Genomic DNA, 72,089 nt, shown 5'->3' on the forward strand with positions numbered 1-72,089 from the left:
AGGGAGGGAGGAAGGAAGGGCTGCCCAAGTTGGGAAGCGAGATCCGATTGAAAACTTGAGGCGCCGATTCATTATTTTTGCCCCCCTCCCCACGCCGCGTGAAGGAGAGCCCCCCAGGGCCCGCACCCCCAGGCTGGCTGCGTGGATTGCCACCGGTGAAGAGGCCCACGTCGTGTGTGCGGCGAAGGCGTGGGTGGGTGGGTGGGGAGGGGGTGCTTTCTAATTCTCTGGCTCGCTTGAGGAAGGAAGAGAATCTGAAGTTGACTTCCGTTCCCAGCCCGGAGTGGAGGAAAAAAAAAAAAAGAAAAAAGTCATCTGCTTCACACGTTTAGAAAGAAGCCTAACCTTAGGCTGGGCCCGAAGGTCCCTTTTGGAGAGAGACGGCGGGAATGTGGCCGAGCCGGCCGGGTCTCCCGTCCTTGCTGCTGAAACGTGGTTGGACAGGGCGCCCAGCACTCAGGTGGACAGTTCTTGGAGGTCCTCTGGACGAGGCAGTTTTTCAGGGGGAGAGTATGTAGGTGGATTTTAATGAAGGCACATTAGGCGAGTTCTGTCTGGCTTGTTAGAAGCCATACTCCACGTGGACCAGTCACTTTATTTAAACAGGGCACCTGCTCTTCCAAGAACCCCACAGTGCTTCCACCCTAGAAGATTGGGTGTCACCTATGGGGAATGATTGGCCGTGTCTCTGCAGTTTTGAAGTAGGATTAAGTTACTTTCGGGAGTCACCTTAACTCTCTTTGTGAGATGTTTGCTAATACTTCTGGCCAGGTTGTATTCTCCGCTTTATTTTGCATTCTTAGCTCTAACCTTCCTTTAGATGTTGATATGGCAAGAGAGTAGGTACTCTGACTTACTGGATAAGATAAACTTCTTCTGGTCCAGCCATTTTAAAGAGATTGGACACCTTGGGAAAGGCAGTGGTCCTGAGCCTCAATTTCCTGTATGTAAGAGAAGAAAAAAAAATGACAATTACCCTCTCAGAAGTTTATTTAGAGGCTTCCTTCTCTTGCCAATTCCCAGGTTTTGTTTTTCTGGTTTCACTGTTACATTTCACAAATGCCTATGAATTACTTAGACCATATTCTTCACTGTCTCCCCTGGCTCTCTTCCCTCCTACTGGTACCTGCCACTCCCCCCATCTGAGCCTGTGTTACTTTACTGTCATTCTTTTTTTTTGAAATCTAATTTTATTGTCAAGGTGATGTACAGAGGGGTTACAGTTCCATATGTAAGATAGTGAGTACATTTCTTGTTGAACATTGCTGTCATTCATTTTTAAAAATGATTTTTTAGGTAGGTGCTGGTAGATCATGCCTGTAATCCCAGCTACTCAGGAGGTTGAGATCTGAGGATCTCTATTTGAAGCCAGTCTGGGTAGGAAAGCCCCTGAGACCCCAAATTAATCACCAGAAAACCAGAAGTGGCACTGTGGCTCCAAGTGGTGGAACTCCAGCCTTGAGCACATGAGTTCAGGGACAGCGCCCAGTCCCTGAGGTCAAGTCCCATGACTGACAAACAAACAAGCAAACCATTTTTTAGTGTATAGTCATTGCACAAAGATTTCACCATGGCATTGTGCACAAGCATATATTATACTTTGGTAAGATTGATCTCCACCACTGCTCACTTCCTTGCTCCTCATTATCTTAAAGGCTATGGGTAATAAATTTAGTAAAGTTCTTCTCAAATAATGATCAGTAAATAGTAGTTATTATTTATTCATTTAAATATGTTAGTCGCGTATAGCATGACAGGTCCTGAGTATTGGGGGCCCAGTGGTCAGCGAATTCCTATCCTGTCCTGGTGACTGTTCAGGCTCCCCAGGCTGGATTTTTGCCCTAGTAAAAGCTTTAAGTTAGCTGTTCTCTCTCTTCCTCCTCCCCATCTTTCTCTTACTCTATCCTTCCCTCCCTTCTTCCCTTCTTTCCTTCCCTCCCTCCCTTCCTCCTTCCTTCCCTCTTTCTTTCCTTCCCTCCTTTCCCCCCTCCCTTCCTTCCCTCCCTTCCTCCTTTCTTTTTTGTGGCTCCAGAAACACTGATCTACTTTAAAGTAGTGTGGGAAAGATTTTTTTTTAAGGCAAGTGGTACCTCCTAGCTGGAAAACAATACTCCTTTTACTCCTCTTTGAACTAACAAATTCAGTAGATTTAGCAATATTGTAAATGCCTTTTTAAAGCTGTGTATCTCTGCTTGGACGCTTCCTTTTCTTCCCCCTCCCCTCTTCTCCCCTCCCCTCACTTCCCTTCGCTTCCCTTCCTTTCCTTTCTTTCCCCTTCCTTTCCCCCTCCCCCTCTTCCTTCCCCTCCCCTCCCCCTTTCCTCTTCCCCCTTCCTTTTCCCCTTCCCCCCTTCCCCCTCCCCTCCCCTCCCCTCTTTTTTTTCTTTCTTCTCCCTCCCTCTTTCTTCTCTCTTTCTCTCCTCTCTCTCCCTCTCTTGCTTTTTCTTGTTACTTTGAAATAGGTGTTATGTGGGCTCAGGCTGGTTTGAAACTCATATGTAGTCTTAAGTTGACATGGAATCTCATAAAATCCTCCTGCCTCAGCCTCCCAAGTGCTGAGATTTCAGGTCTGTGCTCCTATTCCCAGCAGGAGTTTATTTTATTAAGTAAATGGGAAAAAAGAAGAAATGGGTTCAAACATGGCCATCATTGGGGTCATAAAGGATGCAAACTTAGAGCAGGGAGGTGAGTTTCATGATACCCATTTCTTGTCTCTAACTGGTGTGATGACTCAGTGAGTGATTTGATCTTTATTTCAAGAACCTATCAGTGTAGTCTGCAGGTCTGCTGAGGTCTGCTTTGTGCAGAGTGAATATGTGCAAATGTTTAAAATCTGGTGTGTGGGTGTGGGAGAGGTGGCATTAGTGAGTTTTTATTGGAAGGATCAATCGCTTTGTAAACTCACAATAAAGGCCTGATTATTTTTGAGTTTTGAGTATTAAATCTAGCTTTTCTAAGTATATTTTTATTTTAATATTTTTATCATCTTTAAGTAATTGCACAAAAGAGTTGCTATTCCACAAAGCAGTTTATGAATGCAATGCATTTTGATCAGTGCCACTCCTTGCATCATTCTCCCCGTCATTCCACATTATCCCTTCCCTCGGTTTTCTTAAATTTGTAGGATATGCATTGAATTGTATGACTGCATGCCCCCCACTATTCATTTGTCTTCCCCCCTCCTCTTGGATCCTACCCTCTACCTTTTCTAAAAATTTTATTTTATTTTTATTGTAAAGGTGATGTACAGAAGGGTTACAGTTATTTAGGTAAGGTAATAAGAACATTTCTTGTTGAACATTATTACCCCTTCCTTCATTTATCCAGCACTCTCCTTCCCCCTACTCCCCTCTCCAAGTTGTAAAGTTCATTTCTAACATAGTGTCTTGTGATTATTGCTGGTGCATTGGTTCACTCTTGTCCTTTGTCTTACCATTTTGTTATTCCCCTTCCCTTCCCCAAATCAGATAAATATATATATACAGGACATAGGGTACCAAAATACAAAACAGTAACAACAGGGGATAAAACAAAGGAAAAAAGAAATAACTTCACATAGTACATTAAAAAAACAAAAACAAAACCAGAAAAAGCCCTCTTGTTTCAATATCTTGGAGTTCATTTCCATTAGAATCATTTTATCTGGCCATATGTATATAACTATTGATCTATTGTGGTTCTCTGCTAGGACTATCCTAGACATATAGTAATTATTACAAATGACCCTCTACCTTTTAGGTACCAATTTTCTGGTGTTTTTTTTTTGTTGTTGTTGGACTGTGAATATTTTTATTTTTTAAAACTTAACTCTGACACTAGATATTGTGGTTTTGAATATTTACAAATCAAAAACTATTAACTCTCTCCCCTTCTACCCCCCCCCCCCTTTTTAAATCTTGTTATAAAGCCCAGGCTAGTCTTTTAACTTGTTTTCTTGTTGAACTTTTAAATGATTTGTTCTGATTAGTTTTTTATCTATATAGTTAAGAATTCATAGAGTGACTTTATGTCTTATAACTGTTGAGCACCAAAGCATAATATTATATTTACTCTTAGCAGTTCATTCCAAGTATCAATAAAACAAGATTGCTAGCTAGGAAAGTTTGGGGAAGCTGTTATGGCTGTAGTTGAAGAATTCAACTGCTTGCTGTTGTAAAGTATAATAATACTAAATGTAAAGATATTGAACCCTCTAGTAAATTTATTACATTAATTTGTGTGTGTGTGTGTGTGTACACGTGTGTACCAGTTCTGGGGCTTGAACTCATATCCTGGGTGCTGTCCCTGAGCTTTTTTTGGTACCAGTCCTGGGGCTTGGAACTCAGGGCCTGGGCACTGTCCCTGAGCTTTTTTCAAGGTTACTTCTCTACCATTTGTGCCACAGCTCCACTTTTGGATTTTTTGGTGGTTCATTGGAGATAAGAGTCTCGTGGACTTTCCTGCCAGGGCTTGCTTTAAACAGCAGTCTTCAAAGTTCAGCCTCTGGAGTAGCTTTGTCCCTGAGCTTTTTTTTTTTCCTCAAGGCTACTCTACCACTTGTGCCACAGTGCCACTTCCAGTTTTTATTTTTGGTAGTTTATTGGAGATAAGAGTCTCTGGGACTTTCCTGCCTGAACTGACTTCAAATGATAATCCTCAAATCTCAGTCTTCTGAGTAATCCTAACTAGGATTACAGGCATGAGTCACTGGTGCCTGGCTGGATACTTACTTTTAGATTTATTTTTGTATACATTCAAGTAAAATGCATGGAACTATGGGAAGTACCATCAGCCTACATAGTAAACATGCTGTAGCATCTTAATTGTAGGTGGACAAGATTTGCCAATAACTATTTCTAGGATCTACTAAGGAAATAGATTACAGCTATGTAGCATTATCTTGAAATTCTGGTTCCATTAGAACTCTGTTTTTTTTTGCTTTAGATCTAAAGATGTATTAAACTTTGATTATGGTCTAGCTAGTTTTTTAGTGAGCCTGGATCTCAAGTACTTTTATAAATTCCTGTTTGGTGGCTGAGTATGGTTTATTGTACCACTCATCCCAGAGTGCCTACAGAACCCTGAACTGGTTTAGCCTTGAATCATCTAACAACTTTTGGTAGCAGGTGGAATTAGTGATTGTCCTTGCATTTGGTAGACCTAAATGCATATTGGCTTCTCAGATTTTTTTCTCCAAATGATCTTGGACAAGTGATTTACCTTCTTGGTGTCTTAGTTTCTACCTATGTAAAAGAAATGATTGTATCTACCCACATATGAAGATGTCTTTATCTAGTGATTGTATCTACCCACATATGAAGATGCCTATATCTACTATATATAATAGAACGTATTAGAACGGTGTTAGACTTACAGCATGAGCTTAATGTTAGCTATTTGTCTTAGATCCTGGAAATCTTTGAGACAGAATTACTTGTGGGAGGTTTATTATGAAGTGCTCCTGATTGGTAGGAGGGAAAGAAAGCAGTATTGGATAGAGGAGAGAGTTGAACTATGTTACAGATGTTCCAGAAGAAAACTGGAGCTGGGATGGCCTTTCAGACATGTATGTTGAAACATGGGGCTGGTCCTTTAACCCCCTTGTCTGCCGTTTGGATACGGGCTGCCCTCTGGAAGAGAGTATATTACTTTGGATTGGAGGTGGTATCTTTTGCTGAAGAGCCTTTGTGAGAGTGATTCTTTTAGTATTTTGGTTCTTTGCTTATATTACCAGTACCACTCACATAAAAGGCAGTAAGGAACAAATAATGTCTTTTAATGATTAAATAGGTTTTGTGGGCCAGACTAGTAGGTAACCATCCTATAACATCATTTTGATATAAAGATGTGTTCTGAATGCCGTACATATGTTTACAAGTAGGTATTTATGGAGTACTACCTCTTGTAAACAGAATTTGTATTTTGTTTCATTCTCAGGCTGCCAAACATACTTTAAAAATAGACTGTCTTTTTAGATGTTTAATTCCTACTATGTTTATCAATTAACTACATTAGAAGGAAAATGAATAGTGTTTGCCTGCTGATTATTTCAGGTCATGAATTCATATCTTTCTCTTAAGGATTTAAAGTAGGTGGAGCAGTATTTTGATCTTGAAAAACATTTTCTCACCTCTCTAGAAGTCAGTTTTGCCAGGTTCTTTCAAATATTGCTACTTTTGTACATTTGTCTTTTTTGAGACAGAGTCTCTCTTTAGTCCAGACTGGCTTCAAGCTTTTAATCCTCTTACGTCTGCCTCCGGAATGCTGAGATTACAGGCATATGCTATGATACTTGCAGGACATTGCCTTTAGAAATCTACTTTTGCAATGGGAATTGATAGAAAATATTATCTGCCGAAGATTCTTCCTGTATACTTGTGTATTGTAAGAATTAATCATTGCTCTGATGATGCACTTTTTGTATGGTCTTTATTCTATACCTTGGTTCTAGGGAAAAAAAATCCAATGTCAGCACCTGTAGGTCCAAGAATACACACCATTCTTTGGAGAACTGAAAACAGGAGTGTGGTGACCTGTATGCCTATAATCTCAGCAGTTGAGAGGCCAAGGCAGAAAGATTGAGAGTTCAAGTATAGTGTGGATTACATAGTGAGACCCTATCTCAAGGCCAAAAACAAACACTAGGAGATAAAACTTCCTTGATCCTTGGTTTTCAATCAAGTTTAGGCTTTTATCTATGCAAGGCAAGTGCTCTACCACTGAGCCACCTTCCCAGCCCAGGCTTTTATCTATGAACAATTAATTTAAAGAACTTGAAGGAAACAGAAGGGAGACTTTACGAAGAGTAAAAAACACAAAAATTCCACATGCCTTGATTTATAATCACCAATTCTCTGGCATTTTTAAGAAATTTATATAATTATAAATGGTTGATTTGGGGATATAACTCAGTGGTAGAAGGCTTGCCTTGTGTGCATGATGTATGATGTATTGGGTTCATTCCTAAATATGGTAAGTTATTTTCATCAGTAATAAAATGAGCATTGTGGAAAATCTTTTTTTTGGTGTGGGGGGGGGTCTGGTCGTGGGGCCTGAACTCTGGGCCTGGGAGCTCTCCCTTAGCTCTTCAGCTCAAGGCTAGCACTCTACCACTTGAGCCACAGTGCCACTTCCAGCTTTTTTTTTCTGCTTATGTGGTGCTGAGGAATCGAACCCAGGGCCTCATGCATTCAAGGCAAGCACTCTACCACTGAGCCACCTTCCCAGCCCTCATTGTGGAAAATCTTTAAAAAGCAAAGGTCAACTTCCTTTTTTATTTCTAGTCAAACACATAATCTCATCTTAAAGCTCACAAGTTGTTCCCATTTTACTATATATTCTTGTGGCCTTTAATTTTTTTTATATAGACTTAAAAGTACACAATTTTCATGAAAAGAAGATTATACTTTTATTTTTATTTTTAGTTTTTGGTGCCAATTTTGGGACCTTGAACTCAGGCCTGGGCTCTGTCCCAAGGCTAGTGCTCTACACTTGAGCCACAGCTCCACTGCTGGCTTTTCTGGTACTTTATTGGAGATAGAAGTCTCACAGACTTTCCTGCCTGGCTGGCTTCAAACTGTCATCTTCAAATGTCAGCCTTTTGAGTAGCTAGGATTACAGTGTGAGCCACCAGTGTCTGGCTAGATTACATATTTTATAATCTGATTTTTTAATTGTGAAAATACCGTACAGAGGGGTTACAATTACATGGTCAAGGTAATGAGTACATTTCTTATCAAGCATTGTTGCCTCCTCCTTTGTTTCCCCTTCCCATCCCTTCCCATCTCCACCCCCACCCCCCATAATCTGATTTTTATACTTAATATTTTATGGACATTTTAGTTCAGTAGTTAAGTATATAGGCACTTCACATTTTTCAAGATGTGGTGGGGATATTAGGATTTGAACTTGGCCTTGTGCTCTACCACTCAAACCGTATTCCCAGATCTTTTAGCTTTAATAATTTTTAGATAGGACCTGAAGCTTTTGTTAGGCTTCAGACCTCAGTCCTCCTACTTCTGCCTCCTAAATAGCTTGGATTGCAGGTGTGTATCACTGTGTTTGACCTATCATTATTTTAAATAGTTACATGTGTCAGTAGATGCCTGCACCTTGAATAATATATGATCCTTCCCACACATCTTAGAAAATTTATCCAGTACTTCTCATCTTAGCCCATATTTGCTGCCATAACAAAATACCACAGATTGGTAATTTATAAGCAATAGAAATTTATTTCTTACAGTTCTGGAGCAGTCCCAGATCACTGTGTGGACAGATTTAGAGTTGTGTTAGGTCCTATTCTATGGATGACATTTTTTCACAATACCCTCACAGAAAAGGTGGAAAGGGTAAACTTGCTCTCTCAAATGCTTTTATAAAGGGCATTCATTAATCTCATTCATGATGTTATCCTTGTGGCTTAATCACCTCCCAGACCACACCTATTACTCTTGCATGGAGAATTAAATTTCATCATGAATTTTGGAGAGGATACACACTTTCAAACCATAATCTGACCTTAGGAGTATCAAAAGATACGCATATTTTATGAGTTTTCATACATGCAGTAAGATTGCACCAAAAAAAGTGCAAAACATTCTTCAAACTGACACTGAGAAACATTACGATGATGGTGAAAGGTCTGTTAATATTAATGTGGACAGTGACTCTGACATCTGAAAGGTTTTTATTCAAGCAATGTTTGACTATAAATAATCTGCTTTCCTTCATCTTTTGTTTCTGATCATAGATGAATTAGCAAAAAAATTAAGAGCAAAATTTGAAAATGATTTTATCTTCTATATGTAGAAATATACACAAGTAAATTAGTATCTGTACTACAACAAGCTCAAACTGCAGAATGAAGAGCAGGCGCGAGTAGAGTGGTGAGAGTAGTTGAAGATGGAAAAGTGAATAAGTATGTGGAGCTGTTGAGTAGTTGAAAGGAGGAAAGAAGCCTCATGAGTTCTTTGGGATCAGCTGGGGCTTAATGTTATTAAGAATCAAATGGAAGAGTTATCTTTTTGCAAGCAACATTTGGAGAGTTCATATTATGTTTCTCTTTCACTAACTTGCTCATTCATTGTATTATTCATATACTCATCCGTAGACTACATATCATGTGCTTCCTGTCTTCTGAAACTGGAAATAACAGTGTTCAATTATATTTGGGTGCACCAGAACCCCAAGAGCTTGGTGAAGCTGCAGCATTTAGCCACAGTAATGTACTGTGGGTGCTCAGTGGAAAAAGATTTGTTTCCTGGAGGGGAAGATGTTTGAGCTGGGTCCTGTAGAAAGAGAAACGGAGGAATGATGCTCCACACAGAAAGAGGTGGGAAAGGCCTTCATTTCTGGTTGCTATCCAGAGTTTGATATAGCTGTTCTAAAGTGCCGGTGGTGGGGCACAAAGTACAAACACGCAGTCTGACTGGGCAGTCAAACTGGATGTTTGATAGCCAGTGGAGAATCACCACCATCCACCAAGGTTTGTAAGCTGGAATGTGATGAGCTGAATCTGCAAAATGGCAGTTACAAGCTTGTAAAGTTACTGCATATTTTAACAGAATGGGTATTTGGTGTTGCAGCTCATCAAGGGCTGGAGGTCTGAGCTGGGGTGCACTCTCAATTGTGAACACATATTGCTTTTCTGCTCAGCAGGATGATAGTATCACAGCACCCCAAAGCTGCTGTGTGGAAAGTCTTTAATTGTGGGCCCAGAATCCCTGGGCTTTTCCAGCCCTAGGAGATTAGCTAATTGAGGTTACATTCAGAGAATAAATGCCCGGGGGGGGGGGGAAGTTGAGACCATATGAACAAGAAGAATTTTCTCTTGAGGGAAGAGAGTCCTCTCTTGGTTTGTTTTGTCTCCCTTTGGTACAGTCTGTCTCGGTTCAGGTTGAACTAATTTGCCATTTTATTTTTATCATTTAACAAATTTTAAAACAATACACTCAAGCAATGAGAGATGTTATTGTTTTGTACAAAGTGACTATGTGTACATATATGTTTCATTTATTTCAGAAAGCTTTCAGTTCTCAGTGGTTGGTGAAATACCAACTTGTATGTAATCAACAGGATGTTTTAGCTAGGTTGTCCTTGAGAGCTTTTTACAGACTAGCAAAAACTGAGTAGCATTTCTAATGCTTAAACGTTATATGTTCTAGTTGAGTTTATTAGGAGTAGAGAAAAAGTGCTTATACTAAATTATACTATAGAGATAATACTTGAAACTTGGTGCTGGTGGCTCACACCTGTATAATCCTAGCTTCTCAGGAGGTCAAGATTGAGGATTGCCATTCAAAGCTAGCCTGGGCAGGAAAGTCTGCGAGACTCTTATTTCCAATAAACTAGAAGTGGAGCTGTGGTTCAAGTGGTAGAGTGCTAGCCTTGGCATGTCAAGGACATGGCCTAGGACCCTGGTGTGTGTGTACTAGTGTACACACATGTGTGCACACATGCGCAGGGGCACGCATACACTACATGATCTCAGAGAAATATGAAAGACATTCAGAAAAAGTTTAAAGGAAAGCAAAAAAAAAAGAAGATTTAAAGAGGAAGTATTAAATGCTAATCATATCATTGTTTAGACTTTAAAAGATTTAGTAAGAATGTTAAAAGCCTGGTTTTCTCATATAAGTACATAATATAGTACGTTTCATAGATTTCACTTGTTTGGAAGGAAAACCTTTATCTGCTTTAGGTTTAATATTTGACAGCCTGCAAATTAAATTGATAAAAGATTAAAAAGAAAAAAGGCATTTATGTGCAGAAAAATGTGACTCAAAGGAGTGGTTAGAATTTGGGGCTTATATATCACAGAAAGAGGAAGGGAAAGGACACCTGGGGGAAACAAATGGTTCTTTTGGAATGATAAATGAGCTCTCAGGAAAACAGATGGAAATAAGATAGTTTTGTGATAATGTTGAGTGATGTGGTGGTGGTTGGACTTCCTATTTCTGATAATAAGAATCAGCCTTTCCTAATTCCTCTTAGCAAAGGGATTTATTGTAATTGAGGTCTTTTGAGAAATTCTGCTTTTTAATTTTTAAAATTTTTAGCTCATTTTAAATTGTTTTTTAATTATCTCTAGTAATTATACAAAGGCATTGCCATTTTATCTGCTTTTGTGCAGATAAAAGGTTTCAGCAACTCAAAGACTTCAGCTCAGAAGATTCCTTCCCCCCCTTCAAGAATTTGAACTCAGATCCTGGTTCTCATTTGGTACTCTACTACTTGAGCTATGCCTCCAGTCCAATGTTTTGCTGGTTATAAAAAGAGCTTTTATATCACAGTGGAATATACTATAATTGTTCAAATATATTGCCACTCAAGTTGTACACCCCATCCCTGAGGAACAGTTTCCAATAGTCAGGAAAAGAAGGCCACATATCATAATTCAGATTTGTATTTATTTCATTAGCGATTCCATTAGAAGTGCTTGGTAGCATAACCTATATAAAGCTAATCAAGAAGATACATATAGGTCAAAGTTAGCAGGGTATCAAATTGTTCATGTATGTATAATCATGCGAACACATTAATGTATATTTTTTCCTTGAGGGTAAGGATAAGTTTGATTATAGTTTAGATCATGTCCCTTCAAGTTACAAAAACATCTCAGGAGAGTCTTTTTATGACTATATTGAAATTGAGTTACAAGCTCTGTTTTATGTTTCTAAGTGAGTACCCTTGAATGTGATTAGTATTTCCATGTAGTATTTAGTAAAACTGTATTATAACATAGCTTACTAATAACACCATTACCTAACAGCTTAGCATTGGAGCAGGAATGGAAACTATGGGAATGTACAGAATCAAGTTCTTTCTATTTTTGATTGGCAGCAGGTGCTATCTGTAATCTGAGAGACTGAGCCTTGGATAGTTGGCAATGGAACAGATATGGAGAGCCCAGGGCAGCAATGCTAGAAGTTATGGAGGAATCCTGGTATTGAGAAATAAAAGTACTCCTTCAGTAGAGGCAGAAAGTGTGCCTATCTCATAAACAGGGAGCCTAGGCTTCCAAACGGTTTCCATCTTCTCATGTTCTTACTCTGTAGTGCTTATGGGCTGTAGCTTCATGGGCCTTGTATTGACAGCATTCCACCATATTAGGTATTGAGTTTCAGTGAAAATGAAGTGTTGTAGTACTGAAGAAGATTAAGGTTCCTGGTGATGAATGTATTGGTGTCCTGGAATCCATAGACAAGAGAAGCAGCTATTCCCTGTGACAGGAACCACAAAGATAGCACAGCTTACACTTGGAGCCAGGTATGATAGTGACACTTCAAGGGTACATTTGAAGATAAGGACACTAAATGTCACAGATGGCCGTCTTCCCTTCTTCCAGAAAAGGCATGCTTGAGTCTAGGGAAATGTTTCTGACCACCATGTCTCAGTTGAGTTTGAGTTGATGTTGGGTCCATCTTGACCTCTATACATATGCAAATGATACACAGGTTTTTGGGTTAGAGGACTTATAGTTCAGGATGAAAGCATCAAGAAAGCAAGAGACAGATGGAGTAGCTTTTAAAAGGCCTCATACACATAATTTTAGTACTTAAACTGAAATTAAATTTGTAAAACAACACCAAAAAAGGATTTTACTCAAATTCCTACATAAATATTGATTTGACTCTTATAAGGGCTTGATAGTCTTAGCATTTCAGAGATTATAAACACTTTTTTCTTTTTTTGAAGGTGGTGGGCTTGAACTCTGGGCTTGGGTGCTATTCCTGAGCTCTTCAGCTCATGAAGAATGCTCTACCTCTTGAGCCACAGTGCCACTTCCGGTTTTCTGAGTGGTTTATTGGAGTCTCATGGACTTTTCTGCCTGGGCTGGCTTTGATCCATGATCCTCAGATCTCAGCCTCCTCAGTAGCTAGGATTATAGACGTGAGCAACTAGTGCTAGGCTGGGAGTGTGAACTTTTGAACTGACACTTGCTTTTTTTTTTTTTAAAGTAATGGAGTCTGAATTCAGGGACTTGCACTTGGTAGATGGATAGTCTACCATTTGCATCAGGCACCTAGTCCTTTTTTGCTTTAGTTATTTTTGAGAATAGGGTCTTCTTGCCTGGGTATGTACCTGAACTGATAGACCTATTTTAGGCTTTTAGTTATAGTTAGGATGACAGTTATCCACAATGGTGCCCAGCTACCAATTGAAAGAGAGTCTTAACATTTTTGCTCTGGCTGGCCTCAAGCTATAATCCTTGTGATTTCAGCCCCCCCCCCCAAGTAGGGTTATAGGTTTGAACTACCAGCAAGGCTGGTAAGCATTCCTTATTCTTAATGGATTAGATAGAGTTTATAGCTAGGACATGATTATCTCAAAAATAACGTCCTAAAATAAGATCACTGGCTTGAGACATTCTGATAATCAGTCTAGAAAGGGTTTGTCTGATTTATACTAACACCAGCAATTTGTAGGATGTTCATTTCTTTTCTTTGTTTTTTTTTTTTTCCTTTCTTGAAATTTTCCTGATAAAGTTTATGAACTACTCTCTTGGAAACCAAGTTGCTTTCTTGGCAAGCTGCTTTGTATGTATATAGGTGACTGATCCTTGGACCATTTTCATTTTTATTGAGGTATATATAAAGCTTAGGCATGCCCTTTCCTTTTACAAGTCTTTCCTTGTTGCAACAGATTCTTGGACTTGATTTTGTTGGTTGCTGATGCTGCATTTCAGAAAACAAGCTTGTACAGTGGGGCCCGAGGCAAAGGCTTGTCCTTCTCCCCTGATCCCAGCAGAATGCCAGGTGATCACCAAAATCAATATATCGGGGGTGGAGTGTATGTGTGTGTGTGGGGGGGGTGTTGTGGTGCCTGAACTCTGGGCCCGGGTGCTGTCCCTCAGATCTTCAGCTTAGGGCTAGCACTCTATCACTTGAGCCACAGCACCACTTCCAGCTTTTTTTTCTGCTTATGTGGTGCTGAGGAATGGAACCCAGGGCCTCATGCATGCAAGGCAAGCACTCTACCACTGAGCCACCTTCCCAGCCCACTTTATTATTTTGGAGGAAAGGAGGGGAACAGACGGGAGTAGAGAGTGAATTTGCTCAGATATCAGCAGGGCAGAAAAAATATATAGACAACAAGTGAGGTTAGGAGTCAGTTATTTCTGGGTAAAATAGATATGGAAATGAATTTAGTTACATTGTGGTGAGATTTTATTGATTTAAATGTAAAAACCATCTTGAGGTGTTAACTCATTCCATTGACCCAAACGTGATGTCGGTAAGGCAGGAGGAACTCCGAGTCTCAGTGCCTGTGCTTTCTCTGTTGTCTAATTTGAGAGTCTGTATACCATGTGGATAGTGGGTCTTGTCAGTCTTTGCAAGGAAAATGGCTTTTTGCACACTGAATGACATGTGAGCCTTTGCTTATATGTTTCCCCCCTCTTTTTTTGCTCTACATTTCTATTTAAATAGATTTATTTCATTGTCTGTTTCTATTTCGATGGAGAACAAAATTTGGGATCAGAAAACCTTTATGTTGTAGTTAGGCTTAAGTACTTGTTAAACTTAATTTGGCTTATCCTTAGTTTTTAAGCAAGTCTGAATATTAATATGAATATTGATTTTTTTTTTAAATTTTTGGGCCCAGTTGTGAGGCCTGAACTCTGGGCCTTGTCGCTGTCCCTCAGCTCTTCAGCTCAAGGCTAGCACTCTACCACTTGAGCCACAGCGCCACTTCTGGCTTTTTTTTTTCTTTTTGCTTATGTGGTGCTGAGGAATCGAACCCAGGCCCTCAGGCATGCAAGGCAAGCGCTCTACCACTGAGCCACCTTCCCAGCCCTGAATATTGATTTTGAATAGGGTACTATTTTCAATTACAGAGCAGTGCCTTGTGATCTGGTTATACAAAGTTATGTTAATCACTGCTTTTGTGCTCTTTATTTTAATTTTTATTTATTTTTGAGGTTCCAGGGTTTAGAGCATGCTAGGCATGTGCTCTACCACCTAATGCTTTATCTCCAGACTAACTCTGTGCTATTTATTAGGGTATATGCTGAAGGGTGAAGATGGAAGAGGGTAGACTACTGACTAGCTGGATATATTACTAAAGGAACTTTGGTGTGTTGAGGAAGTGCCTGTAAAATCTGAGCTAACGATTGTCCTATTTTCAAAAAATATTCAGGAAAAGCTATAGAACCAGTATTTCCATTCTGAAATGCAGTGCGAAGGCGTATTTGGGAACCTATGCTCTTTTGGGTCCTGACATTGTTTATGTTAGACCAGGAAGGTAAGAATTTCAGACTTTATGGACATTATTGATGTATATTTCTTACTGATGTTAGAGGATCGGAACTAGAACAAAAATACAAAGTAGATAAAGTAGAAATAGACATATTTAGTTTGAATTTGAGACTGGGTAGGTTATAGGTTTAATAACAGGGAAAAAGTGGATTTAGAATAGACTGAATGTATCAAGAAAACATTAAAAGCCCAGGTTGTTAAATGTGATGCTTCACTGTTTATGGATAGAGTGGTTTGCCTGAGTAGAAACCTTCAGTTTAAGTCCTAATCTAAGCAGAAAGTGTGTTAATGGGATATAATCTTCATGTACTAAATTTGCTGCCTACTTTGTTGAGGTCGTTCACTCTAAAATAACATAAGAGAGATTAAACTGAATCAGGCTAAGGCAGGTATGCTCAAGCTATCTTATTAGCTCCTACACTAATAAATACAAGTGGACAAAATATTTTTGTAAGTACTTGCTCTTCTTTATGTGTAGGACTTAGGGTGTTATTTTTGTGTATAGTAGACTGAAAATGTCTCAAAAATTTGAGAAATTTAGTAAATCCTTTTTAGTTTTCACTTAAAAAAAAACTTAGCAGAGCTGGGTGCCAGTGTCTCACACCTGTAATCCTAGCTATTTAGGAGGCTGAGATCTGAGGATTGAGGTTTGAGGCCAGCCCCTGCAGAAGAGTCCCCATGAGACTCTTATATCCTGTTAACCACTCAAAAACCAGAAGTGGTACTATAGCTCAAGTGGTAGAGCACTAGCCTTGAGCACAAAAAGGCTCTAAGTTAAAGCCTTACAATGGACAAAAACAAACAAAAAAACTTAGCAGTTAATCAAGAAACAATTATTAAACACCTGGTGAGTCTAGTGGTGATGTGGGGCACCAGCAGCTGCAGTGAGCCCTGGCGTCCAGTCCTTTCTCTTCTCACTTTTGCGGTGAAGTCACAGAGGAGCACCAGTAGAGGCTTTGGTATGACCTGGTGGGGGATAAGATGGAACAGCCAGGCTGGGACCTCATTACACGCAGCAGGATTTTAGTCCAAGTTTTGGAGTTTTCCCAATGTGTGTATGTAGGATCATAGTCCAGTTTGTGTTCAGAATGCTATTTTGGAGCTCCCATCAAGCTTTTCTGCTGTGTATATTTTAAATTGTCACACTTATTTTAGAAAAGATGCAAAGACTACAGTTTCCTCTTTACTGTAAACATTTTCATCATGATATTCATTGGCAGAGCTGGAATTATAGCAATTTTTAATAACCATTATCTATGTAAAATGATAGACATTTTACATTAAAAATTTCTTTTCAGTTTTTACTCAGACTTTGATCCTATGACAGGATATCATCTTGTTTGAAACTTTCTATTGATCATCTTACCATATTTTTCTCAAACAGGATTTATATCTACACTTAAATTTATATTAAGGAAAACTTTCTAAATGATAGAGTAAGGACATCCAAACATCTCTTCTGTAAATGCAATGAAATTTATCAAAAGCAACTTTTTTCAAGCCCCAGGACCAGCACAAGAAACAAAAAAAACCCAGTGGCCTGGTAGTCATGGAGGGTGAAGAATAGGTATGATGTTTTCCCCAGGGTCTAGAGTTGTCATTATTTGGCCTAAACAGATCAAAATAGTAAAGCCTCATGTATAAGGCGTATTTGTGACCTGCTCAGAGCTTACTTATTGAAAAGCCCTGGTTAGTTCAAAACAATCAGCAGTGTCTGTTTAGTACTACAGCTGTTACAGTTGGGGCAAACAAAAAGTGACTCAAGAAACTTAAAAGGAAACCTTGGGAATTAGGTATCATTAAAAGACCTTGAAATCTCAAGGTATTTTAGACAATATTTGGTAATAAGTATTTTAGAAATTAGCTGGTATTTTAGAAAGCCATGTCCATGAGCAGGGCAGTATATATGCTCAGGAATGTACATGATTAGGAAGTACCCTACGAGACTCAGTCATGTCTGGCTGGTCTCAAAGATCCACAGAGGCACAAAGTAAAGGCTAAGAGCAGTTGTAATTACCATCACCTTTAGAAGACATGCTTCAGTGTATACACAGCCCCTCTGCAAAGAGAAACTTAATATTTAAGTCATTTAAGGAAGTCTCCTGGACGTACCCTGACCAATAAGCTAAGTAGAGATGTAGGTGGCTGCACAGGACAAAAAAATTACAGATTTTATTGACATATTCTTAAGTAGCCACAATAAAAACCAAAACCAGATCTTGGAAGGAAAGAGGCTCTGATCTTCAGAGTTGCTACTTTTATATTAAAGCATCTAGCTGGCAACAACACAAACATATGAGACAAAGAAATAGGAAAGTATGGTTTACTTCCTCCCCCCGCCCCATTCCATACTGGATACAGAACAGTTATTTGAAATACTATTTGAATTGGCTTTCATGGATTGGCACCTGGTCAGGGTTAGAATATTTTTCTGAGACTCAATGTATTTCTTTTCTTCTGTAGTATAGTAGCTTCCCATCAAATATAACAAATACCTGAGAACATCAACTGTGATGTTCTAGAGCAGTATGTGCACATCATATCCTCAAAATGTTTCTTTACAGTTATTTCTCACTGGAGCTTGTGGAAGATATTAAATAGTAGTGAGTTATGGGTTATATTCTCTGAGAGTTAGCTGCTTTGCCTGCTGGATGGTCAAAGGAAGAGGTAAAGTGATTAGTCTTTTTATTTGGAGTCATTGGGATTTCAGAGGTGGTGGGGATCTGAGCAACCCTATGGCCTTTAGTCTCCAGATACTTTTGAGGCTCATCAAGAGAGAAGAAGCAGTTAAAGCATCTGGGGATGATGTGCTGTAACTTACGTAGAAATAGGAAATCACATATATAAAATAGAAGGTGTTTTGATTTTTGCTAAATTTTGGGTATTTTTGCTGGCAGAGGAGGATAAGCCTCATCAAAAATCAAGTTTATTTTCTTAGCAAGGAACATTACTTAAAATTGGAACATAGTGCTGAGTGATATGAAGTCTCTTTTAGATTCTTTAAAACTGAGCTAGTTTAACAGCTATCTAAATAGTTATGTGTAGATAACCATACATATACATGTGTACTTGACATCTACTTACTTGACTGTAATGTAATCTGATTCCCAGAGCTGGCCCTGCCTTTCCCGCAGTAATGCGTATGGATGTTAGGGTGCTGTTTAATATTTAGTTATTTAATATCTTCAAGCACTGAATCTCCATGCAAGAAAAAATGTAGTCTGCCAATTGATTTTTCTAGGACAGTGTGATAATATTACATGCAAGTTGTACTACATAAATTAAGTCAGTCATGGAGCTTGAACTCTGGGTCTGGGCGCTGTCCCTGAGCTCTTCAGCTCAATGCTAGTGCTGTACTACTTGAGCCACAGTACCACTTCTGGTTCTCTGGTGGTTTTATTGGAGATAAGAGTCTCATGGACTTTCCTGCTTGGGCTGGCTTTGAACTGTGATCCTCAGATTTCAACCTCTATTATAGCTAGGATTACAGCGTGAGCCACCAGCACCCAGCTTATTTTATATTTTCAAAGCTGTAAGGTTGCTGAGTAACAAAAATGGTTTTTTTCCTCAATGGCTTTAATTTTCTTCTTTTTAAAAAATATATATTGTTTTTATAAAGGTAATGTAAAGAGTGGTTAGTTATATAAGTCAGGTAATGATTACATTTCTTTGTGAACAGTGTCATCCCTTCCTTTGCTTTCTCCCAGTTTTTCCCATAGAGACAAATGTCTACTAACTTTTGGCAGGGTTACGTGAATTGCGCTTTTCTTTTTGGTGATGTAGGATGTGAATTCAGAACCTTGTGCTTGCTAGCCAGATGCTTTTAACACTTGAGCCATGCCTCCAACCTTTTTATCACTGATTATTTTTGAGAGCATGTGCCTGGATTGGGATCCTCTCTGTATCAGGGGTGACAGATGCACACTCCCACACCCATCTTCTTCTTCTGTTGGAATCTTGTGGACTTTTCTGGTCTAGCTGGCCTAGAACTATAGTCCTCTTGACCTCCTATGTGGTTAGAATGACAGGCATAAGCTACTGTATCCAATTATTGGCTTAAAAGAAGTCATGTGTAGGGGCTGGGAAGGTGGCTCAGTGGTAGAGCGCTTGCCTTGCATGCATGAGGCCCTGGGTTTGATTCCTCAGCACCACATAAGCAAAAAGAAAAAAGCCAGAAGTGGCACTGTGGCTCAAGTGGTAGAGCGCTAGCCTTGAGCTGAAGAGCTGAGGGACAGCGCCCAGGCCCAGAGTTCAGGCCCCACGACCGGACCCCCCCCCAAAAAAAGAAGTCATGTGAATTCTTTTCTTTTGGTCTGGGCTAGCCTTGAACTCTTGTCAATTTCAGCCTTCCAAGAACCTACGATTACATGTGTGAGTCACCAGAAGGAGCTCAGCTGTGAATTCTAGTTGATAGAACATCTTAAAAGATTTTGGTGACATTTGTGTTACCATTTTGACATTGACTTCTATAATTTAGAAGTCTTACAGTTTTCAAAATATCATCAAGTAAATAATACGAGTGCTGAAAACCACTGAGAAAATCAGTAACTTTGGAAGAAAAATTAACTGTGATAAGATACTATGACACGTTCCACTGTTAATTCATGAGATCAAACTGAGAAGTACTACAGATAAAACTGATACAATTAAAAAATACCAGCCGGTGCCAGTGACTCATAGCTGTAATCTCAACTATTCAAGAGGCTGAGATCTGAGAATGGCAGTTCAAAGCCAACCTGGGCAAGAAACTACTCAGAAAAAGCCGATTGTGGTGTTGTGGCTCAGGTGGTAGAGAGCTAGCCTTGAGCATAAAGAGGCTTAGGGACAGTGCTCAGGCCCTGAGTGTAAGCCCCAGGATTGGGGGGAGGGGGAAATCCCACAAAGCACAAATATAACACAGTGACTAGAGATTTATATGTTTTGAAGATGTATCCTAATCCCTGACTATGGGATTATCAGTCATAAATTACAACAGTTCTTCAGGACCACATTTCATGAGTAAAATTAAGTTATGCTTTATGAAGCTGTTTCCTCAAGCTTGGGAAACAGGGCTTATGTTGGAAAAGACACATGACAAGGTACTTGTTACTTGTGTAATACTGAGAAAAGCATCTTAAAGAAGAAAATTTAAAAGTCATTTTTCCTTGTAATTCTTTAAAACTAATAAGCAAACTGATGCTTGCCATCCTACTTTATTTGTGTGGTGAAGGAACATGTTAAGCAAAATCCACATGAGAAATTAAGCCTAACAAAAGAGTAAGTTGTGAGAACAAGCAAGGTAGTGGCAGCATATAGTCACTAAGAGCTGTGGAGAGATGATATGGATTGACTTTCTTTGATGAATCAAGTACCTGTGTAGTCCTGGGAGAATGTGGAAGGGATCTGAGACTGGGAGCCTCTCCCAAGTGAGAGAGAGGGAGTGTGTTTGGTAGAAGGGGACCGTGGGAAGGGGTTAGTGCTTGCCTTAGTTTGTTCATTTCCTTGATGTAACTTTGTTCTGAACTCATTTAAAGTCCTTTGACTTTTATATCAAGTGAAGTAAAGTGATAGTGGCTTTTAATAATAGTTGCTTATAGTTAAAATCTACCCTAACAGCTTATTTATTTCTTATAGCATCCCTTTGAGATAGACATTATTATTTTCACCAGTTCATATGTAAAACAAAAGAAAGGCATAGGGAGGTTTAATGATTTGCCCAAGGTCTGGAAGCTAAGTTGCAAAGCTGACTCATTCAAGCAGGCTGGCTCCCACACTCTGGAGCTAGAGGACAATTGTTAGGAACTTCGTGCTCAGAGAAGGACTACTTTGCCAAGGAGCTATTCAGAAACCCTGAAGTGTGCATTTGGTATGTGGGTACAGCAGGCAGGCAGCATAGCTGATGTGTTCAGTGTGCGGAAGTGAGGGCGATGGAGAAAGCCTGGCCTGAGTCTTTCAGATCTGGTTTGCGCTCTCTGCCTGACCCACTGTGTAGGCTGCATGTGTCCAGGGGTTATCTCTGCCTTCCCTTCTCCATCCTCCAGCATTACAGTCACCCCAAATACCATGCATGTGTGGGTCATTCTCTCCTCAACAAAAACATTTTTTAGGCACCTAATATGATTTAGTGCGTTTATGCGATGAGTAAAACCAAAGCTTTGTCTGGATAGCCTGCATGACTTCAGAAGACCCTTCTTACCTTTCTGCCCAGCCCAGCTTTCCACCTGCCTTGGGGTACTTGCAGTTATTTTGAGAGGTGAAAAAACTTGATTTCACAGTTAAGAACCTGAAATGGCAGCACGTGGTTTATGAGACCCTTCAAGTACTGTGGATGAGTTTTTCAAGAGTTTTGGGCTTGGTGTGGAATAGTGTGACTCCTGCCAGACCCTTGCCTTTTAATAGGCAAGGCATGTGGAGAGTTGAAGTGGGGGAAGGGTACAGGATGCAGTGCAGAGGCTGAAGAGACAAAAGACACTTGCCAAGTGACCTTGGCCTTATTATCCTGTTGCATAAACTTGAAACTCCTTGAGATTTTTGCCCAGAATGATATAAACCTTGTTTATTTTCACTTGAGCAGGAACAAATGCAAGTTGGGTATGGACTGCTTGATAATAAACTTGTAAAAACAGATCTAAGAGGGTTTATACATGTTTTTATGCAATGCTTTGTGAAAGAATACTTTCCATGTTGCTTTTTAGGTTATTATCCCTGTTTAGACTGATGTTCCAGGAGACATTTTGTGATACATACCTTCACTGAATGTAGGATATCCTTTTCACCTCCCACTGCAGTTTAGATGTATTAGGTCAGTCTGTATTCGTACCTTTGTGGAACTGTTATTCTTCAGAATTAGGGATTTGATTAATTTTAGCTTTTGAGAAGCAGTCAGATATTCTTGTAACATCTAATTTGTTACAGGTCTGATTTTTGAATGCTGCCATTTGTTGTTTACTAATACTTTCTTACGTATTTCGGTTAATTTTAAGATTTAGGAAATTTTAAAAAATGGAAAAAAGGCAAGACATTTACTTAATTTCTAAGAAACTCTGTACATTCAGAACATTTGAAAAGGTAGGAAATATAATAGATCAATTTGCATTTAATTGGGGAGCCAAATGCACCTGTATAAAGTTATGGTAGACATAGCATAGAAGAGTGAATACTTTTTTTAAATGAAACTTCATAGTTTAAAAGGTTTCCACATACACTGACCAGCCAGTCAGCAGCAGACCTGGCAGGGGGAGGCTGTGGGAAGGAACTGTCAGAAGTCCCAGTGCTGTTCCCAAGGCTCACCCTCTGTATTCCTAATCATGGTATTCTTGACTCACCTGCCTCCCTGGCAGCCTCACCCTTAACTGGAGGTTTGTCATAGGGGAGGTGTCTGTTGCCCACATTATTCAGTATTAAATAAGGTCTTGGCTTCACATTTGTTTTTGAGACCTAATCAAAAAACAACATAAAAAAGAGGCTAATAGCTGGGCACCAGTGTTTCACATCTGTAATCCTGGCTACTCAGGAGGCTGAGATCTGAGGATCATGGCTCAAAGCCAGCCTGGGCAGAAAAGTTTCAGTGAGACACTAAAAAATCAGAAGTGGTGCTGTGGCTCAAAGTGGTAGAGTACTAGCTAGCCTTGAAGAAAAGAGCTCGGGGACGGTGCCCAGGCGCTGAGTTTAGGCCCCCAAAACCCTCCCCCCCTAAAAAAAGCTGATATATAAACTAGCAGAGCTGGTAAGTTAGCATAGGGCTTGTTATTAGTCAGCTTTTCAATGAAGTATCTGAGACAGGCTACTAATGAAGAAAAAGTGGCAAAGTGGTTTGTTTAGCTCACAGTTGTGGAAGTTCAAGGGTATGATGTGGGCACCGTGCCTTCATAAGCTCAGTTGAAGAGATAGCCTTCTTGGCGGTGTCATGTTGTGTAAGATGGCAATGGCAGGAGCACACGTAGAAACAAGTGATTGTGTCCACAATCAAATTATTACCCCTACACTTAAGGCATTTCTGGCAAACTTTTTTCCATGAAGGATTGCAGATAAAATTGAGAGAGCAATGCAGGGTTATGCTTTTGTAAGAGCTCTTCTATGTAACCAGTACTCCTCTTCCAACACAGAACCTTCATATCTAAGGACCTCCCATTAGACCCCACTTTTTTTATACCATTCCCACTACCACATATGAACTTTTCCAGGGCACTCAATCATGTCCACACCATAGCAGGCCCTTTCAGTGTAGAATAGAAAGCAGGTGGGAATGGTTGTAATGGTTCTAGACAATGACTAGGGTGCGTTTCCTATGTTCCATGCATGTACTTCTTTTAGATTTCTTGGCACAATCTTCCCAGCTCCAAAGAACTTGTAAATCCATTAAATGATGCTTGCTGCTTTAAAAAAGATATAAATAGAATTTTTTAGTCTATTTTAGTCTGTGTGTGTGTATGTATGTATGTATAACTACTTCCAGATAATAAAATAATTAAAAAGTGTCAAGGCCAGTCCAGAATTTACATCTTGAATATTGTGAATACAAAAGTATAGTTAGACCATCCTTTAAATTAATGCTTAGTTAATGCATCTCGGTTATTGTTACTACATTTCTCTTCAAGGTCATTACTCTGAAGAATTGCAGATTAAAAAAAACCCTGAACTTTGTTTAATTTACTAATTAACAGTTTATGTTTTTTTTTTTTTTTTGGGGTCCGGTCGTGAGGCCTGAACTCTGGGCCTGGGTGCTGTGCCTCAGCTCTTCAGCTCAAGGCTAGCGCTCTACCACTTGAGCCACAGCGCCACTTCTGGCTTTTTTCTTTTTGCTTATGTGGTGCTGAGGAATCGAATCCAGGGCCTCATGCATGCAAAGCAAGCGCTCTACCACTGAGCCACCTTCCCAGCCCACTAATTAACATTTTAAAGGACACTAAAAGTCACAGTTCAGGTGACTGCAGTTAATTTTGTCAGCATTTCAAACCACTCTTCCACTTTTCTGTTTCAGTTTGATCAAATCACTTTCTAGAATTATAGCTCTTTTTCTTCCTTCTGTTCTTGTCATGTGGGAGTTTTATATGTCAGTTTCTTTAATACAGCTTTATTTGCCCTCCGCCCCATTTGTACAAGGCTTGTGCCAAGCCATGATAGGAACAAAAAGATAATTAAGAAGCAACCTCTCTAGTCATCACTTGGCAGGAGCACAGTGATGACCTCTGCTTAAGATTCAGACTGTCAGGAGGTAGGGGAGAGAGAGCCCTCATGTAGTTGGTGCCTCAATAATGCTTGGCTTTGTGTATATGGTATGTTGTTTGTGTTGATACTAGAGCTTGAGCTCAGGACCTGGTTTCTCTCCTTTAGATTTCTTTTTTGTTGTCATTGTTGGTGGTGGTCATGGTGCTTGAACTCAAGGCCTCTTTTTGCTCAAGGCTAGCACTCTACAGCCACAGCACCACTTTCAGTTTTCTGGTGGTTAATTGGAGATATGAGTATCACAGGGGTTCTTCTGCCTGGATAGCTTTGAACTGATATTCTCAGATCTTAGCCCCCTGAGTAGGTAGGATTATAGGTGTGAGCCATCCATGCCCGGCTTTCCTTTAGATTTCTTTCTTTTTTTTTTTTTTTTGGTCCGGTCATGGGGCCTGAACTCTGGGCCTGGGCTCTGTCCCTCAGCTCTTGAGCCACAGTGCCACTTCTGGCTTTTTTCTTTTTGCTTATGTGGTGCTGAGGAATTGAACCCAGGGCCTCTGGCATGCAAGGCATGCGCTGTACCACGGAGCCACCTTCCCAGCCCTCCTTTAGATTTCTTATTCAAGAATGGTGCTCTACCACTTGAACTACAGCTCCACTTCCACATTTTTGTTAGTTAGTTGGGGATATAGAGTCTCATGGACTTTTCCTGACCAAGCTGGCTTTGAACCTTGATCTTCTGATCTCAGCTTCCTGAGTGGGTTTTCCCACCTAGCCTGATAACAACCATGTAAGGTATGTTCTACTACCTACATTTTATACATAAAAACTTGATATGAAGCTGGGTGCCGGTGGCTCATGCCTGTAATCCTAGCTATTCAGGAGGCTGAGATCTGAGGGTAGAGGTTCAATGCCAGCCCAGGCAGGAAAGTCTGCGAGACTCTTATCTCCAATAAACCACTAGGAAAAAAAAACAAAAACAAAAACAACTGGAAGTGGCGCTGTGGCTCAAGTGGTAGAGTGGTCACCTCAAGCTGAAGAGCTGAGGGACAGTGTCCAGGCCCAGAGTTCAAGCCCCATGACCAACAAAAAACAAAACAAAACTTGACATGAAAGGGAGTAATTATCCCAGGGAATATAGTTCATAAATGATACTGGAACTGATATATAAGCAGTCCTGTTGCAGTTAATACTATAAATTTCTGTCTTGGACAAAATGAAGGATCAAGGACAAATGAAGATCAAGGGTTATGGACTTCTGCAGGTAGATCAGGAAGCCACAGTGATTGGATACACAGAGGCACACAAATTGGTTTAGTGATATTTTACCAAGGTTCTGGAATCCCATACTAAAAGAGATAATTTTAACTCACAGTAGTCATGGCTAATATTTTCACAGGCTTTAAAAAGTCCCACCATCTGTGGTGATGCATTTGGTGGGATGTTGTAATGGTTATTTGGTAGGCAGCAGTGAAGTCATGAACATTTTTGAATAGGCAAGCTATATTGGTTGTTCCCTTTCTTCCTGCGATTGTAGCATTTCTTTCCCCCATTTTTGAGCCTGCAGAGGTCTCAGCTTTTGCTGTCTTCTGTCCTTTGCCTATTTTGTTTTCTTCACTTCAAGGTTACACTTCTGGAAATAGTTTTCTGGGCAGTCATCCGTCCATTTTCTACCTTTTCATCTTGCTACTTGTTCCTTACTGTTGGCCTCCCAACTTCTCTCCTCATCCTGCTGCCAGAACTTCCTCATGATGAGACAGTGCCTCTCCACTGCTCATTCTGCATGGGCTTTTCAGGCTTATTTTATCTAATGGTACTCAACTCCCCTTAGGAGGTATCTGGCAATGTCTGGAGACATCTTAGGTATAAAAGATGAGGGAGGCAGAACTACTGGCACCTATAGTAGAAGACAGGGATGCGCTTTTAAAGGTCTTATGAAACATAGGATAGCTTCCACAGTGAGAATTACTAGCCCTCAAAATGTTGATATTGAGGAGGTTGAGAAATCTTTTACCTGGTACTGTGGGACATTATAGGTTTCCATTCTTAGAACTTTTCCCTTACTGACTTCACAAAGTTCTCTCTTGACTTGCCAGTGAATTCTTAGTTCCTCCCTTTGCAGTCTCTATGAAGGACTTTCGTACTCCAGTTGTGATGCCAACTCTTGCTGCTCAGGATTCTTTTCCCAGTCTCTCATTTCTTATTTCTGCTCCTGCCCATGGTCCCCTTGGGTATCTCTTGGATTCCAATGGTATATCTTGTGTGTCAGGGTGTCTGATTCTACATCTTCATTTTTGAGCTTCTGTCATGTTCATGTCTTTCTCCATATTGGTGTTACATGAGCACTTCCCTCCTCAGTAGGTCAAGCAAGGGCAGCCAAAAGCTGTCTTTGTTTTTGTTTGTTTGTTTTGTGGTATCTGTTCTGGGGCTTGAACTCAGGGCCTGAGTGCTGCTGTCCCTTAGCTTTGTTTGCTCGAGACTAGTGCTTTTACCACTTGAGCTATGGCTCTACTTTGACTTTGGGGTTTTTTTTTTTTGGTAGTTAGAGGTAAGATTCTTGTGGACTTTCTTGCCCAACTGGCTTTGAACCTCAAACATCAGATCTCAGCCTGTTGAGTAGATAGGATTACTGATGTGAGCCACCTGGCATCAGCTCAAAAGTTGTCTTTTGTCCATACCTGCCCCTCCTGTTTCAGTCCTGATGTATTTCATGCTCTGACAGTCATCAAAACAGCCCTGAGGCTGTGAGTCCTCCCTTGATGTCTCACATACTGCAGATGTCATCTGTGTTTCTGCACGTAGCACATGGAACCTTTGTGACCAAGCCCAGTAATTCCCAGTGAGGAGCAGTATTCAGAGGAGCCCTTTGAAAGTGTTATGGACTTTGGGTTGTCCTGGGAAAGTAGGGCTGGGGGTGGGGTGGGGGAGTAGGTAGTGTGGGTGGGGATTGCACATATTAAGTGTTCAGAGTCTAGTGATGCTAACTTCTTGTAATGCACTGGCCAGTTGCACTACATGAAGAGTAAAGGAGTGAAAACCGTAATTTTTAGTTTCTACCTACAGAAGTGAAAAGAAATGCTGGTCCAGGAAATGCTTATTTTGGGAGTGGTAGGCGAAAGGGGACGGTAGTGCACAGAAGTGTGGGGAGGAACTGAAGGGGAGTGATGACCTGGATTGGAAATTGTGGCCATGCAGGGAATGCCAGCTGGGGACACCTGTTGGTTGCTTGTTCTTTGTGCTGGCCTTCTCTTCCTGGGCCTGTGGTATTAAGTCTCCTTTCTCATCATAGCTGGAATCTTCTCCATTCTCCTTGTACTGCCAGGCTCCTTGTTTCTTAGTTTGGACCTACTTTTGGCCAATTTTCCATCTCTGGTTTAGAACTTTGGCACCTTCTACAAATGAAAATATCTTAAGCTGTATTGTGAAGATTCAGCTAATGAGAACAATAACATTAGTAAAGCCTGTATGCCAGGTCCAGTGCTAAATTCTTTAAAAGGACTTACTTAAACCTCACCAAAATCTCTATAAGGTAGACACTATAATTACAACTATAGTTGAGAAGTTCAAAATGAAATAACAGAACCAGTATGGTTTGCACAGCTAGTCTTCTAATGAAACCTGAACTTAAACTTATTTTCCCCCCTCATTAAAAAAATAGATTTTATTTTTTAGAATACTAGTAGGTTTTGCTTGACAAAATTTAAAGTTCCCATGTGCTGTCTACTCCCACACATTCAAAATTTCCCCTACTGTCAACATTTTTTAGTGTGTATGTATTTACATGTATTAGAATCAATGGGTCTATATACTGATATGTTATTACCTAATTCTGTAATTAAAACTAAAGTTCATTATTGGTAATTGTACATTTTGTGGATTTTGACAAATATGCTTACCATTATTATATCACACAGATCAGCTTCATGGCCCTAAAAATTCTCTATGCTGTACTGGTTTGTCCCTCTCTCTTTCTTCCTGGTAACCTGCTCTGTTTTCTTGTCTCTATCATGTGCTTTTTTTTTTTTTGTTGTTGTTGTTGTTGTTGGTTGAACTCTAGGCCTAGGCACTGTCCCTGGGCTCTTCAGCTCAAGGGTGGCACTCTACTACTTTGAGCCACAGCCCCACATCCAGTTTTCTGGTGGTTAATTGGAGATAAGAGTCTCACAGATTTTCTTGCCTGGGCTGGCTTTGAACCGTGATCCTCAGATCTCCTTTTGAGTAGTTTAGGATTACAGGTGTGAGCCACTGGTACCCGGCATCATCACATGCTTTTTGATACTTAAAACTAAAAATATAAAAAAAGTTCAAAGTCAAATGTTAGTTATCCTTGAGCAGTTAGAGAAATTCAGTGGAGGTGAGTCTTCATTCATCATGTTAACTTCTGAAGCATCATGATCTGCTTTGTGCCTCATATTTTCTTTATTTCTGGGCACTTACCTGGCTGTTTGGCACTTGTATGTAGACATGTGCTTGAGATAGTATAGAATTGTCATTATTCTTGCTTTCTATCCTAGAAATTTGAGAGAAATTTATTTTTTCTTCACAACTCAGCAATGGAATTCTATGTAGACCAACAATTAATTTGACCAGATATCTCTGTCATTAGGTCATCCGACCACTCTGGGAGACAATTAGTGCTGAGGCTGATCTGTTTTCTAGTTTTTGTCTAGTATTCACGACAGCTTAAAGCTGGTGATAAAGTGCTTCCAGAGCTCTTTTGGAGAGGCCACCAGAACTGATTGGTTAAATAGCTTCATATTAAATCTTGATTCCCTGGAGGAATCAAGAAACTCTGGGTGCCTCTCATTGCACCCACATCTTAGAAAAACCTCACCCCATGCGGTCTCAAGTACTGACACACAACTGCAATGTGAAGGATTCAGATATGTTTTTCAGCAGATAACAAATATCAGAAAACATGTTTCTGTGGCACCGCAACATCTTTCTAAATTTGTGTGGTGTTTGCTCCAGTTGTGGTGTACCTTTGGCATGAGTGGACTAAAGCAGATGGCAGAATTGCTTTCTGGATTGGTGTCCACTGGAGTTGTGGAGTCCTGTGCACTGAATCTCTCTGTTTCTTTTTGTGTCTCTCCCAGAAGCCCCCTGTGCCACGCCCCTGATCTGCAGCTTTGGGAGGCCTGTGGACCTGGAGAAGGACGACTACCAGAAGGTGGTGTGCAACAACGAGCACTGTCCTTACAGCACCTGGATGCACTTGCAGTGTTTCTATGAGTGGGAGAGCAGCATCCTGGCCCAGTTCAACTGCATCGGCCGCGCCCGCAGCTGGAATGAGAAGCAGTGCCGCCAGAACATGTGGACCAAGAAGGGCTACGACCTGGCTTTCCGCTTCTGCTCCTGCCGCTGTGGGCAGGGCCACTTAAAGAAAGACACAGACTGGTACCAGGTGAAGCGGATGCAGGATGAGAAAAAGAAGAAGTCTGGGTTGGAGAAGAACACGGGGAGGCCCCCAGGGGAGGCTGGAGAGGAGGCAAAAAAGTGCAGACCCCCGAACAAGCCCCAGAAAGGCCTGAACCATGACCTCCCCCGTCGGCATTCTATGGACCGGCAGAACTCCCAGGAGAAGGCAGTCAGTGCTGCAGCCTATGGTGCCCGTTCCCCTTGTGGCTCCCCTGGCCAGTCACCCCCGACTGGCTACTCCATCCTTTCTCCTGCCCACTTCAGTGGTCCTCGTTCCTCCAGATACCTTGGAGAATTCTTAAAAAATGCCATCCACCTTGAGCCTCACAAAAGGGCCATGGCTGGGGGTCATGTGTTCAGAAATGCCCACTTTGATTACAGTCCAGCTGGGTTATCTGTTCACAGGGGAGGACATTTTGACACTCCTGTACAGTTTCTGCGGCGGCTGGACCTCTCTGAGCTCCTCACTCATATCCCCAGGCATAAGCTGAACACTTTCCACGTGCGGATGGAAGATGATGCTCAAGTAGGCCAGGGAGAGGATCTGCGGAAGTTCATCCTCACGGCCCTCAGTGCCAGCCACAGAAACGTTGTAAACTGTGCTCTGTGCCACCGGACACTGCCTGTATTTGAACAGTTCCCACTGGTGGATGGAACTCTGTTCTTAAGCCCCTCGAGACATGATGAGATCGAATATGATGTTCCTTGTCACCTTCAAGGTAGAGGTGTTGGTTCACCTTGCCTACTTTCTGTTTGTTAAAACCCCAAAGCAAATAAGATGGAATTGCTCTGTTTGGGTTTAGTTTAACTGATGTTATACTTTTGTTCTAGTCATGTGGTAGGTAATGTAAGTATTTCAGCTTCACCCAGGGAGGAAGTGGTGGTGGTTTTGGTACACTGCAGTCACTGTACCAAGTGCAATTAGCCTCCTGGGTAATTTTATGTTCTCGTTCTACTTTGATTTGAAGAAAGAAGTACTGGTCTATAGTTCTTCATAATTGGGAAGACATTTGGAGAAGAAATTACATTATTCTCCTTGCTATAAAATAGTTCCTTTTGAATCCCAATTTAATAACCTGGAAAGCTTTGATCTATGTATACCCAGCAATGAGGGAAAGTGGGGAAAGAAGGGACAATGTGTTTTCAGATTAGTTGAGCTAATTTTGAAATTATGAAAGATGAAATTATATGGGTAACATCAAAAGGAAAATGGAGGATTATTAAAAACTCAGGAGTTAAAATTGATAGTTTATGTAAAGATTCTAATTCTGGATAAGAATTCCACTGAACAGAAACGGGGCTTAGATGTATGTATTAGCCAGAATACAGATGGATAGAGAACATGAAACAGGTTTGTGATTCTAAGAAAATTACTCTACTGGAAAGTCTCTTTTCTCACCAGCTTGCTAGTGTCCATCATTCATTATTCTTCTTTGTCTTTGGGGGACGACCTTAGAAAATTCAGAGTCCAGGAAGCAATAAAACAACCTGTCCCACAAAAAACCAAAAAGCCAAAAAACCCTAAACAATTCAGGAGTTATCTTGGCTTAGAGCATTGGGGAAACTTGAGCACGTTTCAGTTGTAAGTCTAATGATAGGGTTAGTACAAATGTGAACTATGTCTATTCTTATGAAACTACTGAATTTCCACAAAGATGAAATGCATCATGTATAATATATTCATGACTTTAAATGTATGCTAAGAAAAATAATCCTGGTGCAGGTGGCTTATACCTGTAATTCTAGCTACTCTAGCTACTCAGGAGTCCAAAATCTGAGTACTGAGGTTCAAACGCGGCCTGGACAGGAAAGTCCATGAGACTCTTCTTTCCAGTTAACCAACAGAAAACTGGAAGTGGCATTGTGGCTCAAAGTAGTAGCATGTTCGCCTTGAGCAAAATAGTTCAAGCTCTATGACCGACCTTCCAAATAAAACCCTAGGTCTCCAACCCCAGGGATAAATAATGATTTTTCTTTTTTTTTGAAGTTTGATATTCTATTTCTTACCATCTTAAGTACTTATACAAAGGAGGTATCATTTAACAAAGCAGTTTATGAATACAGTGCATCTCAGTCAGTGACATCCTGTGCTCATTCTCACCCCCCTTTGACTCACCCTTCCCCTTTCTTTTAGGGTATATACAATGAGTTTTGACTGCTTTCTCCCTGTCACTCCCTGTTATCTTTATTCTCCAATTTTAGATGTTATCTGTGGACTTGTTTTCAACATGAGATGACTACATATCCTCCTTTCTGTATATTATAATGATTAGTTAAATCCTTAATGTTTTTAGTGTTGAAACAAGACATATGGGTATATTTCCTATTATAGAGACAGTAAATTCAAAGATAACTGGAATTTCTTGCCAGGTGCCAGTGCCTCATGCTTGTAATCTTAGCTACTCAAAAGACTGTCATCTAGAGGATCACATTTGTGGCAGAAGAGGCCACTTTATTCAGAAGAGTCTGCAAGACTTTGTTTGCTGTTCTCCAACTTTTTATTCCTCTCCTTATTTCCTTCCTCCTTGAAGGTTTAATTTATCTCTCCTTTTTCTCTTTCTTTGCTTCTCTTTCTCTTGGGTATGTTTTGAGATAGGAGTTTTACTGTGTAGCTGAGTCCGGCCTGGAACTTGCCTGGTAGCCCAGGTTGGCCTTGAATTTATAGTGGTCCTTTCTCTTACTCCCAAGTGCTGAAATTACAGGTGTTGCACTGCCATGCTCAGCTAATTTTTCTCTATATCTCTGGTATTCTAAAATCCCCACCAAAATACTGTCCTTTCCTTCTACCTCCCCTCTACTCACTATGCTCTATACTGTCTTAGTGTCTTCACTCCAAAATCTTAGGATCTTGACTTTGGCGACATTTTCTTTTATATTTCTTTGATAATTTTCTCCTTTTATTTATACTTTTAAAAAACAACTCATATTAATAAAATATCCAATCTCTTAGATGATGATGATGAATATGATTACTATTATTTTAGTTTTGGTACCTCTCCTGGGGCTTGAACTCAGGCTTGGGCTGTCCCCAAGTTTGTTTGCTTGTTTCCCTCAAAGGCTAGTGTTTTACTACTTGAGCCACAGCTCTACTTCAGACTGTTGTAGTACTTAATTGGAGATAAGATCTCACAGATTTTTCTGCCTGGGCTGGGTTTGAACCTCCTTCAGATCTGAGTAGCTAGGGTTATAGGCATAAGCCACCAACGCCTGGCTGATTTTGTTTGTTTGGTTTTTTTGTTGTTGTTGTTGTTTTTTTGATGGAAGGGGGAATCCTTTTTTTCCCCCCCTTCCAAGTGTGTTGTCTGTATCTATATTATGCTTTCTGGAAGATTTCATTGGCTTCTGTTTTTGTATTTTTAAATTTCAAGAACTCTTAAATAACACCCTTATTATTGGAGGTAATGTCTGTTGTCTTTCTGAGCTGAAGCTGAAGGGAATAGGTTTTTTATATTGTTTCTTGGTTTTTTGAGAGTGCTACCTAACTCCTTATGTCAGTTAGTCTTTGTTACAAAGCAGATTACTCTGAAAGTTAGCAATTGAAAAGAGATTATTTAGGGATTTCTTTAAGTTCTTTGTCTTGGTGGTTAGCTTGGCCTCTCAGACTCCTCTCACTGTTTACAGACTAAGGAGCATTGGGCCTCAGGCGGGATGAGTCATCTGTGGTCTTTGTAGTGTTTCATCTTCCAGCAGGCTATTTTGGGCTTTTAAAGATTTTTTATTAATTGATACAGAATGATCATACATCTCTTAAGGGGTACAATGTAATGTTTTGACATATACATACACTGTATAATGAACAGATCAGGATATTTAGGGTCTCAGTTATCTCACAGTCTTATTATTTCTTTTGTAGCTCCCCCCCCCCCAGGGCTGAGGACCCAACCCCAGGGCCTTGCGCTTGCCTGGCGGGCGCCCTTCCTCTGGGCTAAACCCCCAGCCCCTCTTATTATTTCTTGAGGCAAGAACATTCAAATCTTCTTTTCTAGTTATTTTGAAAAATACAATATTGTTAGCTATAGTTATTTAATGTTCAAGAGCATACAAGAACTTGTTCATCCTATCTGATATTTTTACCCATTAATCTCTTCACCTCACCCCTTTACCCTTCCCACCCTTAGCTAACCAAATTCTTCTCTACACAGCTGTGAGATGTATAGAGGTTTTTGTATAACAAGAACTCCACAGCTGAGTGACGTTCTGTGATACTTGTCTTACTGTGCCTTGCTTTTCTCACTTCACATAATGTACTTCAGTTCCATCATGTTGCCACAAATGACAGAACTTCATCATTTTATGTCTGAATAGTATTTTATTGTAAACGAACCATGTTTTCTTAAATCTGTTGATGGACACTTAGGTTGAATCCATGTTTTGGCTACTGTGAATAACTCAATGAAAATGGGAGTGCAGATATCTCTTTGACATACTGATTTCATTTCATTTAGCTGCATATCCAGTAATGTGATAAGATAATTCTGATTTTAATGCTTTACACGAAGTATCAAATGTTAGGTATATTACCTAATATTGTATATTACCTAATACTGTTTTCCATAAGGACTATTATAATAATATCTTCCCAATAGTATATGAGGCTTGTTTATATATATCATGAAGGGTAGGCAAGGTAGGGACACACACTGGTTAATGAATAGAGGGTTCCAGGTACCTCATTGAAGGTTGAGTTTGTGGGGGTTATTTTTCCCTATTCTTTATCCTGTTTGCTGGTAGTGTTAGAGGGAAATGGGTGAAAACACTATTTAAAAACTTGACCATTCTTTGTGAAGACAAATTGATGATACATAGACTAGTATATGTGAGAGTTGTAGTTTCCTATTTATGATGGACAAATTCTTTTGATGCAATCCATTTATCAGTCAATCAAACTTAAGGATTTTGTATAGGTGTTGAGTAATACCAGTTTTTACTTCTGTCATAAGTATATTATCTCAGGACATAAGATGCTTTTATAAAATGTAGCTAATTTTGCCAGACCAAAGGCTGCATATAACACCACATGTAGAATTAGTAGCATGTACGTATTAATTGAAACATTGTGAAATTTTCAAGGAAAAAAGGGCTGTATACGCTTGTTAGTCTTAGGTGGAAATGGGAAGGCAGATGTTAAGAGGTGGTCTGGGTTTGAAAAGCAGAGTCTGGCCACAAACAGGTATTTTTTTGTTAATGGATTGTGCAGTGGGAGCAAAGGAATGGTGGTTAAAGGAAAAAAGACAGGTCATGATAGGAGGTATGGAGGGAACCATTTGGTTAGAGATGTTCTTCATTGGGAAATGAGTAGACATGGTAGGAAGAGGATCGTGGGATCCTTTCAGGCTATAGTAAAGAGCTTTTCAAGGTGTTTTATGAATGGAAATTTAAAGTATTGAACATTACCTTTTACATTTTTTTTGAGGTACTGGTGTTTCAACTTGGCTTCATACTTGCTAAGTAGGCAGTGTATTTCCTGGGGCTTGAACTCAGGGTATGGGTGCTATCTCTGAGATTTTGTGTTCAAGGCTAGCATTCTACCACTTGAGCCACAGCTCCACTTCTTGTTTTTGTGGTTGATTGGAGATAAGAGTCTTATGGATTTTCTTGTGTGAGTTGGCTACAAAACTGCAATCCTCAGATCTCAGCCTCCTGAATAGCTAGGATTACAAGCATGGACATCTGGTGTCTGGCAAGACAGTGGTTTTTATTGTTGCATCTCAGACAGGTCTCTGTGATCAACAGCAAGCTTATATAAATCATTTCTTTCTTTTGTATCCTCTAAACTATTCATCTCCAATAGAAAAACCACATTCCAGGCCACAGGATTCCACAGTTTACAGTTGATTATATGTTGTTGAAATACTTGCTATTTTCACAATAAACCCTGTAGATTATTATTCCCTTGCCTTTTCCTTTGACACCCCACTCTACAGCCTTTAGCCCCTATTTTCTACTCAAAAATGTTTTGTTTGGTTGTAATGATTTATTAAGATTGGTCTAATTGGAACAGTCTCTCTGGGCTTTCCACTCAGTATCACATGTGATAATCTCTTAGGAATCAGCTTTTGTTTGAACTCACAAACAAAACTGTGTCCTAGGGTTTAGAAATACATTATTCTCTTAGGACAGTGTATAATTCTAATTAAAAGCAAATCCAGAGTCTTAGTCTGGGCCCAAGCCTTCCTAGGTATTTACCTGTAAGTAAAGAACACAGATAGACTTAAATATGCCTGGACTTTGCTACTTAGTGTCTATGTGAACCTTGAACAAATTGCTCACTCTCTGAACTTCACTCAGTTCCTCTTGTCCAAAGTAGCAAGAAAGGCCTGTTTTGTACTGTTGCAACAAGAGGGCAATGAAATGACTCAGTGCTTACAGCACAGTTCAAACCCTTGGTAAATACATGGTAAAGGTTGCTTATTGTCTTCATCATCATGGCAATTATCAACATCTGACTTATGTGTCTGGCCTTGTCTTCCCAGCCTGCAGCATCCTGTGCACTACTGGATGCAGTGAACTTTAATGTGTAGACCTGGGAGGGAGACTGAAATGAGGTGTTTTTCAGTAGCATATGAATGCTTGAACTGACTTCTTGACAGGCCCCTAGGCCACTCAGAGTAGATACAGCATGTGAGACCTTACTTTCAGTGTCCTAGAACAAAGATGGGTGGTTTTGCAAGAACCTCCTGTTACTCTCTATATTTTGGCATAGAGGCTCCCAAGGTTAATGTCTTTGAATATTAGGATATTGATACATCAATTTATCTGGTATACATTTAGGTGTACTCACCTCATTCTAGACATTGTGATGGCCACTAAGTTTACAAGGATGAATAAAACATAGTTCCTGCATTAAGGAGAGTGAGAATCATGTGAACAAATACAATGAAAGGATTCCTTTAAAAGATTGTTATGTGTCTTTCTACAGAATGGTGAAAACCTGCAGTCTGACTTACTAGGCAGTAAGCAGCCTATTCTAAGTAAGAAACCACTGCTGAGTGTGTGTTCTGGCAACTGTTTTCAAGGCAGAAGCAGATCCTAGGCATTCTAACTCCTGTTTTTTGAACACTTAATCATTCCATATAAATTATGGGGACACCTTTCCTTTATAAGTATTGAGATCTTTATAAATAACAAAGGGATGAAGTTGTGACTTTTGAGAGCCAAATAAATGAAAAGACATCAAACTTAAACCACTTAGAAGTAAGTAATTCCGGTTCCTAAATTAGACATGGCAATAGCTGCGCAGTTTTGGGGACAAGGACACTTAATGATGATTTTTACTGCAGCGTAGTTCTAGGCCATCAATACAAGGCAGACTCAACTTTCTGATAATGAATCTTGTGGGTGAGCACTCACGATGACACGTGTGACTGGGTCACGCTGTGCCACACATAGACGTTTGATCAAAGTCCTGTGTTGTAATTACAGGCTAGTTTTTGAGCACATGGGGCTTTGTTAGTTGAGTTTGGATGGACAAATGATGTAAACCTGGTAACATATTTTAAACTAAAATGAAGCAAATTTTAAACTAAAATGAATATATTTTAATAAGTGTGAACTTAAATGACCTATTCTGTTGACGATAGTTGTGCATTATTCTAAAAGCACGGCTTGAGAATGTGTGGTAAATACCATTTTTAAATATATTTTTTATTGTAAAGATACTGCACAGAGGGGTTACAGTTACATGAGTAAGGTAATGAGTACATTTCTATTGAGCAGTTACCCCCTCCTTTGTTTTTCCCCTACCATCCCTTCCTTCCCTACTTCCCCAACTCCTTCCCCCTTCCCGCCCTGAAGTTATAAAGTTCATTTTCAACACAGTGTCTTGTACATCTTATTGCTACAGAGGGTCAGCCTCTATCCTTATTTCAGCATTTTGTTACTTCCCTTCCCTTTCCCAAATTAGAAAAATGTATATACAAGATGCAGGGCACCAGAATCAAATACAGTGAAAACAGGGGTTATACCATAGGGGAAGAACATAAAAAAGAAACAAAAAAATCACACAGTACAATAAGTACATTAAAAACAACAACAAGAAAGATAAAACCTCTTGTGTCTTGGGGTTCATTTTGCTTAGCATCATCTTGCATGGTCATATGTATATAGCTTTTGACCTTTTCTGCTTGTCCTAGACATTACCATTTATTTTTATTTTATATTCATCCAAATGATCAAGTGTTTGCTAATAATTGGTAAATGAGGCATTTTTAAATCCCCTTTGGAGACAAAATGTGATTTCTATGATGGTCATTCTCAGTTTTGTGTCTTCTGTGTACAGGGAGACTCATGCATCTGTACGCAGTGTGTGTGGATTGCCTGGAAGGGGTTCACAAGATCATCTGCATCAAGTGTAAGTCTCGGTGGGATGGCAGCTGGCACCAGCTGGGCACCATGTACACCTATGATATCCTGGCTGCCTCTCCCTGCTGTCAGGTTTGTATCAGCTCCACTGATGGAACACTGTTGGATACTGTAATTCTGTCCATGGGTGAATGCAGAGGTGTTAGAGCCTACATTGTGGTTGCTTTAGGGAGGTTTGAGGACTTGGAAGGGATGCTTCTGCAAGAAGAAGTTCAGTTGGAAACTTCCCCCAGAGTTTGTGATGGCTACAGACTCTTTCACAGCAGGAATAGCCAAGTGACTACATTGTGACAGAATGCTATGTAGCCCTTAAAAGGAGTGCAGTTAAATCATTTTGTGTGCAGTTTTTTTTTTCTGTTAAGCAAAAAAAAGTTATAATATGGCTATTCTAGGCTTCCATTTGTGACTAAGCATGAAAAATGCCCTGCTAACACTTCAGGGTGTTGGTCAAATAATGTGGAAAGGGTGAGGGGATGCTGAGTTATTCCTTTAGCTTTATTTATGCTTGTTGGTATCTTGTACTAATAACTGACACCAAATCATAACAAAGGGTTATGATTTGAAAAGGAGAAAGTTTCACTTTCTAGGATTTTCTCTTTCCTTTCTGCGGGATAGCATAGTTACCCAGGAATTGTATACTTAGTTATGAGAAGGATTTATAGTCCTTAAAAGCACTACTAAGAAGCATTTTCTGATGGTAAGAGAGCATCTGAAATTCAGAAGTTGTCAAAAGAAGGCAGAAGTAGTAGCATATAAAAGCATTAAATAAGATCATAGACATGTAGGCGATAAAAACTCTTGGAAATGTCTTAGTTTTTATTCCAAGTGGTTGGCGGTGGGGAGGAATCTGTTATTCTTTGGTATTTGTGGGTAGGGGAGAAATTTCTCATTGCTTTTCATCATGCAAGCCTGGTTTTTATTACAAACATTGGATACATGCTTTATTAGTTATTTAGTTATTTTTGTTGTTGTTGTTGGTCACGGGGCTTGAACTCTGGGCCTGGGCGCTTTTGCTGAGCTATTTAGCTCAAGTAGAGTGCTCTACCACTTGAGCCACAGGACCGCTTCTGGTTTTCTGAGTGGTTTTATGGAGATAAGTCTCATGGACTTTCCTGCCAGGCTGGTTTTGAACCACAATCCTCAGATCTCAGCCTCCTGAGTAGCTAGGATTACAGGTGTGAGTCACCAATGCCAGGCTATTCAGTTATATTTTTAGCAGTCTAGTGTGTGCATGCACATGTCTCCTGGGGCTTTGAACTTACGGGCTGAGCACTCTCATTTTGCTTAAGGCTAGAGCTTTACCACTTGAGCCATAGCTCTACTTGTGAGTTTTGTTGTTCTTGTGGTGGTGGTGATGGTGGTGTTTGTTTTGAGTAGTTTATTAGAGATAGACTTTCCTTCTCCAAATGACTTCGAACTGTGATCCAGAAATCTTGGCCTCTTGAATAGCTGGGATTACAGGTGTGAGCCTCTTGCACCCAGCTGTGCATACTGTGTTCTAGGGAAGAAATCTTCCTTCAAGCAATGTAAGCCCAAACTCATGTTTTCTGGCCTCTGAGCTAAATGAAGAACCATGTTTGATTTCTATTTATTGCTATTTTTATTCAGCTGATAATCACTGTGAAAATATAGGTGTTAGACATCACCATACAAATTATACACAACTAAGGAATACAGGAAAATCTTTCAATAAATCTGAATTAAAAATAAGCAGTAAATAGGTTATCAGAAAGGAATAATTGGGGGGCTGGGAAGGTGGCTCAGTGGTAGAGCGCTTGCCTTGCATGCATGAGGCCCTGGGTTCGATTCCTCTACACCACATAAGCAAAAAGAAAAAAGCCGGAAGTGGCACTGTGGCTCAAGTGGTAGAACGTTCGCCTTGAGCTGAAGAGCTGAGGGACAGCGCCCACCCCCAGAGTTCAGGCCCCATGACCGGACCCCCCCCCCCAAAAAAAAAAGTAAGAAAGAAAGGAATAATTGGCTAAAGAGGGAAGTTTGGTTACTCACTTTTAAATTGTCCGGAGGATGTAGTGGTTAAAATGGAATTGTTCTCATGTTACAGTGTGGGACAGGCTTCTGTTTTCTGCTTCCCAATTCTAACTGTGTGGTCTTGGGCATGGTACTTTATTACTATGTGCTCCAGTTTCATCATCTAAATTCAGATACTACTAGCTATCCTCACAGGAGGGTTTTGAGGACAAATTGAGATTATCTTTTGTTAGTACAATTTTAGAAGGAATATAACTGCCAAGACCATTTTATTTAAAACTCCTGGTTGTTCACTTCAGTCATAAACTGCTTCTGGTATCAAGAGACCTGTGTATGAATGAAGATACAGAGTACTGGTGGGTACCAGAAGCCCCAGGATAAGCAAACACTTCTGCCTGGATTGCCAGTTTTACTTGAATATTTTAGGGCAATTTTATTTTTACACCAAAACAGAATATCATCATTTGGAATGAAATAAAAGGGTATATGAACTTCTGAAATAAACTCAATGTTGCAGGAAGTTACAGGCAAGTTTGAATGGGGTGTATATGTGTGGGGGGGGTACCAGCTTCAACCACTCTGTTAAAATCAGGTCTCAGATGGTTCCTGTTGTTAAGGGAACTTTGGTGGAGAGTTTTTGGAGATCTTTTCGTTCGTAGGAAAGGACTAGCAGCACCTTACAGACAGAAAGAAAACTGGAGTCAGTAATTTCCAGACTAATGGCAATGAATTTTCATTGTGTCTTAGGCTTTGTTTTAGCCCGTTTTGTAGGAGAGGAGATGGGTTTCCAAACTCCCTCAGTTCCTAGCATGTTGTTGGTTGGGGTGCCTTTGACAGGTGTGTGAAGCTGAAGGTATTGTGGCTGACAGCATCTGTCTCTCCCAGGCCCGCCTGAACTGCAAGCACTGTGGCAAACCCGTGATCGACGTGAGGATCGGGATGCAGTACTTCTCCGAATACAGCAATGTCCAGCAGTGTCCACACTGTGGGAACCTGGACTACCATTTCGTGAAGCCATTCTCCTCCTTCAAAGTTCTTGAAGCTTATTGATGAAAGCTTTGCTTTAGTAATAGCTATTTTATTGATATTATTACTTTGTTACAGATCTTTTATAGGGAAACATTCTGTGACATTAATTTCTTTTTCTAAGTTAAAGCAGAGTTTACTTTGTATATCTGTGCCACTAAAATGGGGTTTGCCCCTTGCCTGTCTTGATTCCCAAATGTTAGTCTTTGGTCAGGATTGGAACTAAGAAGGGTAGTAGGGGGCATTTGGGTAAGAGTTCACTCTCACTGAGAGTCTCTGTTGCATCTTTAAGGTAGTTGGGAGGATGGGATGAATTTAGGAGAGGGATTTTATGGCTATTATGGAACAGCATAGTGGGATTTGGGAGGGAGCTCTTACTAAAATGTTAACTTTCTAAAGACCTACTTTCTAGATAGTCTGTGAGCATTGGGAATAATATACGACAAGTGAATGTAAGTCTGAGCCTTGAGAGCTAATAGTGTGTTGTGCTATCTTGGCTTAGTGTTCTGCAGCACATGTTGACATGCAGTTTGCTCTCACTGACAGGTGACTGGAAAGTGGACCTGAGTGCTGTTTCTTTCACTGTTTTAATGATCAATTCCAATACTGAAAATTAGATCTAAATTATAAGACATAAAAACTTTTGGGGTTGCAGATATTTTTAGATAAGCTGACCTATAATGCAGACTACGTAAAAGGAGTTCAGAAGTGGTACACTGTGAGTCTGAAGTTGGTCAAAGTAGCTGTTAGGGAGAATCCATGCATTCTCCTTAAAGTGATTTGGGCAGTGATAGTTTCACTGTTGAAGTACCATTTTGGTATCAGATCCTTTTCATGGGTCCATCTCACAATCACAAAACTTTACTGTGAGCTTCAGAAACAGCCTTGCCATACATACTTTCCCCATGGTAATTTAGCTCCATTTACCATGTTTAAATCTTGAGTTTCCAAAAAAGTTGGCCTGAAGAAGGAAAGGGAAATTTGTTTGAGAAAATAGAAAAGTTTTTAAAAAGTTTGTTTCATATTGGAAAATTACTGGTTGAAATGCAAAAAGTATATGTCATTCTGAGAATCCTCACGATACCTTAACTGTTGATGGGAAGGTGGTCATGTATAGAGCTTGATTAGTCAGATTATTATTTCAAAATACAGTCTTCTGTTCATTAGAGCTTAGTGACTTAAGTACACTAATGCCCTATCCTCTTGTAGAATTGGAATTGCACTATGATTTCTCATAAATATGATAACTACCAGTATATTTATATATGCTAAAAGAATCCTAAAATAGTCTGATGAATAGACAGATTTGGGGTTTATGTGAATATTTTATATTACTCATTTTGCTTATACCACCACCCCATTGTTTCTTTCAAAACAATTATTGCAAGTGAATTTTAGTTAATAGTGGGAAGAAATGCTCACAATGTCTATGAGAAGCAGAAAATCATCACTGGTCAGACAGTACTTGATACAACTACAAGATACAGCCCTTGAACTGTAATTGTGAGTGAACTATTTCCCTACTGATTCTCTTATACACTAAGTATAAGATTGGTAAGTTTCTCTTTAGAGAACTATTTGAATTTTATTTCTGATTTTAAAATGGTAAAATATTTTTAATGTTCTTTAAACCACCTATATTTTTCTAGTGAAACCTGCTTTTTTGTTGTTCAGAGCTTAAAGTTGACCTATCATTACATTCAGTAAGTTTATTAAACAAAAAAATTCCTTTGGGTTAACTGTATGTTGTATTCTATGTTTTCTCCTAAATTGTTTTCTGTCCTCTGAACAGTAACTATGATGGGCTTTCAGTATAATTGGATAAAACTTTTGGATGTTGTTTTGATGATAAAGTGGGGACTCTATAGAAACAGATCTATAGTTATATATAAAAAGAGAGAAGACTGAGTACCATACTCAGTATCCTGTGCCTTTAAGACATTACATTTTTGTCTGAAAGGGGAAATTTGGCTGATTTGAGAATAAAATACAATTGAGTATGCAACATTCTAAGGATAAATCTTATTTTAGAAATCTGCTGATCTTAATGCTTTCAAGCTTGCCCTGAGCACCTTGATCAGAACTGGAATATGTCAAGAAAGATCATTCTTTTTATTGTAGTTAGGATATTAAAGGGTATTAATCACCCAAGAACCAATTTGTTTTCTCTGATGAATAATGTTCAATAACATACCACAGTCTTAGAGTGACTAATAATTTCAAAGTATTCTTTCATCTGCTCTAATTTTTTATGGGGGGGGGTCTGGTTGTGGGGCCTGAACTCTGGGCCTGGGCGCTGTCCCTCAGCTCTTCAGCTCAAGGCTAGTGCTCTACCACTTGAGCCACAACGCCACTTCCGGCTTTTTTCATTTTGCTTATGTGGTGCTGAGGAATCGAACCCAGGGCCTCAGGCATGCAAGGCAAGCGCTCTACCACTGAGCCATCTTCCCAGCCCTGCTCTAATATTTTTAATCATTATTTTTAAGAGCTCCATACCTTGAACAAATAAAAGTATGTGCTTTAGTTTAGAGAAGAGACCATTTCTGATTATTTTTCCTACGGGCCATCTCAGCTGTACTTTTTTCTGGTTATATACTGGGTTTTTACTTCAAAAGATACACATCGTGCCATGAAATGGAGAGGTCACTGAATTGTCCCATTATACAAGGAGCTCCTCAAATGCCCTTTATATTTACAGTTATTTTTGTAGAAGTCTATTTTCTAAATAAAAGGGATTTTGATATCTCTTTGGGGAAAATTAACTCATCAAGAAAGAATACGATTAGGTGTTCAAACACAAAAATTAAGACTAAAGCATAACATAAGCCAATCAAAACTAACTTGCTGAAATCTTTCACTTAGTCCTTCCAGACCAATGCTTACTATACAATCTGCTCTGCTGTGCCCAGGTTGCTAACTCAGTTTACTTTCTTATTTAGTTTCTGGTGGCAGCTGTTGATAATTTTAGTTGGAGGTTGAGGAAGAGAGTTGGCTTCTCAATAGGATGCTGCCCAACCCAGTTTATCTCTATGTCTTGTTGACTTCATTATTCTTTCAGGTGATTGAAAGAAGGTATAACAAGTGGACATTGTTAAAACCAGCTGAAGAATATATCGCTGTCTGTAAAGATTTGTCAAGATGTCTTTGATTGCACTTTTGTTGAGGGATGACAGTGTAAATAGCTGAAGAATGTTGATAAAATCAAAGCATTTGGTTATGGAATTGTGTGGTGTTAGAAGGTTCCTGTTTGTGAAATATATGTATTAAAAATAATAAAAATTCAAATTAATATTGTACTCTTGCTGTGTCACTTTTGGGATTTATTTTTATTTTTATTCAAGCCAGTCCTGGGGCTTGAACTCAGGGTCTAGGCACTGTCTCTGAGCCTCTCTGTGCTCAAGGCTAGTGTTCTATCACTTGAGCCGCAGCACCATTTCCAGCCTTTTCTGCTTATGTGGTACTTAGGAATCGAACCTAGGGCTTCATGCATGCTAGGCAAGCACTCTACCACTAATCCACATTCCCAGCCCACTTTTGGGTATTTTTGAGAAGTAGGAATATCTGGCAAGAAAAGGTAGAGATACTCTGAGGTGTTATAAACACTATTGAGAAAATAATTTTAGGGGCTGGGAAGGTGGCTTAGTGGTAGAGCGCTTGCCTTGCATGCATGAGACCCTGGGTTCGATTCCTCAGCACCACATAAGCAAAAAGAAAAAAGCCGGAAGTAGCGCTGTGGCTCAAGTGGTAGAGCGCTAGCCTTGAGCTGAAGAGCTGAGGGACAGCACCCAGGCCCAGAGTTAAGGTCCCACGACCGGAACCCCCCCCCCCCCAAAAAAGAATAAATTTAAAGTCAACATACAGCTGATTAAAAGTACAAACTCTGCTGGGCGCCGATGGATCACGCCTGCAATCCTAGCCACTCAGGAAGCTGAGATCTGAGGATCCTAGTTCAAAGTCAGCCCAGGCAGGAAAGTCCGTGAGACTCTTATCTCCAATAAACCACTAGAAAACCGGAAGTGGCGCTGTGGCTCAAGCGGTAGAGCACTCGCACCTTAAGCTGAAGGACTCAGGGACAGTGCTTAGGCCCAGAGTTGAAGCCCCATGATTGACCAAAAAAAACCCTACAAACTATTTGGCACTGCTTGAAAGTTGTGTCTAATGTATAAACTTCTACTTCTCTTTTGACAAAATACGCATTCTGTATGACAGCCATCTTGTTTCTACTCGATACCTGGTCCAAAATTGGTGTGTGTTTTTTTTTTTTTTTTTTGCCAATCATGAGGCTAAAACTTGGCCTGGGTGCTGTCCCTGAACTCTTGTTTTTATTTTTTTATTTTTATTTATTTTTTTTGGGTCCGGTCGAGGGGCCTGAACTCTAGGCCTGGGTGCTGTCCCTCAGCTCTTCAGCCCAAGGCTAGCGCTCTACCACTTGAGCCACAGCACCACTTCCAGCTTTTTTCTTATGTGGTGCTGAGGAATCGAACCTAGGGCCTCGAGCATGCAAGGCAAGTGCTCTACCACTGAGCCACCTTCCCAGCCCCCTATTTTTTTTTATTTTTTTATTGTGAAAATACAGAGGGGTTACAATTACATGGGCAAGATAATGAGTACATTTCTTATCAAGCATTGTAGCCTCCTCCTTTGTTTCCCCTTCTCATCCCTTTCCATCCTCCACTGCCCCCCACCCAATCCTCCTTGCCCCCCCCAAAAGTTGTAAAGTTCGTTTTTGACATAGCGACTTGTACATCTCATTGTTGCAATGGGTCCGCTTGTATCCCTATTTAAACGATTTGTTTTTCCCCTTCCCCTCCACAAATTATACCCACATCAAATACAGTGAAAGCAGGGGTTATACTGTGGGGGAGGGACATACAAAGCAACAAAGAAATAATCTTATAAATGTGTTAGAAACAATCACATGAAAGAAAAAAAAAACATTTGAATACATATCTTAGGGTTCATTTCCCTAACATCACCTTATCTGACCTTTTCTGCTTGACTCAGACATATACTAGATATTGCAAATAAGGGAAACCATGTGTCCCTGAGCTCTTTTGCTCCAGGCTAGCACTCTACCTCTTTGAGCCACAGCTGCACTTCTGTTTTTTGAGTGGTTATTTGGTGATGAGTCTTAACGGGGATTATTTTTCTTAGGCTGGCTTCAAACCATGATCCTCAGATCTCAGCCTTCTGAGTAGCTAGGATTACAGGTGTGAGCCATTGGTGCCTGGCGTTTTTTCCCAGAGAGGTGTGACATTGATCAACATGCATTGTACTCATAAAAATCAAAGAAATAGAAGGCACCCTTTTTATCTGTCCCAAAACAAGCCACCCATAGCTACACAGCCAAGTATTTTTTACCTTGATTTCCCCCAAATACTGTGATCATAAATGAAATTCACATCAAAGCTTTATATTGTCACGATGATTGTGTGACATCCAGTCCATCAGCTAAAGAAAAGCTTAAATTGCTCTACTTGCCTCAAAGAATGGTAATATGACAGGTCATACAAAAGAAGGCAGATGCTTTTAATGCTTTATAAAAGATGCTGTACCTTGTGAGGAGTCTCCTTACCAGCTTCCCTTAAAGGCTCCTGGTTTGTTACTGTTCTTTTGTATAAACTTTTAAAGTTTTACAGTTTGATCTGGTTTTAATTTTGGTGGTAGACAATCATATTCCAGAAGATTTATCTGTTGTGTGTAGTCTTGTTAACTTGCATAATGAAAATTTTATGTAGTGGGAAAACATTCATAATTAAACTTGTTACAGCCTTATGCAATGTTCTAAAAGCTATTGTTCATCTTTCAGATATGTCTGACCCATTAATCTCATTATTATTAATCAACAGATTCAAATCCACAAAAGTATTTTAGAATGTAAGGACAAGATGTGACAGAGAAAGTGAAGAGCCTTTCTGCCAGCAGGTTGAAAGCTTGTGTTGCTGCCTATTTAATATTGATACTGAGGCATAAGTTTTACTTTCAAAGACATAAGAAGCTAGTATATTGTGATTTCTCTAATGTAATTTATGTCAGCAAAATTTTATCACAATTTTTAGAAAAGACATTCACTGTAGTAGGAGAAAAACCTGTTAAATTTTGATTGGTGAGAAGTGAGTTTAGTGGAAGAAAATTCTTATTCTTCATGGTTTGTACTTTAAATCTACATTGTTTTGAATAGAATTTGACAAATTCCATAGTAATTGGGTTGCTAATTATGTAGGTCAATTGGAAAGAGTTAAATTTTGGAAGAGAAAAATAAGCGTGCCTTGAGTTTCATTCTTTTTCTGTTTTCTTAGTTCTCCACTCTTAGGGGTCTAGTGAATTTGAAATCTCTTTGAATATAGTTGAGTGCTGTGTAGATAGTATATTTGACATAATAATACATTATTATTATTTTTTTTCTGTCACTCGTGGGGCCTGAACTCTGGGCCTGCGCGCTGTCCCTCAGCTCTTCAGCTCAAGGCTAATGCTCTACCACTTGAGCCATAATGCTACTTCTGGCTTTTTCTGCTTATGTGGTGCTGGGGAATCGAACCCAGGGCTTCATGCCTGCAAGGCAAGCACTCTTCCACTGAGCCATCGTCCCAGCCCCTCATAATACATTTTTAAGGTATACATGTAGTGTAAACTTGTAGCATTTTAGTAATAAGTGATACATAAGCTTGACCTTGGCTTTGCCATCAAAGCATCTGGAACAGCTACAACAAAAAAGCCCTTTGTCATTCTGATCTGCTGTTCAGTAGAATGGTACTGTTTGTATTAAACAGTGCTCTAAAGAAGTTGGATACTATCACCTAATTCCTTGGTGATGTGTCAAGTGCTTATTATCTGCTTGATTTAAATGTTTGTAATATTAAAAAAAACTACATTTAGACCTGTCTAGTTGTATTCCTAATAAACCCAGTTATTGTAGAAGTGGAAAAATCATAGCCATAACAGTCATAGAATTTGAAGATACGACTTTAGAACAAGGCCTATGCCTTTGCATTACACACCAAGGTAGTTCTGACATTGGATTGACTGTTATACTCACTTTAGAAGTAAACAGGCCTAGAGAACTTAAAACTAAGTAAGTTCACAAAGATAGAAATTCTGGGTTTCTTTTCGTAGTAGTCAAAATAAGATTTAGTTAACCATGGTTTTAAGGATGGAATATCTATGAGCCTTCTCCAGTTTTGTTTTTTGTTAGCATTTGCACGCATTTGTTGCTTATTAGATTTGGACTTTAGTTGCCTGAAAAGATCCTTGCTACCTCCTGCTCATTAGGAAACTTTTTAACATGAACTGTTTCTCCCCCCTCCCCTTTTGGTGGTTCTTGGAGTTTAATTCAGGAGCTTATGTTTGTAAGGCCTGCACTATACCTCTTAGGCTCTTTCTTCCTACATTATTTTTTGTCAGGGTTTTTTTGTTTGTTTGTTTTTGTCTATCATGGGGCTTGAACTCTGGATCCTGGGCACTGTCCCTGAGCTCTTCAGCTCAAGGCAAGTGCTCTACCACATGAGCCACAGCACTACTTCCGGTTTTGTGGTGGTTAATTGGAGTTAGAGACTTTCCTGCCAGAGCTGGCTTTGAACCATGATCCTCAGATCTCAGCTTCCTGAGGAGCTAGGATTACAGGCATGAGCCACAAGTACCTGGCTCCTACATTGTTTTTATTTATTTATTTTTATTTTTATTTATTTATTTTATTTTTTTTGGTCCGGTTGTGGGGCCTGAACTCTGGGGCCTGGGTGCTGTCCCTCAGCTCTTCAGCTCAAGGCTAGCGCTCTACCACTTGAGCCACAGTGCCACTTCCAGCTTTTTGCTTATGTGGTGCTGAGGAATCGAACCCAGGGCCTCAGGCATGCAAGGCAAGCGCTCTACCACTGAGCCAACTTCCCAGCTCTCTACATTATTTTTAAAATACAAATCTCATACACCTGATCTTTGGATTCACCTTATTGTTCCCATGTCTGTAGGATGACAGGCATGTGCCAACACTTCCGGTTGTGATTGAGATGGGGGTCTGGTATTTATGCTTAGACTGGCATTGTAATCCTCCTGATCTCTACCTTTGTAGTTCCTAGGATTGCAGGCATGAGCCACTGGCCTGTCCTTTACATAAACTTTAAGTACTAGAATAACTTTTGTTCCTCATTGTCTTAATATTTGTGTTTGCTGGTTTTTCCTTCTCCAACTTCTGTTAAAGCCAACAAATCTGGGGGCCTGCATAATAGTGGTTGCATTTACTAGAAAGGTAACAAAATGTTGTTTATATGTATATAAACTCACCAGATGTGTAAATAGGAAGACATCAATTTAAATTGTATGAAATTTGGGGATGAATATAATATTAAAAAAGTATAGAATTGTCTGGGTTCTGCATTTCTGGGCCTTTACATTAAGGACCATTTGTCTTGATCCATTTGTGTTAATGGAACAATAGCTAAGATTGGGTAATTGTAGGAAATAGCAAACTTCTTACAATTTTGAGACTGGGAAGTCACAACCAAGGTACCACATTTGGTGTGGATGTTCTTGCTGTGTTGCATCCTCACAGGGTGAAGAGTAGACCAAAGTGAATCTACTCTTTAAGAAGCCTGGTAATATCCTTAAACCATTAGATTCCCCCAGTAGAATCTTTTCCTAGTTGATCTCACTTTCCAACACTGGGGATAAAGTTTCCTATGCATGAATTTGAGGAGATGCATTCAGACCATAGCAAGCACATCAAAAAATACCCTCTATTTTTGGAAAAGGAACAGGAACACAATAACAAGAGGAAAAGAAAGTTTAAAATTGATGGTTGTGTCTTTTATCTCATTTTTTCTTGCATTAATTTTTTTGTTGATGTCTTGTTCCCTTTGTTAAAGATAGATTATGGCTTGAGAACTGTCTGAGTGAGATGACATTTTAGCTAAAACTAATCATTTTATTCACTTTGGTATCTAACTTTTAGGTATTTTTGGATTCAAACATGTCAAGTTGTCAGGTTTGATAGCATTGATCTAATCTAGTTTGGGCAAAGTTTTCTCTTTTGATTAACTTTCAGAATTTTTTATTGATATGTTTTATTTTCAACTTCGCATGATCTTTTCTGAAGCACTGATATCCTACACTTTTAAGAGTTGCTGTACTTGATCACTGTTTATCCTTAGGACAGAAAGTGCTGACTTTCTTTTAGAGAATTGAGGATTAAGTTTTTTCATGGTTTAGACACCACCCTAGTTAGTGATAGTCCACTTAAGTGGAAAACCATGGGGCAGCAATCAGTGCTTTACAACTCCTTATTTTTATCACAGCAAATCAAATCCCATTTTTCTGTGACTCAGATGCTACAGCAGGTGGTTGATCAGAGATGTAAGGCCAGATGAAGCCCATAGTGTCATGTTTCTTTGAGGCTGCAGAACCCTGTGGTTCTAAAAAAAGAATAATGATTTGGTCCGGGAGCCCTGGAGTCTCCTCTGAATATTTCACAAAGCTCATGGGGTTATAAAGTTACCAAAGGCTGCATGGGATATCTGAAAGGTCAGTTTGCTTTTGGCAAGAGTATAACAACCATGGCTGTCTTGAACTGCTCAGAAACTCTTGCAATAGCATGTGCCTGTGATGGATAAGAGAAAGATGAATTGTCATTTAAAATAATATATACTTTATATGCATCACCTTTGAAAATACAGAGTGGGGGCTATCTTGGGTGGGAAGGTAGCTTTGGTGATGGTGGAATTGGGGAAATACTGTTGGAAAAACATCCTCCACTTTTTCTAGACCTTTTTCTTTCAACTTTACTTTTTTGAAAATAAATTTATTGTAAAGGTGGTGTACAAAGGGATTACAGTTATATAAGTCAGGTAATTAGTACATTTCCTTTTGAACAGTGTCACCCACTCCCTTGTTCTCTCCCAGTTTTTTCCCTCCCCTCCACGTTGTATAGTTAATTTCCAAAATAGTATCTAGTGAAAATGACCGCTAACTTGGATCACCCTTTGTCCCATCAGTTCTGTGCTTCCCCTTCTCCCCAAACCAGATAGACTCATATATGAGACAAAGGTAAGGAATAAAGTACAGTGACAAAAATCAACAACAACAACAAAAAAGAGAGAAAAAAGAACCACAATACAAAAAAAAACCCTCTTCACTGACAAAAAAGTTTAGTGTAAAAAAACCCTCTTGTTTCCATTTCTCATTTTGATAAGCATCATTTTATATGGTCATATGCACACAGTTATTGAGCTTTGTGATCCTCTCCTAAGAATATCATCCTTTGGTCTTACTGTGTGATTGGAATGCTGTTTAATCATGCCCAAGAGCAATTATTTGTCTTTGACTGTACAATGGGTTTACTTGTAGATTTATAGGCAGATTCTAATTATTACAAATAAGGGAAACCATGCAGCCTATGTTTCTTTGGGTCTGGTTTACTTTGTATAATTTTTTCCAAGTCTTTCATTTCCTTATGAATGGAGCAGAGAGTCATTCTGATGGAAGCATAGAATTCCATTGTGTATGTATACCACATTTTCTTGATCCACTTATCCATTGAGGGGCATCTGGGTTGATTCCATATTTTAGCTATGTAAACAGTACTGCAGTGAACATGGTTGTTCTGGTGGCTTTAGTGCAGCCTGGTTCCTGGTTTTTCAATTAAATGCTCAGGAGTAGGATTGCTGGGTCATAGGAAGCTCTATGTTTAGTCTTTTGAGGAACCTCCACACTTCAGAGTGGTTGAACATGTTTGTATTCCTAGCAACAGTGTGGTAGCATTCTTTTTGGGTAACATCCCCACCAGCATCTATTATTGTTGGTTTTCTTGATAATGGCCATTCTAACTGGGGTGAAGTGGAACCTGAATGTTGTTTTGATTTTCATTTCTTTCATGGTCAGAGATGTTGAACATCTCTTTATATGTCTATTGGCTCTTCATTTTTTGTCAGCTTGAACTCGGCCTTGGCACTGTCCCTCAGCTCTTCAGTTCAAGGCTAGACTCTACCACTTGAGACACAATGCCATTTCTGGCTTTTTCTGTTTATGTGGTGCTGAGGAATCAAACCCAGGGCTTCATGCATTCAAGGCAAGCACTCTACCACTGAGCCACCTTCCCAGCCCCTACTGGCTATTCTTATTTCTCCTTCAAAGAAGTCTCCCTTTAAGTCTTTAGCCTACTTATTAATTGGGTTGTTGTTTGAGAATTTGTTTTGGGGAGATGTTTTTTTTTGAGCTCTTAAGTATATTTTAGATATGAGGCTCTTGTCTGGTGCATAGCTAGTAAAGATCTTCTCTCATCTGCGGGCTATTTATCTTGCTAACTTCAGTTTTCTGCAAATGGATAGCCAATTCTGCCAGCATTATTTGTTGAAGAGGCTGTCTTTCTTCCATTCGGTGTTTTTTGGCTCCCTTATCAAGTATGAGGTGGCTATAGGTCTGTGAGCTCATTTCTGGGTCTTCTTTTCCATTGGTCCTCAGGCCTGTTCTTGTGCCAGTACTAAGTTGTTTTTATTACTATGGCTTTGTAATAAATAGAGTTTGAACCTTGGCATTGTTCTTCCTGCTAAGAATTGATTTTGCTATTTGGGGGTCTTCTGATATTCCATACTTATTTAGGATTGCTTCTTCTGTATCACTGAAGAATGTTGTTGGGATTTTGATGGGTATTGCATTGAATTTGTAGATAGCTTTGGGTAGTATTGCCATTTTCAAAATGTTAATCCTTCCACCAGGAGCATAGGAGGTTTTTCCGTTTCCTTAAGTATGCTTTATTTTTCTTTTTCAGGTTTTTAAAGTTTTCATTGTAGAGGTCCTTCACATCTTTGGGTAAATTAATTCCTAGATATTTTTTTGAGGCTATTACAACTGGAGTTGTTTTCCTGCTTATAGCCTTGCTCTTCTCATGGTTGGCATGCAGAAAAGTTACTGATTTTTCTTTTTTTTGAGTCCGGTCATGGGTCTGAACTCTGGGCCTGGGTGCTGTCCCTCAGCTCTTCAGCTCAAGGATAGCGCTCTACCACTTGAGCCATACCACCACTTCCAGCTTCTTTTTTCTTCTTATGTGGTGCTGAGGAATCGAACCCAGGGCCTCATGCATGCAAGGCAAGCACTCTACCACTGTGAGCCACCTTCCCAGCCCCAAAGTCACTGATTTTTGTGGGTTAATTTTATATCCTGCTACTTTGCCAAAGTTTTATATCAACTCAAGTAACTTGGGAGAGGAGTCTATGGGGTTTGTTAAATACAGGATCGGGTTATCTGCAAAGAAGGATCGTTTTTTTTTTTTACTTCTTTCTCTATTTGGATCCCCTTGATGTTTGTCTCTTGCCTTATTGCTCTTGCTAGGAATTCCAATACTATATTGAAGAGGAGTTGAGAGAGTGGACATCTTTGTCTCATTCCTGACTTTAGAGGAAATGTTTTTAACTTTTCACCATCAAGTATAATGCTGGCTGTATGTTTGTCTTATACAGCCTGTATTATATCGAGGAATGTTCTATAGATTCCTAGCTTCTCTAGAGCTTTTATCCTAAAAGGGTGTTGGATTTTGTCAAATGCTTTTTCTGGATCTGTTGAGATGATCATGTGGTTCTTGTCCTTGTGTTGAATTACATTAATTGACTTGCATATATTGAACCAACTTTCATCCCTGGAATGAATCTCATATGCTCATAGTATGTGATTTGTTTGGTTAGTTGTTGAATTTGGATGGCTAGAATTTTATTGAGAAGTTTTGCATTGATGTTCATCCAAGAGATGGGTCTATAGTTTTTTCTTTGATGAGTCCCTATCGGTTTTTGGGATGAGGGTTATGCTGGCTTCATAAAATGTTTGGTAGTGATCTTTCCCTTTCAGCTTCTCCCTTCCTTCCTTCCTTCCTTCCTTCCTTCCTTCCTTCCTTCCTTCCTTCCTTCCTTCCTCCCTCCCTTCCTCCCTCCCTCCCTCCCTTCCTTTCTTTCTCTCTCCCTCCCCCTTCTTCTCTCTCTCTCTCTTTCTTTCTTTCTTTCTTTCTTTCTGCTTTGTCATGAGACTTGAACTCTGGGTCTGGGCACTGACTCTCAGCTCTTCAGCTCACGGCAAGTGCCCTGCCACTTGATCCATAGCACCACTTCCCATTTTCTATGGTTAATTGGAGATAAGAGTCTCATGGACTTTTCTGCTCAGGCTGGCTTTGAACCGTAATCCTCAGATCTCAGCCTCCTGAGTAGCTAGGATTACAGGCATGAGCCACCTGCTCCTGCCTTCCCTTTCAGTTTCATTGAAGAGTTTGAGGAGTATTGGAGTCACTTCTTCTTTGTAGGCTTTCTAGAATCCAGCTATGAATCCATCTAGTGCTGGGCTTTTCTTGGATGGAAGGTGTTTTATTACCATTTCTATTTCATTACTTGTTATTGGTCTATTAGGTTGTTTTAAATCTTCTAGGTTTAGTTTGCATATATCAGTATTTGCTAGTACTTCTTCCATTTCCTCTAGACTTTCCAATTTGTTAGAATAAAGGTTTGTGTTCTCTTACAGTGTTGTGGATCTTGCTTGTTTCTGTTGTGATGTTCTCATTTTTCATCTCTAATTTTACTTAGTTGGGTGCATTCTCTCTTTTTTTTTTTTGGTCAAATTTGCTAAGGGTCCGTCACTTTAAGTTTTTCAAAGAACCAATTCTTCGTTGATTCTATTTTTTTCTCTAATTCATTTATTTATGATTTAATTTTGAGTATTTCCATCTACTGGCTTGGGGTTTGACTTGTTTCTCTTTTTCAAGGAGCTTAAGATGCATCATTAAGTTGTTAATTTGAGGTTTCTCCAATTTGTTGATGTAGGCATTCAGAGCTACCACTTTTCCTCTGAGTACTGTCTGCTGTGTCCCGGAGGAGCAGGTATTTTATGTGTTGGTCTTTGTTAAATTCCATAAATGTTTGAATTTCTGTTCTGATCTCTTCAGTGACCTACTGGTCATTCAACAATGTGTTGTTCATGGGGCTGGGAAGGTGGCTCAGTGGTAGAGCGCTTGCCTTTCATGCATGAGGCCATGGATTCGATTCCTCAGCACACATAAACAAAAAAGAAAAAAGCTGGAAGTGGTGCTGTGGCTCAAGTGGTAGAGCGCTAGCCTTGAGCTGAAGAGCTGAGGGACAGCGCCCAGCCCCAGAGTTCAGGCCCCACAACTGGGCCCCCCAAAAAACAACAACAACAACAACAACGTGTTGTTCAGTCTCCCTGAGTTAGAGTTTTCTAAGATGGTTTTTGATGTTGAGCTCTAATTTATTCCATTGTGGTCTGACAGAATAATTTCAATATTTCTGAATTTGCACAGATTTGCTTGTGACCTAAAATATGATCTCTTTTGGAAAATGTTATATGCGCTCTTGAGAAGAATGTATATTCTGATACTGCTGGGCGAAATATTCTGTAGATGTCTGTTAAGTCTAGTTGGTCAGTGCAATTATTTAGTTCTGAGGTTTCTTGTGTTGAGTTTTTGCTAGGTTGATCTTTCCAGAGGTTACAGTGTGATGTTAAAGTCACCAACAGTCAATGCCTTTGGATCTGTGTGTGTTTTTAGTTAAGTAGTATTTGTTTGGCGAAGCTGGGTGTTCTGGTGTTTGGTGTATAGATATTTAGGATTATTTCAAGTGTACTTTGGCTTTACTCTTTTCTATCATCTCTTCTTTCCCACCCTTCTCTTGCCTTTCCTGTTACCTTAAGTTTGTTAAGCATTTTACAAAAGGCTTCTAACAAACTCAGATGTGAGTTGGTCAGCCAGTTTAAAAAAATTCTTTTAAAAACAGATGCCAGTGGCTTATGCCTGTAACCTTCTCTACTCAGTAGGCTGAGATCTGAGGATCGTGATTCAAAGCCAGCGAGGGCAGAAAAGTCTGTGAGACTGTTATCTCTAATTAACCACCAGAAAACCAGAAGTGGTGCTGTGGCTCAGGTGGTAGAGTGCTAGCCTCGAGCTGAAGAGGTGAGGGACAGCATCCAGGCCCCGAGTTCAAGCCCCATTACTGACAAAAAAAAAACAAAAACAACATTAACAGTCTGCATAAAGGTAGTCAAATTGGTGGAGTCTAGAAATAGACCAGTATATAATATGTCTGTATAGATTTGCTTATATTAGACATATGTAGATATATATGTGTATGCAAATTAAATGTATGCAGATTACAATCACAATAATATACCACCTCACACTCATTGCAATGACTAAAGTGAAAAAGACTGAGAATGCTAAGTGCTGACAGAGATGTAAAACTGATGGGAACGGTTTTTTTTAAAGTTAAACATATGCCTATCCTGTGTTCTAGCCATTACACTCATATGTATTTACTCAAGAGAAATGAAAACATGTCTACACACAGACTTGTTCATGAATGTTTTTTGCAGCTTTATTTGTAGTAACCCTAAACGGAAACCACCCAAATGTCCATCAACAGGATGGATGTTCACAATATGAATGGAATATTCTGAATGGATAATATCCATAACAGAATACCAAGGGATAAAAAGAATCAGATGCTTGCTACATATAACACATGAATGAACATCAAAGCACACCAGTGAAAGAAGCTAGAGGGGGAAAAGTACACTTTAGATGATTCTACTTGTGTAAAAGTCTAGAAAATGAGGCAAATGTATATTGATGGTGGTTCTCCAGGAACCATGAGGGTCTGAGGAATAATAATGGGGAGGGAAAGGGGATATGAAGAAGTACTAGGAGGCAGCACACAAGGCTCGAACAGTAGTCACTTGCCTAGTATGAGTCTTGGTTTTAATCACCAGTATCAAAAAAAAGAAAAAATAGTGGAGGAACTCAGCCTCCTGATTAGCTAGGATTATAGATGTGGGCCACTGGAGCCTGGCTTGATTTTCTTTAAAGTGAAATAAGAACATAAGGAATGCTATAAATATGGGATGTCTATTATTTTATTTATTATTTATTATGGAATCTCTATTTTTACCTATAGGATTTCTACTCCCAAATCTTTTTGCTTCCCCTCCCAAGTTAACTTCAATACTGTTTCTTCAATGATTTTTTAGATCTACTCAAAGAATCATGAACTATTGAACTTGTAATTTCTTTTTGTGATATTGCATTGGCCCTCCCTGCCTCCCTGTCCTTCCTCTTCCTCCTGTCTCCCTCTTCTTCCTCCCCCCACCCCTCTCATTTTCTTTCTTGGTTTGGGGCTTAAACTCAGGGCCTGGACACTGTCCCTGGGCTAATTTGTGCTCAAGGCTAGCACTCTACCACTTGAGCCACAGAACCACTTTCAGTTTTTGAGTGGCTAATTGGAGATAAAAGTCTCATTTGAACCTCAATTCTCATATCTCAGCCTCCTGAGTAGCTAGGATTACATGTGTGAGCCAGCACCTGGCTTATGCATTATTTAGTTGAATTTCATCATTGTATTGACAGTTGTCCCTTGCAAATATATCTTAAGTTTTGGTAAGCATCCAACTTTGCTGAAGTTACCATATATACAGACTGTCCCTCATGGGTAAAAGGTCACTAGCTACCAGCTTTCACCTGGCTGAGGACATTCATAGCATAATTTTACAAAACCAATGAGGGTAGTTTTCTTCAGTGCTTAAGTAAAGGTTTCTTGAGAGGTAACTGCTGCTCTAGGTCTTTAATCCTTCCTTTCCTTATCTTTAAATACTATGAATCCCAATCTAGGGATTCTTAATTTTTTAATAGTTAAGTAAAATAATATATATAAAATAGTTTGTGCAAAGCTCTGACATGGTAAGCACTAGAAATGTCCCTTATGATCCTTTATGTTATTTCTGGAAGCATTTTTAGGATAAGAAGAGCCTTTGAGACTGAGGATAACACAGAAGAGGACAGTGGGTAAATGTTAACTGTGCAGTATAAAGGGTCTATAGGTGTTCTAAGGGTCTAAGGAAGCTTCTCAGGACTTGTGAAGTGGTTCTTTAATGCTAGTGGAGCAATTCAGACTGTCTGGAAGCTCATGAAGGAGCTAATTTTGTGGGCAGTCTTATTTAATTTCTCAAATCATTGGGTGTATGAAGAGAAAGGATGAAATCAGGCTCCCATGGGCCAGTGAGATAAGGAGTCAAGAATGTTATAGGACCAGTAGGCAGATATAATCAGTCTTAGTAAAGTGAGTTAGAAATTTTGTTCTTTTTTCCACTTGGGTTAGCTTCAAATTAAAACCAGTTTCTTTCTGGGTTGGAAAATGATCCATTTTTCCCCTGGGTGTCCAAACAGCTAACAATAGGCCAATGGGTGGCTTTAAAAAATCTGAAGTAGGGCTGAGAAGGTGGCTCAGTGGTAGAGTGCTTGCCTTGCATGCATGAGGCCCTGGGTTTGATTCCTTAGCAGAACATAAGCAGAAGAAGTCGGAATTGGCGCTGTGGCTCAAGTGGTAGAGTACTAGCCTTGAGCTGAAGAGCTGAAGGACAGAGTCCAGGCCCAGAGTTCAAGCCCCAGGCCTAGAAAAAAGAATATGAATTAGGCCTGTGAAGGATGGTATACTCCTGACTTAGTACTGTAAAGGTCTCCTGACAGTGGTAACTCATAGAATGTGATAGAAGCAGAACATAGTCACTGTGTAGCACTAGCACTGATATTTTCCTTTACTGACCTGATTTGGCATAAGAGGTACTTTGGTCTGGTTATTTGTATTCCCCAAAATTCATGCACTGAAATTCATGCACTGACATTAAGAGATAGGACTTTTTGAGTAGTGGTTAATATCATCAGAACGTTTGATGGCCTAATAGTAAGAGATTCAAGGGAGTTTAGTTGCCCCTTCCACCATAGGAGGACCTAGCCTGCAGGCATCATTTATGAAAAAAGGGCACTCAGCAAATACCAAATCTGCTGATGTCTTTAACTTAGACTTCCCAGCCTCCAGAACTGTGAGCAATAAATTGCTATTGGTTTTTAAAAAGTTATTCAATTTAAGGTATTGGACCTACACCAAGAAGTGTAGGTTGCAAGATGCACCTAATAAAATGCTGTGGCAGGGTTGTTTGACCAGTATCTGAACTCTTAGCCCGCCAAGGCCAGTGTGATACATATGCTAGTGGCAGAGAGAGAGTCTAGGGGTAAATTGAGACTACTTTTTTCTTTCCAAATTTTTAAACTTTATTTTTATCTGCAAGGGGGGGTTGCAATTTAACATGGCCATTTATGTGCACCGCGCATCTTGCTCAGAGCCACCCTCACATCTACCTCCCTCTCCTACCTTCTTCCTCTCCCACTCACATCAAATTTCATACTTCCTTTTTCACATTGACTTTTGGTCCTATTGGGCAGATCACTTCACCTGTCAGATCTGGTTTTCTGTTACAGCATGCAAACAAATACCAACTTTTTTTTTTGGTAGGTTGTGGGGCTTGAACTCAGGGCCTGGACACTGTCCCTGAGGCTCTTTGTGCTCAAGGCTATCATTCTACCACTTGAGCCACAGCATCACTTCCAGTTTTTGGGTAGTAAATTGGAGATGAGAGTCTCACAGGGACTTTTCTGCCCAGGGCCAGCTTTGACCTGGGACCCTCAGATCTCAGACTCGTGAGTAGCTAGGATTGCAGGCGTGAGTCACCAGCATCCGGCTTTTTTTTTTTTTTTTGATGCCAGTACTGGGACTTTAACTTAGAACTTTAACTTTCCCTCTTACTTGGGTTTTCTTTTTTCCTTTGCCTCTTGAACTATGCCTCTAGTTTCAGATTTTTGCTGGTTAATTGGAGATAAGAGTCTCTTATATTTGTCTTGGCAGGCTGGCTTTTGAACTCTGACCCTCAGATCTCAGTTTCTTGAGTTGCCAGTTCCTGGCTTCAAATACCAACTTTCTAATATTCCCATAGTGAGATATAACAAAGCAATAGGCTAAAAGAATTTATAAACTCTTTAATGTGGAATAGGCATGAGGAATGATTAAAGTGAGCAGTACAGTGATCCATTCTTTTCATATCACACTTGACATGCAAATGTTACTCAGCTCAGTGCTTACTTGAGCACATGACCATGTGCAGTGGTAGGAACGGAAAGGATCTATGGTTGGTTTTTTTCATCAATGTTGGTGAACATTTTTCTGTATATTTTTTTTATTGTAAAGATACTGTATAAAGGGGTTACAGTTACATGAGCAAGGTAATAAGTACATTTCCTATCGAGCCTTGTTACCTCCTCCTTTGTTTTCCCCCTACCATTCTTTCCCTCCCCACCTCCCCAACTCCTCCCTCCCCCCACAAAGTTGTAAAGTTCATTACCAACATAGTGTCTTGTACATCTCATTGCTATAATGGGTCAACCTGTATCCTTATTTCAGCATTTTGTTATTTTCCTTCCCCTCCCCAAATTAGAAAAATGTATATACAAGATGTAGGGCACCGGAATCAAAATTGGTTGAATGTCTGCTGACTTCTAGTCTTGAAATAGCTGCTTTCTTAAAAAGTACTGAGAATCCTGAGGTATGTCCAGCTAAAGCAGTGTTTAACTGAACTGATACCTTCATCTGTGATAGTCCCTCCTAACACTGAAGTGAAATTTTAAAATGTTAGATCCATTTTTAAAACAAAACCGATTGAAATTCTAACAAAGCCTTTGACTTACATGATTTGCATTTTTACATTAACAGCAATTTTGTTGGACTGAAAAAATTCAGAGCAATTTCATTCTTGGCATGTCTCTCATTTACATTTTGTCAGGTTTCTTAGTGCACATGTAGCACTTGGTGTGCAGGAAACAAGAGCTTTGGGAAGAATGTGTTGGAATCCCAATCACTTTCCAAATGTCTTTAATCTGGTGTTTTATGTAGGTGGGATATGGGCTATGAAGAATATAAATATGACTATTCTTAGGCTGAGCACTAATGCTCATACCTGTAATCCTAGCTACTTGGGAGGCTGAAGGATCATGGTTCAGTCATATAGGGCAGACTATTAATGCCAAGAAACCACCAAAAAGCCAGAAGTGGAGCTGTGGTTCAAGTGGCAGAGGATTAATCTTGAGTAAAAAAGCTCAGGGACAGTGCCCAGGCCCTGACTTCCAACTCCAGGACTGGATTGTGTGTGTGTGGGGGGGGGGCATATACACAAGATTCTTTAGCAATTTGTGTTTTTAACATTAAGCATTTGTATGATTCTTAGTGTAAAAGGTAATAATACAACTTTCAAGGTAAAATCATTTCAAAGGCGGTGACAGGGATAAATGGTTAAAAATGTTGTGATTTATTTTTCTTAAACCTGATGCTTTTTATCTATTGTATTAGGGTTTTCATTAGTTCAGTTAAAAAAAAAACATCTTTAGCAAGTTATCTAAGCTTATAAAAAGAAAATTAACCAGAATTGCTAAGCATTAAAATTCAAAAGTGATATAGACTTGCTATAGTGTGAGGTAAGTAAGCTATAATTTTGCTTTTCCTCTCCCAAAAACATATTCTCTATTCTGTCTTCCACAATCTAGCTTTCTTGCCCTCTGGCTTCCAGTTAGTTCTTAGTAGAGACACCTGATGGGAGGCCAGTGCGGAAGAAGAGAATGACAATTCTCCCGACTCTGCTGCTTGCAGAGTCCCTGCTCCTCTACGCCATAGCTCCTGCCCAGAGCCTCCTTCTCCAACGCTTCAGGTTTTGAGGGGATACCATCCTTCCCATGTCCCTTCAACTGAAGAGTGGAAATGGCCTCCCACTGTTGCTACCTACTAGAAGCTTCAGCACCCCTTTGGTGGTTTCCTTAGCCATGTCCACTGTTTCATAACTAGTGGCTTCTTCAAACTTTGTTCCAGTAAAACCCTTTTGAATGTGTCATCGGTTTCATGCTGGCATCCCCAACTGATAGAGCTTTGTAGTTAGGTACCCTGCTGTATGCAGCTAAATTTAATCCTGACTGTTACAGTCTCCAGGGGGCAGGTGACTTCAAAGATGTCTATATTTATACCTTAGATTCACACATAGTTCACAAAATGATCACATTGTGAATATGATCTTTGCCTTATTTTTCTTTGCAAACCAAATGGGTTTTGGTTTTTTAAACTAACCTTTTTTTCAGTCATTCTTAGGTCCCTCTGAGTTTTTCTACTTAAGCTTCAACTTTATCTGACACACAAAACCTGTGGCTGCCCTAGTCTCTTGCCAGAAGCTGCCTTCCACCTGGTGTATTTTACTAGTTTATCAGTCAGAATGAACTATTGAGTATTTCTTGAATGATATCCTGTTAGTTCCCAGGATTCAGAGCCAAGATAGATAAGCTTCTCTGCAAATGGAGCTAACTCACTTGGCAGGGAAATCACACATCAGACAAGCCCTTATGTGTTTAAACTAGTCCAAAGGAGAAGAATTGACTGCTAAAGGAATATCACCTAAACTGAGGAATATCAATAGTGGAGCTAGGAGATGGTAGTTAAAGAAAAAACTATTGAGTTCAAGTTTGAGTTAAAAAAAAAAAAAAGGCAGTGGACATTGGTGGCTCATGCTTCTAATTCTAGCTACTTAAGAGGCTGAAGTCTGAGGACCATAGTTTGAAGCCAGCCTGGGCAGGAAAGTCCATGAGACTTGTCGGTGCTGTGGCTCAAGTGGTAGAGTGCTAGCCTTGAGCAAAAGAAGTTCAGGGACAGTATCCAGGCCCAGAGTTCAAGCCCCAGGACTGGCAAAACAAAACGAAACAAAAAAAATGAAGAAATAGGGCTGGGAGGGTGGCTCAGTGGTAGAGTTCTTGCCTTGCATGCATGAGGCCCTGGGTTTGATTCCTCAGCACCACATAAGTAGAAAAAGCCAGAAGTGGTGCTGTGGCTCAAGTGGTAGAGTACTAGCCTTGAGCTGAAGAGCTGAGGGGCAGCGCCCAGGCCCAGAGTTCAGGCCCCATGACCAAAAAATAATAATAAAGAACAGGCAAAGATGGAAATAAATCAAGGCAAGCTTTCTTGTTAGGTGATACAACAGCATGAAAGACTGACGAGACAAAAATGACATGTTTCTAGAATTTAGGAGTAGAAAAGAACAGGGATAGCTTAGATCTTGAAGTGGGTAGAGATCAGAAGCTATGGTGCTTTTAAAAGGGTAATGGGAAGCCAGGGTGATAGCCGTAAGACTGTGTCTCACAGACCTCCAGTGACAGAAAGAAATCACAGAGCCCAGCAGCCGTGCTCGGAACTCCATCAGTACATTTACTCAGGCTGTGCATGCAGCTCCAGCCTGATCAAGCAGGGTTAGCAAGGTTGGCTTCCCTGGGGAGGCAAAGAACTCATTGGAAGGCTGTTTTTTTTTTTTTGTTTGTTTTTTAGCTTGAGAATGTTTCTGTGGCTTTGCCATATTTTTTTAAGACTCCCCTGGCAATTCAGGGTACTTCTAGTCACCCTCTTTTCCGTTCTCCTTTACTTGGGTCAGATCTGTGCCACAGTCTGGCAGCTCTCTCAGCATCCTGTCTCTCTAGTTTTCATCTAAGGCATTTGCCATTAACAATGTCCTTGTATTGTTAGAACGATGAGGATTGTTATGAGAGAATGAGGATATTTAAGATGAGGATATTAAAGTCAGTAAGATGAGTGATTAGAACTGGTGGGAAGTTTCTACTAGGTTTCTAGTTTCTATCTTTTTTTCATTCCCCTGTTAATAAAAATTTATTGAATGACTGGTGCTCCAATCTAGACTGGATCTCAATCTCTATCTTGCTCATGTTTGTAACAGTGCCAATCGAATCCTAGCCTATCCATCTTCTTCATGCCAAATAGGCTCAAGCAGCTGCTGGAGAAGAAATATCCCATACTGAAAACAGGATATTCACATATAGAAGACTAGAACTATACCTTTATTTTTCACACTATACAAAATCCTAATTCAAAATGGATCAATACCTTAATATAAGACTTGAAAATTTGAAACTGCTATGGGAAAACCCTTAGTAGAGAAGATGCTTTTCCAAGTAGAACCGTAATTGCTCAAGAAATAGGAACCAGAATTGATAGATGTGATTACACCATATTAAAAAGCTGCACAGCAAAGGAAATAATTACCAGAATTTTTTAAAAAGGTAGCAGTCTTTGACAGTTATTCATCAGATAAGGATTAATATAGCCAGAATACAAAAAGACCTAAAAAATTAAGCATAAAATGAACAAAGAATCCAGCTAACCAATGGGCACATAGTTACCTAAAGAAGTACAAATGACTAATAAATACATGAAAAAAATGTTCAATATCCTAAAAGAAATACATATCAAAGTGGCACTGAAATTTAATCTCACTTCATGCTGGCTATCATCAAGAAAAAAAAACTGGCAAGAATAGGGGAGAGAGACTATGATTAGCTGTTTGTGGGGATGTAAACTAGTGTAGCCACAAGTATGGAGGGTCCTTAGTAAAGTAAAAATAGAAGTACTATATGATCTTGCTATACCATTTTGAAGGTATGTATTTCAACATATAATCAAGATACCTACACACTCACGGGTGTTTCTTAGCATTATCACAATAGCCCAAGTGTGGAATCACCCAAGGTGCTCATCAACTGATGAATGATAAAGAAAACGTGGTATTCATACACAATGGAGTATTATTCAGCTTAAGGATTGTCTGGATTTTCTGTCATTAGCCCTTCACCTACCTGCTGCAATTTCATTTCCATTTTTACCACATTGGGGAAATTGCTCTAATCAAGAAAACTAGTGCCCTATTATTACTAAATACAGCAAATGCTTTTCATTCCTTGGTTTAACTTTTCTAGCAGCACTTGAGGAAGCTGCCCACTCACTTTCTGTTCTTGGTTTCCATGACAATGTACTCTCTAATGCCACCCCCCCCAATGCTTTTCAGCCTTTTTCTACCCATCTCTTAAGTCTTAGACTATATAAGCCCTGACACAGAGAGAAGGAGATGGCACAGAAGTCTGACAAATCTCTTCAAAGACTTTGGTCCCCATCAGTTTTTTCTTTTCATAATTCTCATTTTCTCAAATGGAAGTTTTGAAATACAGCCTACTCTTTAGAATGTATGTAGGGCCTTAGCCCTTATGAAAGTTAGTCTTGGAACTTTAGTTGAAATTGGGGTAAAAAGAAACAAAAATCTTATTTGAAGTCACTTATACAGATACCTTTTTCAAACAAATTCTTATTCAAGAGTCTTGTTTTTTTTATTCCAAACTGTCCTAAGCTTTTCAGTGTTTCCCCCTTTCTTGCTGGATGTGTTGGACAGCTTACTGAAACAGAAGTTATCATTAATGTCCCAGTCTTACTTTCTTTTTTTTTACACAATCCATATGCTTTAATAATTTTTTAATTTAGTTTTTTTATTGTGACAATACTGTACAGAGGGGTTACAGTTACACAAGCAAGTAATGAGCACATTCTTATCCAGTATTGTTGCTTCCTCCTTTGTTTTCCCCCTAGCATCCCTTCCCTCCCACCTCCTCAGCTACACCCCCTCACACCCCACCCCCCTCGACCTTACCTTCTTGATAGACTGGGGACATATTCTTGACTCTATGAATGACGAAGAGAAAATGAATATTAAATATTTCTAAAAGCCAGGATGAGTTTATAAGAAATTATGGTAGATTGATCTGATTCTTTTTCCTGAAGAGTTCTTAGTGGTTCAGGGTGATATTAACACATTGTGAATACATGGTGCAAGAAAAGATTTAACAAAGACTTTAATGAAATTCTCATGAACATGGTGAAAGTAGTGTCTTGGATCCAGTCTAAATGATATGTAAGATGTAGATTAGTAACTGGTGTGTAAATAGAAGAAAGTTTGAAATGGTGTGGAAGGCATCCTGGTCAGTAGGTCAGAGCGGGGCTGTGGAACCAGAAGCCCTCAGTTTAGATAAGATGTATGTAGAATTCTGGAGTGTGGATGGTGGGATTGCTGATACTTAGTATGCCTTCAATATGTTAGCAACATTTATTACTATTATGTCATTAGATGTATTCTGTGACAGTCATAGCAAGAATGTTTTTCCAACTTGAAGATGGCACAAAATGTCAGAGATACTAAAATCTGTGAATGACAAAATGCGATTAGGAATAACCTTGTTAGACTAGAAAGTCATGAGGTAACATTCTAGATCAGTATATTATGTACAACTAACTACACTCTGTAATAGGGAGACACACATGGCTTTATAAAATAAATCAGATCAAATAAAATCAAGTAAGAAATTTAACTCCTTTTTTTAGAGCCACATTTCAAGCACTCAGCAGTCCAGTGTGGCTAGTGATTGGTTACTGAGTAGGAAGCACAGGGTACAATGGTAGATTGTGTCCTCATTGCAAAAGGTTGTATTGGACAGTGCTGATTTGGAATGCATTTGGTGTCATGTCTTTCTGCCCTGCATTGCTTGCATTGCACTTAGCATATGATTATCCTAGGGTAACATTTTTTTGTGTGCCACTACTGGGGCTTGAACTCAGGGCCTACGTGCTGCCCCTGAGCTTTTTTGCCCAAGGCTAGCATTCTACCATTTAAGCCACACTTCCCCTTCAGGCTTTTTGGTGATTAATTGGAAATAAGAGTCTCACGAACTCTCCTGCTCAAGCTGGGTTTGAAGCATGATTCTCAGATCTCAGGCTCCTGAGTAGCTAGGATTACAGGCCTGAGCCATCAGCACCTGGTAAAAAAATTTTTTTAAAGCACATATTGGAGGGACATAGACCAAATGGAACATGTAAGATTAGCAGTCCTAAACCCTGAAACGTCATATGAGGTGTGTTGAAGAAACATGATTATCTAGGGTAAGAAGGCATCACCTCTTCTTACTAAGCAAGGCTATCATGTGGAAGAGGAATTGGATGCTCTATGGACCAATGAGCAGAAGTTAGAGAAAGCCAGGATGGTGGTATATAAACCAAATACTTTAGAGGGCTTCTACAGTCAGATAGCTGTGTTCAAATCCATATATACTGCTTCCTTGTGGATGACTTTGGGTGAGTTACATCATCTCTCTAATATAATGTGTTCCTGATAGCATTATCAAAGAAAATAAACACAACTATAGATACATGTATATAAAGAATACGCTTAACTGAAGTTAGTTAAGATGGTGTTATACTGTGACTGAAGAAGAATGAGTTAAACATTGAATGAGCTGCTCTTGAGTTATTAAGTTCTCTTCACTAGAGGTATTTAAGACTTTGTAAACCATGGAGTATAGTGGCCACAAGATCACAGAATAAGAGGCTGAATTGCAGTCTGAAAGTTGCTTCCTATAATAGAGTTTGCTTCTCACATTAGGACCTGTGGTTATATTACTTTATTTTGTTTCATACTTATTTTCTCATAAGCCTTGAACATTGTTTACTTGGTCAGATGACAGTTAACAGTCCCCTACTTTCTTTGAAGGGGAGGAGTCAGGAGGAGCAAGAATGGAGGGAAGAAGGGCGGTGGATGACTGCTGAAGCTCAGCCTCTAGTCCCTTGTTCAGTACTTAGCAGCTTTGTGTATCTCAAAAAGAGACCAGATAAATTGCAAGGCCTACCCTCAGAGCAGTGGAGATCCTCTCTCAAGAATGGAGCGGCCTCAGAGTTTTGTGATTTCGGGTTGCAAGTGCCGTTCAGAGGTGTCTGAGCTGTCCTCTCAGCAGCGCAGCTGATGATTGGATGTGGACTTGGGGCAGCTGACAACACCCTGGTGCTCTACAGCTCCCCTTTCACTGGATCATGGGGATTGAGGAATAAGGCATGGAAGAAAAAACTCTCTTGAAAGATTGCACAAGAACCTGTCTTAAACACTGCTTTTCTCAGAAGCTTGCAGAAAGAAGGGAATGAGAACGGGTGGGAAATTTGATGGCTGAATATTAATGGGTGAACATAAGAGCTAAAATACATACTAAGTTTATAATTCTTACATTTCACCTACCTGCACTGTCTTCAAAAGTTAAAAACAGTAAAATCCCAAAAACTTTTGTAGGAATAAACCTCATTCTGCTATATATGTATTTTTTACAATTGTAGCTGAAGAAATCTATGTTTTGTTTGTGCATATCATAATCCACGTTTACTATGACTCTGACATTGCTTTGCTCACGTCCTCACTCAGCTTTCTTGTTCATGGCTGGTGCTCTACGACTGAGACCCATCTTTATTCTCATTTTTCTGGTGAATTAGAGTGGGGGGTCACTCAGACTTACTGCCTGGGCTAAGTGTTATAAATAACTAGGATTTCAGGTGTGAGCCACTGGCATCCAGGTTGCTTTCTGTTCTTTTTTTTAAATTGTTATACAAGTTATGTATTGGTTCATAATGCCTTTATTTTTGTGTCAGTTATGGGGCTTGAACTCAGGGCCTGCGCACTGTCCCTGTGCCTTTGTGCTCAAGGCTAGCCCTCTACCACTATGAACCACAGTGCCACTTCTGGTTTTTGAGTGGTTAGTTGAAGCTAAGAGTCTCATAGGGACTTTTCTGCCTGGGCTGGCTTTGAACGGCATTCCTCAGATCTCAGCTTCCTGAGTAGGTAGGATTACAGCTACAGGTACCTGGCTTAATGCTGCTTTCTTATGTGGTTTTGCTATAGTTCGTCTCAAGAGCCAAAGGCTACGCCCGTATAGTTCATTTGTTTATGTTAGGGTGGCAGAAGTACTGGTGTCTCTCCACAGGGGAGCGTCCCTTCCCTTCACCTGCAAATGTGTGACAAAAATAAGTGTGTGGCAGTTTATGACTTAATAGGGTGGTCTTTTATACATAGGAGTATGTGTGTGTGTGTGTGTGTGTGTGTGTGTGTAGATGTGCCCAGAATTCAAGCCTCAGGACCCGAAAAAACAGAAAGAAGAAAAGAAAGAAAAAAGAAAGGGAAAGGGAAGGAAAGGAAGAAAGGAAACTCAGACCTCCCAAATTCTATTCTTTCAATTGTGCGCCCTGTGGATGTCTGTGTGTTTTCCCACTGGGGGACCCAGCTGTCTGCTATCTTTCTGTTGCTCTCTGGTGTAGACTATTCCCTCCTCTACCCTTATGCATCACTCAGTGCCCATTATAGGGTAAGGTGTTAATAATGGCAGTCCATGCTCCTTTGCCTGCCAGCCCAGTTCTCAATCAAATGGAATACAGCCTGGATCTGACTGCAATTGAGTTTCACTTGGCCAGAGCAGAATAAATTTCCTGAGATCTTTTTCAGCCTGGCGATGATAAACAGTCACTGAAGTTGGCAGAACGGGAGGCCTACTTAATCGCTGCACAAAGGTGTTTTTCAGTCCCTCTGCTGGGCATGGCAGTCCTGACAGGTGAAGTGGCAAGCTTGTCTAGGCTGGCTGCACGCCGGCTACATCTCCAGTGGTTCAGTAGGTGGCACTGCTGTTCTCTCTGTTGAAGGTGGCAGCTCAGAGGCTCCGTGTTTGGGCAGACAGGAATGCAAATCAGCAATACCAGAGCAACCTGCATTCTTTTTTTGGGCGAGTAGCAGCACAAACCCATTCTATATGTGGAGACAGCTGTTGTTGTCTGTCTCTGCTTGCAGGAAGTTTTAGAGCAAGGGCCTCAGAATCTGTCTTTGAGACTGGAGTAGTCAGGATGCTAAGCCAGAGTCTAAAAGAAGCCGGTTGGGAATCAGTTATCTGGTCCTCTCCAGGCATGTCTCAGAGCAAGAGGGACACTGAGCCACAGGCAGGCCCTTCATTCCTATAACTCTTTTTTTTTTCAGTTTAAATTAAATTAATTATTTTTATGCCAGTACTGGGCTTGGATTCAGGGCCCTGTGCTCTCTCTGTGTTTTCAGTCACAGTTGGCACTCTACCCCTTGAGCCATGCCTTACAAGTATTTTACTGGCTAAATTGTAGATTGAGTCTTTTGGAATTTTCTGTCCGGGGCTGACTTTAAACCACAGTCCTCAGATTATCTAGGCATGAGCCACTGGTGTCTAGGTGCCTCTGTTCTCCAAAGTCTTCATCAAACTGGCCAGATCTCTAAAGCACATCATGGAACCAAGGTAGAAAACATTTAAACTGTACTGAATTGGTGATATCAAAGGTGCTGGCTTATCTTGGTCAGCCTTGGTTTCTTATGTTCTGGTTTTTTGTTTTCTGGTCCTGGGGTTCGAACTCAGGACCAGAGCACTGTCCCTGAGCCTGTTTCTGCTCAAGGCTCGTGCTCTACCACTTGAGCCACAGCTCCACTTCCAGCTTTTTCTGAGTAGTTTATTAGAGATAAGAATCTCAAGGATGTTTCTGTCCTGGCTGGCTTCAAGCCTTGATCAGACTCCTGAGTAGGTAGGATTATAGGCATGAGCCACCAGCACCCAGCTATGTTCTATTTTCTAGAAGAACATTAGAAAAAAAAAAAAAGAACATTAGGCCTTGTCAGAATTTCTACTGTATGGTCACTGTAATTACCCTTCATTTCCTGATGGCTGAGTCTCCACTGACATATCCACTAAATCCTTGATTCCCCCCCCCCCAAATTTTATGTTAAAATCCTTATATCCAAGATGATGGTACTAGGAGATGGGGCTTTCCGATGGATGTGATTAGGTCATCAGTGTGGACATAGTATACATTAGTGCTCTTATTTAAAGGAACATCAGTTACAGTGAGAAGATGGCTATCCACGCGGGAGGGGTCCTCCCCAGACACAAGGGTCTTGGGCTGTCCAGCCTCTAGAACTGTGAGCAAGACATGTATTTATAAGTTGCTCAAATCTGTGGTATTTTTGTTACAGCAACCTTGATGGGTTAAGACAACCAACAATATGTCTTTTTTCCCCATATTTAATCCAAACTTACCAAACTTTTATACAGAGTAATGGGAAATGATGACTCCATAGGATTTTATTTGTTTTCTAATACTTTAATTCATGGGTTGAATGTCTGACATGCTAGCAAATCCTTGTGCACTTTTAAGAGAGTAGCTGTGTGCCTTGAAGTTGGAATGGATGCAAAACAATGCAGAATGATGGGTCTGCTTGTGGACATCAGACAGAGCTGGGCAGATGCCTGCCATACATAGGTCTATCACCCTCTTTCTAAGATGGGTAGTTTTTGCTTAGTATGGCATACTTTCCTACTGTACCAGTTGTGGTTTCAGAATCTTTGGCATATGGAATAAAACTCATTTCTTAGGTTTCAACCATGTTTGTTCTTTAGTGTTTCCATTATATAGTAGTTATGTCAAAGGCTAAAATCTTATCTAGATATAATGAATCAGAACCTTCAGAGTTCTTCCCAAAAGAATCACCAACTCAAGGAAGGCAATGTCATCCGGAATCATTCACATTTGGGGATCCAAGGAACCCTGAGGAGTCACCAGAATCTCATGATGATGAAATTACATGCTGAAAGGACAAAGCTGGATAGGCATTCAGTTTCTTTTTTTTTCTGGTATACTCTTTCTTCCCTGTTTTTTTTATTATTATTGTGAAAATACTGTACAGAGGGGTTACAATTACATGGGCAAGATAACAAATACATTTCTTATCAAGCATTGTCGCCTCCTCCTTTGTTTCCCCTTCCCATTCCTTCCTATCCTCCCCCTTTCCCCCACTTGATCTCCCCTCCCCAAAGTTGCAAAGTTTGTTTTTTGACATAACGACTTGTACATCTCATTGATGCAATGGGTCCACCTGTATCCCTATTTAAACGTTTTGTTTTTTTCCCTTCCCCTCCACAAATTATACCAACATCAAATACAGTGAAAGCAGGGGTTATACTTTGGGGGAGGGACATACAAAGCAACAAAGAAATAATTTTATAAATTTGTTAGAAACAATTGCATGAAAGAAAAAATCATTTGAATACTTATCTTGGGGTTCATTTCCCTAACATCAACTTATCTGACCTTTTCTGCTTGACTCAGATATACATTGGTTATTGCAAATAAGTGAAACCATGGGACCTATGTTTCTGTGGGCCTGGCTTACTTCACTTAATATAATTTTTTCCAAGTCTCCATTTCCTAACAAATGGGGCAATGTCATTCTTTCTGATGGAGTAGGCATTCAGTTTCTTTTCACACTTGTTAGGCAAATACTCTAGAGTTCTACTACTTGAGATATGTCTCCAGCCCTTTTAGCTTTGCTTTTA

General features: G+C 39.8%; 1 protein-coding gene across 1 annotated transcript; it reads left to right on the top strand.

Moving 5' to 3' along the window:
- Positions 1 to 29,480: 29,480 nt before the first annotated feature.
- Positions 29,481 to 43,419, top strand: Heca (headcase homolog (Drosophila)). Its single transcript, XM_013026868.1, has 3 exons — positions 29,481 to 30,516; positions 38,076 to 38,230; positions 41,033 to 43,419. Exons 1-3 carry the CDS (start codon positions 29,589 to 29,591, stop codon positions 41,195 to 41,197), a joined length of 1,248 nt encoding a protein of 415 aa, XP_012882322.1. The 5' UTR covers positions 29,481 to 29,588; the 3' UTR covers positions 41,198 to 43,419.
- The last annotated feature ends 28,670 nt before the right edge of the window (positions 43,420 to 72,089 follow it).

The sequence above is a fragment of the Dipodomys ordii genome, unplaced genomic scaffold, assembly GCF_000151885.1.
Source record: "Dipodomys ordii isolate 6190 unplaced genomic scaffold, Dord_2.0 Scaffold97, whole genome shotgun sequence".
NCBI classification, from domain to species: domain Eukaryota; kingdom Metazoa; phylum Chordata; class Mammalia; order Rodentia; family Heteromyidae; genus Dipodomys; species Dipodomys ordii.

Bases quoted from the DNA above. Each gene is read 5' to 3' on its own strand.
- Heca (XM_013026868.1), top strand. From the start codon at position 29,589: ATGCACTTGCAGTGTTTCTATGAGTGGGAGAGCAGCATCCTGGCCCAG. The intron at 30,517-38,075 runs GTAGAGGTGTTG...TTCTGTGTACAG, and splicing joins TGTTCCTTGTCACCTTCAAG to GGAGACTCATGCATCTGTAC. The intron at 38,231-41,032 runs GTTTGTATCAGC...TGTCTCTCCCAG, and splicing joins CTGCCTCTCCCTGCTGTCAG to GCCCGCCTGAACTGCAAGCA.